Source organism: Vidua macroura, chromosome 3 (assembly GCF_024509145.1).
Source record: "Vidua macroura isolate BioBank_ID:100142 chromosome 3, ASM2450914v1, whole genome shotgun sequence".
Classification (NCBI taxonomy): domain Eukaryota; kingdom Metazoa; phylum Chordata; class Aves; order Passeriformes; family Viduidae; genus Vidua; species Vidua macroura.
Genome location: NC_071573.1, coordinates 59,118,737 through 59,190,825, shown reverse-complemented (window position 1 = coordinate 59,190,825; position 72,089 = coordinate 59,118,737). Strand labels below are relative to the sequence as shown.

The window sequence follows — 72,089 nt, the reverse complement described above, 5'->3', positions numbered from 1 at the left end:
TGGGAAAACATCAAGTAAGCTAGTTTGATCTGTCATGAAGGATTTGTTGCTTACCAAGCCATAAAGCATCTCATACAGGACTGCTCCAAGGCACCACCAGTCCACAGTCCGGTCATAGGGCTGCTTATGGAGAACTTCAGGAGCAAGATACTGTGTAAGAGAAGGGAAAGAGCCATGTGAGCCATAGGGATCTTTACAATCAAGAAAGCCTCCCCATTCATGAATGAAAGCAGCTTACTGAATCCCAGCAATATCTAAGCTAAAGGTAAGCTACAATATTTTTACAAACAGGCAGATGGCTTGAGAGCTGCTCTCTCCTGCTCAGCAAGCTCCATGTGCCCTACATGTCCTGTCAGCCCTATTATTAGAAGGCACATAATGCCCCCTGCTCATGTAACCAGACTCAGATACACATGGGAGAAGTCAGTTTTCTCTGATAAGAACAGCTCTTGCTGTTGCTCTGAGTGTAGGGGGCTGAGGGCTGGCCGTACCTCTGGTGTGCCGCAGAAGGTGGAGGTTGTGCCATTGTGCTCTATGTTTTCTTTGCAGAGTCCAAAGTCAGTCAAGACAATGTGCCCCTGTGAATCAAGCAGGATGTTCTCTGGCTTCAAGTCTCTGGAGGAGGAGATGAAAGATAATAAAAGTTAGAGAAGGTGCAGTAAGAATATTGTAGTAAACTTCTCTAAAAAGCTGCACCTAAGTCACCACAGCTCCTATTGAGCTGAACTTTTCAATGCTTATTTAACAAAGTACGTGTTTTTTTCTGTACAACAAACTGAACAGGGCTGCTCACCGATAAACGATGTTCAGGGAGTGCAGATAGCCCAGTGCACTGGCAATTTCAGCAGCATAAAAGCGGGCTCTCGGCTCCAGGAAGCAACGCTCCCTCTGGAGATGGTAGAACAACTACAGGAGACAGAGAGAACAAAGTTGTGTAAACGGCGCCAAAGCCTGTTAACAATGCACTTAATTAGACTCAACATATATAGCAAGGGAGAACAATAGCAGGAAATGGCCTAAGGATCCTTTGGAAGTTCAAAACTTGGCAGGCAGAAACATTGAATCTAGTAACTTCTCCCCCATGACTTTTCCCCTTGCAACTTTTTTTTTGTATTTAAAAGGAAGGATGAAAATGTCTACCCTACCACCACGCACATGATAGGAAATACTAATAATTTTTTTACTGCTTACCTCTCCACCATTGATGTAATCCAGGACAAAATACAATTTGTCTGCAGTTTGGAAGGAAAAGTGAAGCCCGACCAGGAAGGGGTGTTTCACATTTTTCAGCAAGACATTGCGCTCTGACATAATGTGCTTCTCCTGAAAACATCAGAAATCCATTAACATTTAGTACACTTGCTCAGTGGTAGCAGTAAAAATGTTTTTGATGGACATTGCAATGGCATTGTGAAGGGCAGCTTACCTCCTTCTTCTTCAGGATTGCTTTTTTCTGCAGGACTTTAACAGCATAGAATTGCTCTTCTGCCTTATGCCGTGCAAGAAGGACCTGAAAGTGCATAAAATTGCAGAATTGAGCAATACTGAAATACAGAACAACTTGTAAACAGAACCAGCAACAAGCCTATAAGTTAGCTGCTGAGCACTGCCACATCCCTCTGGTTCAGTGTGCAAGCCCTTTGCTGGAAATGCCTGACACTTACCATTCTGTCAGAATAATCTAGCCCAAAGGTATTACATCTAGTTTCTTTCTCTTCCAAAAGCTAAGTATATCTATTATTCACAGCACTAGTGGACTGAATTCCCTGGCTGTTCTATGACTCATTCAAATGCGGCATCCCTGCTCCTGCTCCCTCTCCCTGCACTGGATGCGCCCATGTTTGGTTTAAGTGACTAGCATTCACCTAAGGCAGTACAAACCCAACTCTCTGGTATGCCACGGAAGAATAAATAAATTTAAATGAAAATAAAGTTACGCTTACCTTCCCAAAACTGCCTTTTCCAATCACTTTTAAGAAATGAAAGTCTGATGGTTTGGCATGTGGGTTGGATGATGGGCCGAGATTGATCTGCTGTGAAGGACTGGGCTAAAAAACAGAAACCATGTTCATTAAAACAGTTCAGCAAGTGAGAGTCCCAACAATTTATAATTTTTAAAAATATAAATGAAGTGACCTTGAAAAGAAAGATTAACACTCTTATTGCCACTAAAACTTGATCTCTAGCAGATATCTTAAACTAATAGGTACTGCCTAAGAAAAGTCTAACAGCCACAGCATACTTAAAAGTGCTTGTTGAAGTTTTAAGACACATTCCATAATGAAATAACTCGTAACACTTTTTAAACATTTCTTCTTTATGTTTGAAACAGAAAGTTTCAGTCTAACCCAATTATTCTTTTTTTGTTTACATTAGTGTGCTATGAGATTGCACTAATGCAATACTCATGATGCTAATTTTGCTACACTTCTACTAGTGGCCGAATTGATGTTCTAAAAACGTCACACTGAGTAAAATCTACTTACCGGAGGAGAAGGATTAGCATTCATAAGTTCAGGCTCTTGAGGCTGAGAGATTTTCAAGATAGACTGAACTTCAGGGCTGCAAGGATAAAAGCAGACATGATTAGGAGTTACCAGGAGCAGCACAGACAGATCTTTCCGCCAGAGGGCAAGCACGTATCGCGGAAGAGGAGTTCTGGTTGAGCCTACTACAGAAGCCAACCAAAACAATCTATTTGATTTAAAGAGTAAATTTTTCGATTGACAGTAAGTTCCATCACACAAAGAAATTTATATACACTCTTAAGTACAACACAAAATAGGGACGGGTCACTAGAAATCTCCGACTTATTTGCTCCAAACCCAGCTCATGGAAATTGTTGCAAAGTGACTAACACCTCAACAAGACAAATAAACTCTTCCGTAACAGTAATACCGGAGGAATTACAGTAAGCAAACATAATTTTTAAAATAGATCTCACAAAATCTAGATATTTGTGACTGAAACCCCCCCAAAATTTCTGACACTTACTGCTTGCATGCGTAGGAGTTGGTGGCAATCTTCTGAATGAAATCGTTTAGTCCCATTCTTCTCTGCTTCATGAAAGCTATAAAGTAAAAGGAGAAACAAAATCATTAAGCCATCCTGACAGAAAAATCACAGCCCCTTGAGCATCTTCGAAGGAGACCCCACGCTGCTCACCGATGAGGATGGCCACCATCCCCCTCATCTTCGAGTAAGTTAAGGTAGGACCAGACGCCTCAGCTGCTTTCACGGTCATTTTGAAGCGAGAGGGGGATACACAGCAAGAGCGGAGTACCACCAGCTCCCAGCACCGCACTGACTTGGCGAAGCACCCGACGGCGTTTAAGTGGCGGCGGTGATGGGCGGGACCGGGGCGGGGCGGCAACGATCGCGCCCCCCTCGACGTCCTTTGGGAGACGGCCAGTGGCCGCCTCGGGGGACGTCGAGGGTGGGAGGGGAAGGCAATCGTCGCTGCCTTTACCGCCGCCCTACCTTGGGCGCAACCCTCAGAGGAGCCCCCACACAGTACCCCCCGCAGGACCTTGCCCCAGGATGCCGAGCATCCACAGGCAAACGAATCAAAGCCCTTTTTTTTTGCTTGACAGCAAACTCCCGTATCCCCGGCGCTTTCTCTCTCTCCCCCTCCCCTCCTTTTTTTATCTGGCCCTACTTATTTCACAGTTATATAAAGTTGAAATCTGGCTCTGTCTTTAGGACGACCACCTCTTCTCGAAAGTGTGGGTGTCCCCCCACCACCCCGCAAGCCTGCGTCCGCTCCAGGTCCCGCCGCACCGGCTGAACGGCGATAAGGGATGCTGACGTTTCCCTGAAGGAGCCGCAGTGACTCAGAAGAAGAAAATTTCCTGCCCGGTTTTCAATAAAACAAACAAATGTCCCTTCTGTGCACTGCCCTTATCCTGGCTGGGACATAACTAAAAGGAAAAGGAAAAAAAAAAAAAAAAGTATTTTTTTAATGCCAAAAAGGGAAACAACGGGGAAAAAATATTTTCCCTGAACTTGGAGGAGAGCACAGAAATCTGCTTCTAGAAAAGCTGGGGAGATGACCGAGGGCTGGACAAGTGCAGTAACGGGGGATGGGGGGAGAGAAAGGGAAACAGCCCCGCTCTGCAGATTTTGTGTTTACTGTACACGGTCATTTCGGAACACCGTGTACCCGGGATTTAATGGCTCAGTCGCTTCCCTGGGGGCACACCAGGAGCGCTGGGGCATGCACGACGCCCAAGGTGAAAGGATGCAGCCGGGGCCCTCCTCCCGGTGGACGCGGGAAGGGGCGGCGAGGGGTACCACGGCCTCCCGCCAGCCTCCGCCGGGGCGCATCCCCGCCCGCAGCCCTGGCACCGGCCAGGCGCGTCTGGGGGCTGCCGAGCTCCTGCGCCCTATAGGCGGCTGGAAGTTTCCACCCGACGGGGTGTCATTCACGCGCGTGTTTCGCCTCGCTGTCTGAACGAAGGGCGCTGGGTTGCGGCCAGCGGCTCCAGCTGCAACCTGCCCGGAGACCGTCTTTTTACTCTTTATTTTTTTTCTCTGTACCCGCTGCTGCTGCCTCCCCGCACAACCACTGCCGGCCGCTGGGTGGCATCCCTTGGCAGCTGCCTGCGCCCTCCGCCTCGGGGGGGTTGGCAAGCACAGCAGCACGGCAGCCGTCAAAGGCAGCAGCTCACCTTGAACAGCAAACATGGATGACCCGGAGGAGAAAGAGACCCCCTGCGAAATGGGCACAGGTCTTTCAGAGGAGCTGCAAAGGCGTTATAGGGGAAAAGCAAAGAGGGAGGATTGCCGGCTCCGCTCCCAGCCTCCGGTGTCCTTCCCGGAGCAAGGGGCCCTTGCCCGGCCCCGCCGTGCCGGTTCGGGGAAGTGGAAGGGAGCCGGCGCCAGGGAAGGAAGCGGCGACGGGAGAAGCAAGGAAATGCGGACCGCAGCTGGCGGGGCTCTAGGTTCTCCCACTTGTGGCTTTCCTCACTCTGTTAAACACAGAAATTGCCACTCTCATTCATGTAAGTGGAGAAAAAAAAATTCCCACAAAAAAGTTTGGGATTTAAAACTATCCTCAAAAAAACCCGCTTGATAGATTGAAAGAGACGTAGACAGTTTTCTCTGCCCCTTCGTACTCTTTTCAGACTACTGCTGTTAAAAACCACTCGAGATTCACAGTTTGGAGGGTCACCAGTCACCGTCCTCTGCCCTCTGTCCCCTGGCATCTCAGTCTACATGACGATGGCCCCCGGCACGTTCCTGACGGCTGTGCACGGAGGCAAGCAGCTCCCAGCCCCCGGGCAGTCTCCGGCACAACCCACCCGCAATTCTGCACAGCTTGCCAGAGGCTGACACCCACTGTCGTCCTCCCGGCTCAGCCGCGGCCCCCCACGCCGCCCGCAAGCGCCTCCGCTCCAGCCGGCTACACCGGCGCCCTCGCCCCCGCTCTGCGTCGGTCTTTTTGCAAGAACTCCGCTGCTCTCGCCAAGTCACCTGGCCTCTGTTCGTGCCAAGCGCTGCCTCGGCTGTCCCCCACACGCAGCCGCCTGTATCTCCTAGTGCATCCCTGCGCGGGGACCCCGCTGCTGGGAGGGTTCTTTTCCCCGTGGAGCACAGTTCTCCTGCCAGGGCAGAGCGGTGAACCCACCTTTTAGCGACGACTTCTCCTCTTTGCCCCTCATCTTGCTGCCCGCCGGGACCGCGGGCGCGGCGCGGCGGCGCGGAGGCTGTGCCTGGGCTCCCGCTCCCGGCCGCTGCTGCAATCCCGAATAACTCCCCTTCCTGGCCGGGCGGCCCGCAGGCAGGAGGGAGGCGGCGAGGGCGGCGAGGCCAGCCGGCGCTCCCGCTGACCCCTTTATGGACGCACTATCGAGGGCGGCTGACATGCGGGAGCGTTATAAAGTTCAGCACGGGCCGCCCCGCACACTCTGCCCCGTTGCAACATCACCCTCAAAATTACTGTAATCAGCGCGCACACAAACACACGCACGGGCGGAGCGGGGCGGGGGGGCGGCTCCGGCCCTCCCTGACCTGCCGGCCGCGGCCGGCCCTGCCCCACGGAAGCTTGCGCTGCCCACGCTCCCCCGGCCAGGGCGCGGTGCGAGCGGCCGCGCACCCACGGCACGGGTCCTGCGCCCCCTCCCCTCCCCTCCGGCACGGGCAGAGGCGGGGCGGGGGCTGCTGCTGTCCGCGGGAGGCGCGGAGCTGCGGCCACCGGCCGGGCTTCCCCGGCGGCCGGATAGCGCCGGGGCGGGACCGCCGCCCCGCTCCGACCTGGCACCCTGCGCCTTCCGCCGGCAGCGCCCCGGCGGCGCCCCCCGCCCGCGCGGCACCGCTCCCCCGCCGCCCGCCGCCGCCCGGCCCGGCGCCGCGCATCCCCGGCCGCGCCCCACCGCGGGAAGCCGCTGTCCCTCCGTGCGGCACCCACCTGCCGGCTCCCTCACCCGGCAGGGCCCTCGCCGCCTCCCCGTGCTCGAGGTGCCTCGTAGCAGCGATGTTCTTAACGTGGAAGGGAGGAATGCCACCCAAGGGACGAATTATTATTATTTTATTAGTTAAAATTAATGCAGCGTTTTAAGCTGATGGACCGGGTTATCCAAAGCCCGGGGTGTCCTAAAGCTGCATTTTTAAACTTCTTACAGTGACAGCAGCAAGCCTCAAGAGTTAAAAGGCATGAAAGAACACAAGAAAGGAACAAGTAATAAAAGATCCCATTTCTCAGATGCCAAGTCTTATAGAAAAGCATCAGACACTGTGAATATCTCAATAAATTGCATCAAAAATTTGTATAGACAATGGCTTAGGGCTGTACAGCTAAAAGGTAAATACAAGAAAAGAATCAAAGAATCACAGCAATGTTCCACACTCATGTTACTCTTCTACCTCAGCTTAAAAAATTGACAAACTGTCCTGAAATTCTAAATTAAGAGTTTTTCAAAGCAAAATGAATAATAATAAAGAAGAAGGTAGATGCTGAAAATAAAAAGGAAAGGGAAACTCCACAAACAGAATACTAAAAGTTTATAAAACTCTTTGCCTCAGGATGTGCACACTCCAAAAGAATGGGTGAGTTCAAGAATGGATGGACAAATCAGTAGGAAAAAAACACCCAAGATTTAACTACACAGGCAGCATGTCTGACCTAAAATGTTCCTGTACCACAAGTCCCTGGAAGCCAGGGATGGGTTGAAGCATATCCCTGAATAGTTGCCTATTTTTTTCCTTCTTATGTAATATTGCAATATTAGATAATGATAACTGACCAGCTAACCTGGTAACCTGGACTGACCTGCATGGACTTTGGGCCCATACTGACATTCTGGCAATCTTATCTTGCACTTCTGAGTGGCATGGTACTGTTTTATTAGTACCAGAAAACTCCAGGAACTGCTGCTCACTGGCAAGAAGGAAGAGAACTGATTTGATTTGTGACCTAATTTGAAGCATTTGGCTCTGCCAAGTACATGTATTCCATGTAAAAGTAGCACTAGGTAAACAGATGCTCATCAAGCTCTTCACCATGACAGCGTTCAAAACAGGGCCCTGCATCCAGGCTGTGAGAGATGCAGAAAGACACCGACTCTGCTGGAACCGTGGGACACTTAGGCAGACGGCAGAGCAGACACAACATGCTGGCTTACTGGTATGGGTCACCCCAGGGTCCTGCTGACTCAGAGATTGGGACATACCTGAAGTAAAGCCAGGAGGGATGCGAACTGATTTATCTTAAAGAACAAACAGCAGCTCATCACTAGCGTGGGCCTGTATTGCTCGAAGCACTTCAAAACACATTCAGTAGTAGTTGAGCTGTGTAAATTCTCCCTAGAAAAGCCTCACTGTTTGGAGGGTTTATTCATCTGTGGTGGGCAGGCAGGTGTTAGTCCTGCCTGATACTGCTTTCAGGGCACACAGAAACGTCTCCCTCCTGACCTTCAGGAAGGTCAGAGGCTTCAGCAGCCCACATGGTAACTGGAACCTGTGAGCTCCCTTCTCCTGGTTGTCTGATGTGGAACTCAGTGCCTCAATCCTTCAGGAATTCAATTCTCTGATAACTTCTGAACTTCAGTTTGGCAATGAATTCAGTGCTGAATTAAATGAATTCCTGCTTTCTTATCTTGCTGAATCAAGACCTTAGGATACAGCAGGTTCCTAGAATTACTTGGCTGACTCTGGAAGGAAACTTCTTCAAATTCTGCAAATATTTTCACCAGTATTTGGCTTTGGGTTAATTAAATCAAGATGAAGTTCAGGGTTTGAGCTGCAGGAATGACAGAACCCCCAACTACAGAAGACAATGGCACTCCTTAACATCATCTGTCTTCTGAAGCAAAATTTCAGAAGCTTTTATTTTCCTCCTGTAAATCCTGAACAAAAGTCTCCAACCTTGTAATTAAGTTTTATGTGCAACAGCCCAAACTTTCAGTCAAGACCTTCAGGTTGCCCCCACAAATGGTGTCTATGAGTAGCAGCAAACAGATAAGGAACTGAGTAACAGCTTTAATAACAACCCCAACAGAGATTTTAAATCAGGAGCTTTTGAATGCTGTCAACAGGTCTGCTAGACATTGTGTTGACAGCAGTTTTATTGACTGAAGCCCCTATTGATCTGAAAAAATCTAATTGATTTCAGTGTCATATTTTGTGAAGTACAAATTTGGAACATCTTTTATTTCCCTTTTCTGATGCTTACAGAGCAGGTTTACTGCATTGTCAGTAAGAAGCTTTAGTGCCAAGGGATTATGCTCACAGGATCACAGAGTGATGCAGGGCTGTGCTGAGAAAAAAAAAGTAATTCCCATCCTTGTAGAAACCAGTGGAAAATTACAGCATTCTTTAGATGAACTGCCCTCTAGTTAAAATAGCTGATAAACAGTGCCCTGACCTCTATTTTAGTTCCAGCACATGGATTTGAGTCTAACGCAGTTGTTGTCACTAATGACATGACTTTATGAGTAAATGTTGCAGGTATTTCAGCCTGTAGCAGTCAGAGAGGGATGACTGCAGAAAAACCGTATTTGTATGCCTTCCTCTGAGCATGGCTTCCTGGGAGTGTGCCACCCCAAGGTTAGTAAAAGTCTTTGCAACACTGTATAGTCTGTCTAGCTTAGAGTCCTCATAAAACCACACTGGATGACAGATACTTAAATTCATTATTGATATTATGAAATTTAATGTGCTGTGACTGCATAGAATCCGGTCTTATCAGAACTGAATAGTGCTAATATAGAAAAGGAGGTGAAAACATATGATGGAAAAGTGATGAAAAATGAATAATGAGAAACATGAAGGTTCTTAGTGATGCTTGGAATTCAGTGTGCTGGTTTCCTTTGGTCACAAGGCAGCCTTATGTGAGGACCTCCAGAATGAACAGTGTAAGCATATACTGTCAGCTGACTCCTACACTCAGACTTTTTCTTCCAAAACTTTTAATTTTTAAAGGATAATAGCAGAAGGGCATTTAGGCATTTTCTATCAAGGACATAATCTGAATAAGTTTCCTTGCACATCTTGCATGAAATAGATGTGCTGAAATACAAGTGTCAACTGAACTAACCTAGCTATGGGGTCATCTCTTATTCCCTTATCTCTTCATCTGGTGTTCCACTAGGTGTTGGCTACCATGATATCTCAATGTCCTTTATTTTGTATATTACAAAACCTCCATCATCATGATTGTCATCATCATCAGTTCATTATCTTAAAAGAAAAGATCTCTTTAAGCCTGTAAGTCCTCCAGTAACATTGGAGATAAGGTACTAAATGATGTAAACTGTGAGAGAATTTGTCAAAGACAGGAATTTTTGCTAGAGAGAAGTTCAGCTGGGTCCTAGCTCAAAACAAGTTCAGAGGCCTTTATCAGAGGCCTGATAAAGGAAGATGTACACTGCCAGGTGTCAGTGCTTTTCCTCTTGTTGATACCATCCTGTCTCTTGCCATTACATTGAGTTTCAATATTCCTTATTATTTGTAGGACATTTTCTTTCAAGTGTTAAAAGGTGTCCAGGCAGAAGGGTGCAAAATATGCATGCTGAATAGGGTTTTATCTATAGTGATTTGTGTTTAGTGATTTATAATTTTAGGAGATATTGGGTCCCTTGCAGAACCCTGATAAATGTGGGGTTATTACAGTATTTCCGAGTGTAGATTAATTAGTCTAAGAGAGCAAGGGAAGAAGTGTTAATTTTGCCCTAGGTAACTGATCAAAAATGGAGTAAAATATTTATTCATAATAATAATTATTCATAATATATTTACTTTCCTTAGGTTTTGGTACTCAAATTAGGCACATAGTCACCAAATGCACCCTCCTTGGTCAGAAGAGAAAAATAAGCACCCTGAAGGGAACTCAGCACATCTGTGGCCTGAATCAGGCAGTGTCTACTGTTTAGTTGAAGGAGTTTGTTCTTGAAACCCACAAATAAGTAGAGGCTGATTTGAATTACAGATTATTTTTTTTCTCATTTCTGCATTTTTATATGTAAAAGATGTGGAATCACTTCAGAGAATCATTTTGTCAACATACACTGAGAGAGCTGGTCATTTTATTCCTGATCCATGGGCATTTACGTAAAAGAAAAAAGCCTGTGGCAAGTGTAAAACACCATATATGTTAGCCAGAGATTCCCAACCTTAGTCCAGTTTAGTTATGGACCTGAAAGAATACTTGTAACATTGTTATAACTCTCCATAGTCCTCCTCAAGGTTCAGTTATACATGTTGTCTTCCAGCTAGCAGCCCTGTGTGGTTGTGTGTTGCATTGGATATACAAGACATACCAGTTTTCTTGAAATTAATTGATATTATCTTGCCTTGCACTGTGCCTGATATAATCTCAGAGAGATGTGAAAATATTAGTTCTATTTTACAGAGGTGGGAATTGAACCACAGGGTAGACAATGTGTCTCATGTGAGGGAGATCTGTGGCAGAACCAAAAATTAAATGCAGAGCTAACTTTCTCTCATGCTAGTATCTGGATTAAGATTACTGTACAGCAATATATATTCCATATCTGCCAACATTATTTGTGTAATTACATGCATTGTAAACAGACAAGTTTTGGATGTCAAGAGCCAGAGCAGGCACTGCAGGCATTTGCTGTACCTTTGAGGAATGCTAGTGAGATATCTGATATTACCATAGCCCTGGTTCCCTTCCCAGCAGGAGCCACCCATCACAATGAAAAATGAGGGACTTGGAACACTGGCACCTAAAAGGCTGTTATTCCAGGAAGGACCTGAATCTAGATTTGTGGGGAAGGAAGGAAGTATTCGCACTGAACTGGCAACTGCCACCATCCAACATGTTGGAAATGCCAGGAAAGTGCTCTTCCCACAGCACACGATCACCACATAGAATATTACAGTAAGACAAAAAAGTCCCACAGCTGTTTCATAGGCAGACATAGAAGGAAAAAGCCACAAACATTCCCAGTACTGATTTCTCTTTTTCATTTGCAGATGCCATTTTCAAACCTGTTCAGTCATTCACTGCACTGTGAATCTCTTCATAGTGTCCCAGTTAGTCCATTTTTTTAACACCTTAAGCCCTAAAGTGTATTGGAAACCTTTCATACAGGTTTTACTTCCTTTGCTAGAAGTTGCCTTTAGTTTTTTGTATTTGCTTTGTGTGACTCCATAAAGAAAAGTTCAAGTGTTTTGTCCATAGATTTACTAGGCTTCAAGACCAAAAGAAGATGCTGGAACATATAACCTGGCTCTCTGTGTAACAACTCTTGCATTTGCTGCTATGTATATCAGGTCCAACAACCTTGCCTCTGAGATTTCTTGTCTCTTCCTCTTAACTCATATTTGACTATCTCCAAATTTTCATCCAGTTCAAGGATAAGAATCAGGAGGCTTGACAAGCACAGACACTCACCCATGCACAGTCATGCAGTGGACCACAGGCTGTGAGTATGTGATCTTTCCAGCCTTCAGCAAAGGCATCTGCGCCCCCATGCATCTGCATCTGCTCATCAGCACCCACATGGTGGGTGTTACCAACCCTTGGATCAGCTGGCAGATCTCCATGTGGGAGCTCTCATCAGCCAGGTGATGAGCAGCTGGGCACAGCCTCTTCAGCAGGCACAGCTGAAGCTGGAGGTAGACGTGTCCCAGCCCACTCAGTGGGCAAGGCATAGTGTCATTGATCTCACACACCGTCACTGCATTGTTATTTTAAACTCGTAAAAAAAAAGGAATACAGACTTGCAAGTGTGCCATGCTCTGAGTAGTTGTGATACTTCTGTAATGCTTCTATCAGAACCTTATAATATGAATTTTTTTCAGAAAATGCGTGCATGCAGGAATGGGAAGAGCAGGTCTATCTGATTGGATTGCTGGTGAATGTGGCTGGTACATAATTCTCAGTGTGACACTAATCTCTATACCCTCAGTGAGATGACCACAACACTTCTCTGCCTAGCTGAATATAATGCCTCGATCTTTCACACAAGACAAGTTTAATAATGCTATAGAATTTTATTTTAGTTGTTTTTTTTTTATAAAAGAAAGAACATGAGAAAGAGAATCAACCATCTCTATGTATTTTTAATAGAGCATCAGAAAAATTGAGTCCTAGAACTCTGACTTGTTGTGAACATGCCTTAGCTTGCTGCAATATAGGAAACATTACTAAGCAGTTTGTATTTTGTTGACAGTGGAGTTCTTTAGAAAAACAGATAAAGTGCCAGGTGAAGAAATTAAAGCATAAAGAGATTAAGTAAAGTACTGTCCAATGAAATAAGAGGTTGAAAACAAGACTTTCTGCCTTTGGTGTTCAGCACTAGTGTAGACAGATGAACCACTGAGGGCAAATGTAAGGCTTGAATGCAGAAAGGCTAAGCATAATTTAGTTGCCAATGGCAGTATTTAGTCACTTGCAAAGCATAGCATTGTGGATTTCTCTGTAGTTATAGGGAACTCTCTTACCAGTGCTGTTATTCATGGTTTTCACTCAGCAAAGATTTTCACTTATGCATGCTTTTATCCTGAGCCCTTTAAACCTTCAAACCAGCAAATATTAACAGCGACATTTTAAAGAATAAGGAGATGGGGAAGTTGGATGACTTGGGTCACTGTCATATGATGAGCTCAAAATAGAATAAACAATTTGTGAGGCTTGTGATTTTCAATCCCATGCTCAACTCATTGGACATATAGCCCACCTCCTACAAAGCAAAACTAGACAGCAATTTTGCTCCTTTGGTGACTGACCCAGACTGACTGACTCAAAAGAGTGGTTTAAATCACTACTATTGGACTCAGGATCAAAGTAAAATTCTGTCTTCTCCCAAGTGTCATGAGGTCTGAAAGTAGCACTCTGTTTTTTACCTGATCCACAGTTTTGAGTTCCTTAGTGCTTAGTGGCAGACAAGGGCCACAGAAAGGAAAGACATTTCTCAGAAAGGAAGAAAAAGTGTTAGTGCCAGTGTTTGAGATATGAAAGTATGAAATACGTAATGATCCGCATATGCCAGATTCAGCTGAGTAGTAACTCTATATCTGCCTAATCCTGGTTTGATTTCTCTATATCTGTTTCAAAATGGATAGTACAGGATAGTAAAGCATGCTCAGCTTTGTCTGGAGATAGCATTGTGAAGTACTTTTTACAGACCAAATTTTTCTCATATTTAGTATTTTATATATATATATATATAACTGTGATTGTGCATTTAATTTAATACATATTTATTCTATCTTGTTTAACTCTGTTGAGCAGCATACACAGAACTTTCAACTCTCATCTAGTCTCAGGTCACACTGATGAAAGGTCTGTAAGTACTGAAACCCCGGAGCATTCACCTTCATTATTTCAAGTATGTTTGTCTTTACATGCTGCAACCACAACTAGTGAACTTCCAAGCCACTTTGGCTGTATGAGTTGAATCATAGAATAATATAAAATTACTCCTAATCATGCATTTGTTCTCACTGAAACATACTTATATGTACAGTAATGACTAATGATCTAGCGAACATATTTGTTAAAAACAGCTTAACAAGAAAATGGGTTTTGTTCTTGGAGTGGTGCAAAGTCTATTACAAGGTTAGAAACTGTGAGAACCAACATTATTTCATTAATGTAATGTGTTTTCTCTTTATACGCATTTTTATTCTCAGATGTGGTGGTTTTAAATATTGAAGAATATTATTAGACTGCTACATCAGGTCCCACATTGTTGTATAAGCCTATTTGTGGCTGTCAGGAAAGGGCATAAACTTCTCTGGGCATTTCTCAGTATCTTGTGCCTTTAACAGTGTCTCTCAAATCCTAATCCCTGTTAATTCAGGGATTACTTAGTTTTTTGCAAAACTGTCAATGGATCACCTTGTGCAGCACAGCTGTAAGATTCAAATTCACAAAAGGACGTATAATGAAGCTAAGTTTTGGGCATTCACTCACTTGCCTTTATCAAGACTGTTTTGAGAATATTATTTCATTTATTTCCATGTTTCTTTTGCTTTACTGATTGCTTAGAAAAAAAATTGCAGCTATTGTTTTAGGTCATCAACTGATGTTCTAGCACTGTCGAAGACTGTGAGACATCTCTGAATGGTATCTAACATGAACTATTACTGGAGATGAGGTCCTGGACCATGAGAACCTTTGCTTGGAACAAAGAGGCAATTCAAACTGATTTTAAACTATTTTATCAATATATTACAGCTATCAACTTGTAAAAAGTCCTGTTTTGTAAGACACAGTCCTTTTCACAGGAGATCTTGAAATAGATTTCAAAATCCCATTTTACTCTGAATTGGCTCCACGGGAAGAAATGCAGCTTCCAGGCTGTATGCCATCATCCATGAGCATGGCTCAGCATCCTGACACTTCTGTGGGGCCAGCTTACAAGAAATGTAGAACTGCTGAGATGCTGAATTCTTTTCACAATGCAAAATGTTTAGACTGCTAAGAATGGGAAAAAAAAAAAAGGGAACTAATGTGGGAGTGTGTGGGGAACTCCATATAGAAAGAGGAAGTATCTTGTGACTGATCAGGAAATGGGTACAAAGCATGTGTTTTGGTAGTATTTTCACTTGTTTTGGGGGCATTTCCATAGAGAACTGGAATCTGGCCCTGCATTTAGGTATTACTTCACTCCGGAGTGAAAGGCAGGCACTAATTTGCAGCGAAACACACCAGCTGTCAGCCTTTGCACATAGCAACACGGCACAACAGCTGAAGGCAGGTCACACAAACACAACATCCCACGGAAATAGCAGTGTTGTAGAGCCATTCTGGGCTGCAGGAATCAACAAACAATGCTCTGACTTCTATAAAAAGAGAAAGCTATTTCCAGGCTGTATTTTCTGAGAGGAATTTGTTCTCTTTTACCTCCAAAAACTCTGGGATACATCTGTGCTACGAAAACTCCAGGGAAATATGCACGGCAGCAAGGTGCAAACATGATGAAAGCCTTTTCTGATCCTGCCTGCCAAGGCATTTCTTTACCATGCACAGATTTGACAGGATAGAAATTTAGCCCTCATCTTTCTGTAAACATTATCTAGTCTGGAGTACACTGCCAATCCTCGTGATGTCAGGGCTGTTCACTCCTTTGGTTTTGTCATGTGATTTTTTTTTTCCAGAATCCAGGAAAAAGTCCAAAAATGTGACAGTTCTTCTTGTGTAAAGTGAAGTTCTGCTTATTCATTTTCTCTTGAGCAAGTTGCTGTTAGTCAGATGTTTGCAGAGTTGTGGGGAGGGTAGTGTACGGCCCTCAATGCAATGAAGTAATTTTTAGAGGAAGTCCTTGTATGGACAATTTGTTCATTGTTTTGGAAGACTTCAAATAGCATTTCTAGGAGGGCCAATTAAAATTCCAGATTTGATTCCCCTTATTAAGTCATTCCTCAGTCAGCTGGCAGAGGCAAGCTTGGGTATGCTGGTGCAAGTGAGCAGCACAGAAAGCTGAGACAAAATCCCTAAGAGAGGATATTTTGGATCTTCCACTCCAAAACAGGAATGTAATTCTCCTGCAGACTTATAAAGGGACTGAAATAAATGAAAGATATATTTCAAAGGCTGTCATCATAAAGCTCCTGAGCAACATGCTTAATGATATAGAGCGAGACAATTATTTGGAGGACTGTTTTTGCAAGAGAGGTTTTCCCCTCTCTGGAGAATGAAACTTCTTAGCTTAAATGTTTTCAAACTTGACCCAAACCCATTTGCTAAATAGATCACATTAGTCTACATTTGTCTGGATCACAGTGTAACAGAATTGTCATGGTGTAATTTCCTATACTGCTCCCTTTGGTCTTTGTCATATCTTCTTTTTCAGCTTTGTTTTTGTCCTCTGTCTTCTTTCCAACCTTTCCACTACTCCTTGGAGTGATATTTTTGCCTTAATTTGCTTCTTCATTTTGCCTTTTCTCTCTCAGGCCTTTCTTTCTTCCTGGCTGCTTCAAGTTGAAGCCAGCTCTGAAAGCAACATCATCAACTACAGTCACCTTCACTGGAACATCATGAGTACAATGTCATCTTCAAAATCATTGAGATCATTTCTCATGTTTTCATTTCATAGGGAGAAGTCAAGTAGGATGTGGAAAGTGGGACCGTTTTGGCAATCCGCTTCATGAAAGATGTTAAGAAACTGGAGGGAGCCAGAGTGAAAGGCTATCAAGGTTCTAGTACACAGGACCACTGAGGAGAGACTGAAGAGCTGAGCTTGATGCATCTGATGAAGAGGAGCATCTGAGCATGTGTCTGAGCATCTGATGAAGAGGAGGTCAAAGGCAGTTGAACAGCAGCCTATGATTTCATGATCAAGGGCTACAATGACGCCAGAACCAAACTCTTCCCAGTGGTGACAGAAGGTGCAAGAGGGAGCAATGGCAGTAAGATGAGTGTTCAGCTTGGCTATTAGGAAATAAAATCCGCACCTGGAGCACAGAGCAGCCTGGGTACAGGTTTCTTTGAGAGCTGGAGGAAACTCCGTCTCTGGAAATTTCCAAGGCTTGACCAGACAAAATCCACATTGACCTGCTCCAGCACTGATCATAGTCTGGCCTTGGATTGGGATGGGTGATCTATAGGGCCCCTCTAAACAACACTATAACATCAAAAACATGTATTTGTCCCCTCAAAACACTTAATGTAGAGTTCTTCATGTTGTCCGTCATTTAGCCAATGAATGGGAAGAGGAAGAATATATTTTTCCTTTTTTTTTTAAGGGAAGGATCATATAAACCAACTAGAATAGCTGAGGTAATTCTGGTAATAAGAAGAATACCTCTAACTTTTGCTTTAAATTAAATACATCTCACGCAGATAGTGTGCCTTCAATTTTTACTCCCTTTCCAAACTATATTTGTGCAAGTGCTGGAAGATGTGCAGGCAGAGCACAATGCTGAGAGCCCAGGAAACATGCCCAGCAGAGCAGAACCTGTACTTTCTGTTGTTAAAACTGTGTTGGAATTCTGATACATCTGTTATGTACTAACAGATCTAGGAGGAAAAAGTTTATGTGCATGAAGAAATATCTCTGTCCCCCCATCCAGGCTGGTCTTGAGCTTAAAGGGTATCTATAGAGCCCAGGGCATGGTAGGTCACTCTGGTTTAGAATGTATACTCTCACTTCTACAAACTGGTACAAACACTGGTTTTTATTTTTAGGTAGACAAGTAGCCTTCTTAGTTTTAGTGGGATGATTCTCATCCACATAGTGATGTATAGGTGTGCTTCTAGAATGAACCTTCTTTATTTGTTGTTTCAATATTTGTGTCTTTTCTCTGAGTTATTCTAATGAAATCTTTGTTCAATTATTTTTTTCCCCTGGGGCTGTCTACAGGCATCCAATGTTTTTTTATGGAGAGGTGTTTCTTTTAAAGTTTCTAATTCCTTGGTATGAATTTTACTGAGATGCTGTAAATATTTTGTTTACGTTGTAAGCCACAGTTTTGCATTTTCTTTTAATATATTTGCAATATTATTTTTTGTCCAGCCATATTAAAAGCAACAGCAATTGTCCATCTGTTTTAATTTGCAGTAAATGAGTTTATGCTGCTGTGTTTTACACAGACAAGAGCTTGTCTTCTTCAATAATTATTTCAAGAAAATGCAGTTGTGATAAACTAAATTAAAATGATAGCATATCTCAGGTAAACTAAGCAATTTGATAGACCATATTAAATTCTGATTATAATAAAAGGGTTTTAATTCATTTCCCTCAGCACTGAACAGTTTTACAAATCACCTTCTGAGAAGTACAGTGACAAAGCGTATATCAAGTATCTGCTTGAGACTACAGAGGGTATCAAAGAGCGTTGTGATTGTTGACACAATTTAAAATTAATCTATGCCAGTGACTGAGATCACACCCCTTAGTCCCCAAATTCCTGAGAAGTGGGAAGATTTCTGAGGTTTTCCAACAGTCTTAGACATCAGTCATTGCTACGGTTTACATGGAACAGTTTAAGTTTCTTCTCCACATGAACAGAAGTCTCTCATCTCCTGTGAAGGAGGTGTCCTTGAAGGAGCTTTCAACTCTTTCCTGAGGCAATCGTCTGGGGACAGCCTGCCCTCTGCCTAGGGCCTTGAAAGGGAATTAGGGGCTAGTGCTTAGCAAGCCCTATTTAGCCCGTCTCTCTTCTGAAACACATTTACCTCAGGGCATTTGCATTGGTGTGAGAAGGATGAAAAGTCTCCTCAGTCAGGCTGTTCTGTTACTTGATCCGTTTGTGCTGCGTAGTGCTAAGGGATGATGGATTCCAGCATGCTGCTACATTGTATTCTGCCTTGGTTAGGGTTACTCTTTCCTGGACAAACCTCACTCACCCTTTGAGAAGTGCAGCCACACTGATTTCTCTTGCAAAACGTATTGCAGAAAAATATAATGCAGAGAAACTTTGGGCTACCACTACTAAAGAAAAAATTTGTATTTTTTCCCTGTAAGGAAGCAACATAAGCACATGCCAACTGTTAAGGTCACTTCTACAAGCGGGATTTTCATTCAATATGACGTTTTTAATTAGCTGATTTCAATGTCTGTAAAATTCAAAGGAACAGTTCTTCTTGGACAGGAGCCAATCAATAGATATGAACAACCAGGATACCCCTGACACTCGGCTTCTGTTCTGTGCCACATTTTCCTAGAGCTTCACCCTATTAATCTTGCAATGCATTTGTGTGATTTATTGTTTAGCTGTGTCCATAGCATACAAAAAGCTTGTAGATTATGGCCCCTGTACTGCTTTTCAAACATATGATACTTTCCTATAAGTCCTGAAGGTCTTGCCAAAATGTAGATTCCTGTTGGGGTCACAGGACCTCAAACATAATAAAGACACAGTTTGCATACTGTCTGAAAGGGATACTGTGAAGGAAATGTTAGGGCAAGAGAAAAGGTCAGATCTGGATATGGTATCTCCTCATCACCCTGCTATTTTCTCCAGTGATGTCTTTTTCATCCTCCTGCCTTCCCTTGCCTTCATCCCCCATAACTGCAGCAATGTGGCAGATCCTCTGGAAACCTCACTTAATGCCACACTCTGGAAGAAATCATCCAGGGCTCTGGTTTGGCCAATTTGGTGCTGACCTCCTTTACCATATGGTATGGTAGGTCAGGTGTCAGATTTATAAATCAACAAGAAAATATGCAAATTAAAAACAAATAAAGTTTTAAACCACATAAATACTTAGTTCTGTGTTATATCTGCAAGGGCTTGGGCTGTCCAAGAAAATGGATGTCGAGGATTCCCCACTATTGAATATCTCCAAGAATAAGTTAAACCCAGCCCATCCAGCCTTCCTTCATAGTCAAGGGAGAGAAAAGGACACACATAGGGACTGATTCTTCTCCTCCTCAGCCAGTTCTCCAGAAGAACAGTGTTTGTTCTTTGTCACAAAAAACAGTGACAACTGTGACAGCACCACCCCCTTTGCAGAGGTCTGAAGTCAGGGGAAATGATGGCTTCAGTTTTTATTTGAGAATAATTCTTCAGATCTACAAGTACTGGAAGCACAATTTTTCACAAAAAAAATTTAGAATGTGAAGTCATCACAGTTCTTCCATATTGCTGCATCTGAATCTCCATGGAGTTCTGTTTCCTGCCTGACACCAGTGGCTGAAGGATCAGCTCAAGGTTGTCCTTAAGGTAAATCTGGAAGGACTTCCCATGTCTTCAATCCAAACTGTTACATTTCTTTTTTAGTGCAAGTTCAATATGACACATAGAGAGACAGGTATATTAACTGCAATTAAGCTTTGTTAGACCTTTGATCTGCTACCATGTTAAATTAATGCATTAAAAGAAAAATCAAATGTAAAATAATTTTCTAAGTTGCAAAGCTGAATTTCAAGCTGTGCCTTTAGACCACTTTCATCACATTTTTAATTGAGCTAGCTTTTTTGTCAGGAAATAGGGCTTTATTGGAAATGATTAGGGAAAAGTAGAAAAAAGCTGACATTTCATTAAACTGAGAAGTGCCATGGGTACAATGAAATTGTAATCTTTACAGTTGGCAGTTTTGTCCTGGCAGAAGAGCCCTTAAACTTCAACTACTCTGGGATGAGGTCCCAGATTAGTAAGCCATGAGCAGTTTTTCTGCTTTAATTGAAATTAGCCTGGATACCCAATTAATATGGGTAAGAAAAATAACAGCCAGCATCCCCATCTCATCACCACTGCCAAGAAGTGGTGCCTAAATACTGTATTTTTAACTGGGTCATTCCCCAGATGTGGTTTCACATGCTGCCAGCTGTGGACTTAACTGAGAAGACAGACAATAACTTAGTAGTGAATAGAGAGCAGGAGCGAGCAAAAGGACATTAAGAGCTCTCCCACTGCACATGTAGCTCATAGTGGGGTAATCACTGGCTTAGTGCACTTCAGGCAGAAGAAAACACCACTCAAATTAGTTAAATCAGCTTCCCTATGTGAAGTCCTATGTTTTTGAAAAAAAAAAAAAAAATTATAGCTATAGCTACCACTGCTTAGGAAATGTAATTTGCAACATTCACACACTACTGTGAGATCTCATGACTGACTGAGCTAATTAAATGTATTTCTAAACTTGTTTCATAAAAGTTTATCATCTAGATCAGGATTTAATGTCTATGCATAGAAGCCAAGACTGGTTATAGGTCAGGGGAATTAACCAAGAGCATTAAGCATTCAGAATAAAAGCAAGGAAGTGAAAGATTTCCTCCTAATGGGAACAGAGGCTTCTGGGATTTTTCCCAGGGGGACAGTTGCAAAAATGGTAAAGGAAGCAGGAAGAAAATCCTCAAATATCCAAGTGAAATCTGCCTCAGGATCAAACATCTACTGTCATGTTAGGAGCAGTTTATGTTTACTGGGACATTTGCACATGTGTAGTCACAGCATTTTTAGGGGTAATTTTTTTTCTTGGCTTAAATGCAGTTCTGTCATGTCATCTAACCACAGCACCAACAATCCAAGTTAATCTGGTATACTTTCCATTTGTAAATAATATCTAAGCTTATGATTAGGCAAAGGGAAATAAAGACAAACAAAATACACTAAAAAATTCCCCATCCCTTCAAAAAAGCAGAACTCCAAGACATAAAGGAGACAGAGTATGAAGAACGCATGTGAGCTCAACATATTTTATTCTATCTATGCCAAAACTACTGAGGCTTCTCTTTGTGCACAGCTCAGTTCTCCTGCATACAGACCAGGGGTCACTGAGTGGCCACTTTTGCCCTCAGATGCATTCACAAGACTCTTGCTGTAGCTAACGAGAGCTCTGCTCACACCATGGGTCAATGCTGAAATGTGTCTGACAGCTCATTAAACAGATCTACTGGAATTCTGTTGTTTCTCCTCACTGTGTCATGGCATAATTCTTCTGGAGCCTGTGTGCTGCACATTGTGTGCTGCAGCCGTGCACACAAGTGAGGCAGTTGTTGTTTTTGCCCAGCAAATGCTCAGTGAGTGAGAGGCTGCATCTCATTTTGACATGAAAAACATCCTTCAATCAAGCTTGGCCTGGAGACAAAGCACTTCAGCCCAGAATCAAGGCGCATCAGAAGCAGAGCACGCTGCCCGCTCAGCCCCACTGCCCGCCCTGCGGCACACCACCCATACCTGTGTCCTCACCACCCCAAAGGGTCCTGGGCTCCGTCTTGGGCAGCGAATCGCCTTTGCTCTGGGGGTCCTTCATCTGAAAAACACAGACAGAATACATGAGGCCGTGAGAGCTATCTGTTGAGGTGGGTTTTGCTTTACAACACTTGAGACCAAAATTGTTTTCCATCTAAAGTGTGTATTTCAGGCGACAGTGCAAGGCCTCTCTCCAGCTGTTTCTATAATCAGGGGTAAAGTTATGAAGTGTGAGGTGCTGTGATTTTTCAGAAAAGAAAAGAGCCCTGTGAGTCACTGTATTTTAAATTGCATTTTTCCATTCAAAGTATGTGTGTGTTGATTTTACACTGTGGATCAGATGGTTCAGCCCCATTCTCCTGCCTTGTCCCTGCAGAGGTAGAGGAAGGGAAAGGAAATGGTGGGCAGGGTCCCAGAGGGTCTGTCTCCTGGCATGGAACTGTATGCAGAGAGCTACTTTGCTCACTTTCTTTCACAGCAGGGACAACCCTAACAGGGTTAAGGATTTCGTGTAGGGGATACACAGGTGCAAACCTTTCACATATCCTTGGGATATCGCCAGTGTGGGACCAGCAGACACATGTTCCCCTTCCTGATTAACACTTCATCCTCATCCCTGCTATTGCATTGCTTCTAACTGCTTGCCCTCTAGACCTCTCTTACTCACACATGAGATTTCAATCAGAGCTATGGAAGAATTTAGAGAACTAGGAGTGTGACTATCCTCTGTCACCACTTTGATAAAAACTCTGACTTCAGTGGTGCTGTTTCTGGGTGATAACTTGAGTATGAGGGTGAAGCCAGTCAGCAGGATTACACCCACCATTGCTAACCCTATCTGCCCCAAAGTACTTCCCAGGCTCTCCATCCTACTGAAACACCACATCCAGCATTAGCATGGGAAGCATCAGTCAAACAGCAAATAAGGTGCTGCAGAAGAACAAGGTAAAGAATTCCCACTGGAATTTTGGCTTTTGGTAAAGAGTTCTCCAAAGACAGGAGAAGTTTTCTTGTTGGCATCAAAACCTAAATACTTTTTCATACAAATTCACTTTGAGAAAAGTCTGCAGTCCTGACAGGTTGAGTAATTTGTCAGCATGGGTCTGGAGTTCTGGTGGGCTGCTTATGTAGAGTTTTCAATTGTGCTGTTCTTTGTGTTGTTAGTTTTAGAAATACTTTCATTCAAAAGAAACCCAACTCAAATGGCACTTTGCCCCCATTACACACACTCTAAACAGACATGAAGGTGTCTGGAAGATGCACAGGATTGCAAAACATTGAAAAGGTGGCTTGCTCTTCTGATTGCATATTTCTCATGATCTTTATTCATATAAGCACATGACAAATAGTATGGAAGAAATAGGCATTCAGGACAGCCACTGTTCTGGCTACTGTAAAACTGTTGTGAAACACAGAGAACACCAGGTACAGAAGTGACACGAATGGGTAGGAAACCTAGTTTGAAATAGCTTGTAGAACTCCTTTAGCACTAAGTGTACCCACTTTAATTGTGTATGATATTGCTAACAAATGCATCCATTTTAATAATCTTGTTAATTTACTTTTTTCCTCCTTTAATTTTCTCAGAATTATCTCTATGTACAGTGACACTTGAATCACACCTTCCATTTTATGTCTATGCTTCTATTTCAGCTGAGGTTCTCAAAACCTGTGGCTGCCTTGAGAAGAGCCCCTTTATTATTATATGTATAATGTTTCTTTTGTATGCTTTCCTGGATTATGTTCACATACTACCAATTCAGTATTTCAATTCTGTAACAGTTGCACTGAAGAAGTTTTTCTTTTCATTTGTGGCAGTGAAATGCTTACCATGGTGCTTGTAAAATGCTGGACTAGGTCTGTTTCCTAGCTGATGTTGCTCAAGCCTAAAGTTCAGTGAGGGGAAAGGAGAAATTTAATGTGAGTGGCCAGGTCTTTGTGCTAGCTGAGTACACATACACTGACCTCAGCAGGTCAAATATTTTAAAACAATATCCATACAATACAGTATATAAGCCAGCAAGTTTTTTCATACCACAAAGCACAACTTCTCTCTTCCCACATTTCTTGTACTCCAAAAATGGGACCTTGAAAGACCAACTGCTCAGGTGAGAGGGACTACTCCCACTAAGCCTTGTCCTAGGAATCAGCTGTGGAAAACTACATCCTTTGGTTTTCAAGAGGTAAACTATGTTGGAAACTCTTTCTCTGAAGTAGAGGTTAACAGTACTAGACTACGTTTTGAGTTTTCCCCAATCTCAGTGTCATTGGAAGAAGGTAAAGGGAAGTAGAAGTCAGAAGTTCATATGTCGGTGCAAGCAACACTTAAATTGAAGTTAATTAACTTGGACTTGATTTTGGCTAATGTTCAGTGCTTTATATATTTTGGGCAAATACGCCATTAATTGCATGATCCTGCTTTTTCTTGTTTTAGAAAGTAAAAGGATATCAGTCTTTATAAATGCTTAATAAAATAGCAAGTGCATCACTTCCTTCTCTGCTCCTTTTGACCAAGACATACAGTTATTTTCATCTGTAATGACTCTTAGTGTATCCTCAGCCTGGAGACCATCCCTAAAATAAAGTCTGGGAAAGAGACAGGGTAGACAAACTAGCTACCCATTCTTGATGTAGGAAAGGGAATAGGAAAGCCTGTTGAAATCCAGATACTTCATGAGATACTCTGATAAACTCCTTCTTTCTCATGGCAGCCAGAATGGGAAAGGCTGAGGGCACCCTGACATTCATACAAGCATCTCTGTGGGTAGATATAGTTGCTCAGTCTGGAGAAGAAAAAGCTCTGAGGAAACCTTATAGCAGCTTTCAGTACATAAAGGGGCCCAAGAAGAAGGCTGGAGAGGGACTTTTTGCAGGGCTTATAGTAACAAGACAAGAGGGAATGGCTTTAAACTGAAGGAGGGTAGATTAGCTTGGATATTATCAAGAAATTCTTTACTGTGGGGATGTTGAAACATGAGAACAAGTTGCCCAGAGAAGTTGTGGATGCCCAATCCCTGGAAGAGTTTAAGACTGAGTTCGCTGGGGCCCCAAGCAACCTGGTCTGGTGGAAAGTGCCCCCTGCTCTCAGGGGAGTTGGAACTAAATGATCTTTTAAGGTCCCTTCAAGCCCAAACCATCCTATGTTTCTGTGATTGTGGGAGCCCCAGAGGAGCTGAGACCTGGGGAACTTGCTTCCTTCTTTGCTGTGATGTGGGGCCCACATTTCTTCACTGCACACAGCAAGGTGCCAGGGGTAGAGACTACCAAAAAAAGGAGAAATAAGGCGGTTTAAAGAAGACATGTTACTCTTTGAATAACAATGGCAAGGCAGGCAGCACTTCTGGTCTAGAAGTGACCTGCGACTCTAATGCATGTGCTTGTAGAGGGATTGCTGCTGTTTAGCTTTCAGCCAGTCCTCACCTGCTCTGCTGAACCAAGAGCCAGAGAAATGTGGTTTGCAAAGGCAATTTAAACTCTGAAGCCTGATTTACACATCAACATTGTTAATTATTTCATTGCTGAACATCTTAACAGCAAGAGCTCATTATTGGCTTCATATTCTGTTCACTTGAAAGGACATCAATACCACCAGTGGAAGCAGAATATATTATCTAGACTAAATACCACAACCACTTTGTATTAGAAAGAAAAGATGTTGCTCATTGATACAAAATGATACTCATTTATTAAACTGTCTGCTTTCACTGCTGTTTTCTGGAGTCCTGCAGACTCTTCCTTATTCAGCAAGACACAGCCTCAGGATCCAGCATATTTTTGCCACTGGGATGACAGTGAATATCCTGGTTTTGCTTGAGGTTCCCAATTATACAAAGAAGTCATTGAATTATGGCAGTTAACGTGTTTGGATTTACATCTTCATTCCTGTAGACAATCTCTTCCAGTGAGGACAGCATCAGAATGTGACAGGGCCAATTGTGCATTAGCTCTGTGGATTGTGTTTGTGAAATGCTCACCTAAACTTAAAAGATACGTAAAGTTGGTGGCTAAAACTTCTGCAGTCAGTCATAGCCAGTTATCCATTGAAATGAATGGGAGCCATGCACACTTCTCTTGGCATGACTGCTTCAGCGCTGCTGAAGTCTCAGTGGTGTTGTCTGAGTGAAAGTCCAAAACATCTGCCAAGGCCACCACCAGTGGGCCTAGTGCCTAGGAAGGGCTGTCACCACTGCTGGTGACCACAGTCATCTGCAGCTTCTGAAATGAGAATAGACCAGATGTCCCCATGCTGGTGTCCAAATAAGAACCCTTGGTGAGTCTGGAAATTGAAGTTGCCTAGACCAGAACATGGCTACAGGTGCTGCTTCTTACTGGCAGGTTCTCCCAGCCAGCCTATGAAAGAATGTTCAGAGGTTTACATAGCTATTTGAAAAAATGTGAGAAGTCTAAGTTCTTCCCCTGGGTGGAAAAAGCAGTGATGCAGATTTCCATAAACCAGCCATGATTTGGACTGAGTTTGATAGTGCTGGATCACAGGGCCATAATTAAGTGAGCTGCAAAGTTGAGAGGAAGACATTTAATGTGCTGCAGTGCTATTTCTCCAAGCTCTGTGTTTCTCCACACAGTGATGCATCCTTGCACAGCATCTCTGCAAAGGGTGCCAGTCCTGGGAACAGAGGGCTGCAGGTGCTCATAGCTGCCAGCACAGCTCCCTGGGCTATTGCTACCATAAACACACAACACAGAGCAGCAAAGGCATGAAGTGTCTTTATTTATCTCTCAAGAGAAGAGAGTTTTCTAGTTGTGCAAAATACTTGGGTTTTTTTGTTGTTTTTTTTTTTTTAGGACAGCTACAATATAGATTCGCTAGCGAGATCTGAAGGATTGGCTTCCATGAAGAATCACCAAGACTGAAAACAATAATGTTCTTCAACTGTGTTACTGATTTATTCAAACATATTCCTGTCATATCTTTGCTATATAATAAAAAAGCATTGAGCTTTTAGTTATTGGGAAAAGTGTCCTCATTTCATTAAAGCAATATTTTATTCTGACTCCAACTTTTACTTTCAATAAAAATCATGCTTTTGCCTTGACAGTTGTCAAATTGTGAGAAATCTTATTATTTGTGGCAATATTTTGTTCAATTAAGATTATCAGGGAAGGGAGAAACAGATATTATTGGTGGACTAAAAACTCAGTTATTGTAAAAGTTACAGCTAATCTGTGTAAATCCAAGCTATTTGAAGTACCTCACATCTAACCTGCAAAAACATAACCACATATGTTTTTGTTTTGTACATCACATATGAACCTTCCAGAGGTTGCTTGACCATTGCCAGGGGACAGAAGATGCATTTTTCTGCAGAAGGACAGACTGGGCTAACTGAATTTGGCATTGGGTTAACTGTGTTTTTGACCAAGGACCTTATCCCAGCCTAAAGCCAAGCTCAGGGTCATAACTGAACAACATTCTGTGAGCCAGAGCTTTTGTGATTCATTGCCTTCAACAGTGCAAATCAGAGCTGAATTTGATGATGTTGGGAACCAGATCAGTTTGAATGGGACTGGTTGGTGTAACAGGAGGAAGGACTGTGTTGTGGTTCACAGGACAGGGTGCTGGGAACAATGAAACTGCAAACCTGCAGTGCAATGTAAATGCTGCATCAGACAGCAATTCATTATGAATGTACAGCATGCTGTAGCTACCAGTCAGTCAAAGAACCATTCCTCTTGAGAAAACAAAGTCAAGGGACAAGCAGCAGTGAAAATCAGCGCTTTTCTTACTTACACTTCCATGAAATTTCACCAGTGCTTTTTCTACAGTAGAACTACACTAGTCCAAACAATGCATATAAATGTTATTTGGATCAATCATTATAAAGCATCTTTATTTATGTCAGATGGTGGAAATAAAAGCATTGAACAGAACATTTCTTAAAAGCTACTTTTTTCTCTCTTAGTTTAAAAATTCATTAAAACCAAGATACAAGATCCAAGGCTTCTAGCCTGAGATTTTGAAAGAGTTTGACTTTGGGTTCAGATTCATATCGGTGTTTTGTTCCATGGGACTGAAAAGGAATCTTGAGACCAGACAACGCTGAATGGAGTGGAAATTCAGGTACCTAACTGTAGAGTCAGAAGTAGATGGTACAACGATCTTGTCCAATATTCTGCATAATGTGGCTACAGAATCTTGTCAGGTTTATTGCTACCTCATCGCCCTCACCTCTGGCATTTTATGCCTGGTTTGGACTTCAGGATTTCCAGTGATGTAAAATCCACCTTTCCTTATATGAGTTATTTGTTCAACCTTTTTTTCACTTTTTTTTCTTATTGATTGCTTTTGCTTGATCTTCCAGTCACAATATGCTTTTATATCTTTTCTTTGAAGAGCTTTGTGTTACAAGTAGCAGCTCCGCCAGGAAGATATTTGTAGGCCATGGTCAAGTTGCCTCTCAATTTCATTTTTGATGAAGTCATCGTGGCCCTCTCATCCAGGGTTAAACAATCTTTCGTTTGACACAAGGGAGAAATACACACAGTTCCTACAAAGTAGCAAACAGAGCTATAAATCTGAGTTCTTTCAGTTGACTCACAATAATATGTACCTATATCTTAAATCAAGTTCAGAAAAAAACTACCATTTAATTAACATTGGTTGTATTTTCCAAAATAAGACAAGGTGTAATAGAAACAGAGATCATGTCTAGACTATCCAAAATCGAGACTTATTGCCATTTTTCTCTTTTTATGTAGACTTAAGGAGGTCAAACTAAAGACTACGATTTAACTATCACAAAGAAACTAATGTTTTGTACCTTATAATAAAAATTATAAAATGTGCCTGAAATAATTTTGAGCATGGAATTTAACTTTTAAGTAAACAGTGGTGTAAAAATGTATCTGTATGTGGAGCTGACACAACACTCACAATGAACAAGGTATGCTGAGTGGGCAGAGCTCCCACATGTTCACAGGGTCCCTCAGAGCTGTGGATACCTTCCAAGGCTATACTTCCTTGTTTCCCAGGAATCAGACTGAAAGTGTCATAAGACTATATTTTCTGGTCCTTGCCATCTCTAACCAGAGCAAAGTCATTCATTTGTACATTATCTCACTCTCATTTGCAAACAGTTAATGCAGGAAAGTGAATGTTAACTGAATTCATTGCAGGTTTGCTTAAAGATATGGGCAAATGTTGGAGTCAGTTCCCACTCTGCCTGAACTAATTCTCTGCTGTGGGTTGTAAACCCTCAGAAATAATCAATGAACCTTGCATGCTCCCAGCTTGCTTTCAATTGCTTCTGGCCTGAGCAACGAGCATTTTTCCATGGATGAGCAAGAGAGATGTCTTAGCAACAGTCACATCTGCCCACAGTGATAATTGTTCTCTGGCTGTTCAGTCACATAGCACCCATTGCCAGGGAGAAGATATGACTGGATTTTGCTTCAGATACTAAGAGTGATTATTGTGTAAGCAGTTTGCAGACCTTCTAGACTATAGCTTCACTCTGTCTAGGCACTAGTATAGAAAACTATTTTGTTTTGTTCTGTATTTTTCTGTATGTGGGAAGAAATAAAAGCAGTGACTCCTCATGCAGTAATGTATGCCTTCCATGAGGCAGGGAAAATTGATAATATGTGGCATCTTAAAATACTGAGCCTAAGGATTAATTGGATAATTATCTCAATTTTACAGATGGAAAATCTAAGTAACAAAGAGTTTGAAGATTTGTTCAAACTCAAATCTCTGTTCAAAGGATCTGGAATAGGCTTTATTTTCCAGTCCTCCAATTCACTTTCATGATTAAGTGATATCCCCTAATACATTCTTACATAAGGATGACAATCAGTTTACACATATAGTGGGGTTTATACCAATGGAGAAGCCCTTTTTTTCTGCATATTTTCTTGATGCAGAAAGAAAGCACTTGGGGATTCTTTTTCCAAGGCTTGTAGTTCTGCCATGTATTCAGATACAAAGGGACTGAAACTCAGTGGATCTGAAATCCTGCCAATAGGATTAACAAGCCTTCAAAAGTTCATGTATATAGGATTTGCTCAGGAACAGGGGTGAATTACTCAGGAAAAGGGCTACATTTGTTCCTGGATAATTAGTTTTGTTGTAGCACAGCTCCAGGTCTTGGCAGCTTGATGAGAGGAGGTAAAGGATAATGGCTCTGATGTGTGCATGGTTCACACTGAGTCAGCTGAGATTTACAGCTGTTGAGAAAATCAGAAGCAATTTACTGAGGGATTTTGTGAGACCTATAAATCTTCCTGGTATTCACCAGATTTCTTTTTACACCCCAAATGCCACCACAGCCTAAGCTCTCTTATGTCCCCTAGCCCTGTGCAGTGTCTATGCTGGCAGTGGTGGGGAGCTCCCTATAGTCATCTCTGTCCCTGTGTATAAGGATGCTGGCTGGCACATCATTTAATCTTGTCTGGAACACAAACTTATTCATACAGGGCAGATATGCTTGACTGAAGAACAGAAGGTGAGGCTGCAGGAGGAGCTGAAATGCACCTGGATCCACCAGCAGCAAGTGCATGGTGCACTCACCAACTGTCCTGCTGCATTTCCATGGCCTGAGATGTACATATCCTGAGGAAGCCAAATGTTGCTTGCTCTAGGGACAGCTTCAATGTCCTACTGACTGGGAATTTTTGATATTTTCATAATACTGCAGTTCAGTCCTGTGACAGCAAGGTCAAGAACATATTACCAGAAAAGATTGTCTACTGTACTTAGGTTTGACCCTTTATTTTTAAAGTGCCTGATCATTCTCCCTTTCTTATTCCCTGCTAAGGAATCATTTAACCTGAAAATGGAAAGGAAATGAGGCTGGTTAGAAGCAAAATGGTTTTGAAGAGTCATTGTCTACCTGTGCTGTACTTGAAATCGTATTTCAATTAATTCTGACAACTCAATGACATAGTGAAGAAATAGTCTTGTTCTCTGTTTAAAACAATGAAAAATCTCACTCTACCTTCAGGAGTGAGACCTCTGTTACAAATATCTGCAGGGAAAGAAAGTAAATTAGCAAAATCTGTACCTTTTTACTTAGGTTTGTTTATGGTTGCAATGGTTGTTGCATAAATGCTCAGAGGAAAAAATGAAGCGAAGCTGTATAGGAAATGTAAATGGATGTCTTAATAATGCCACTGTTGTATGCTGTGTGAGTGCAAAACTTGAAATGGAATCATATGCAACTATGACAAGCCCATGTTATTCTACTCCCATATTTTGCAAGAGGTGGTGAAGGTGGAGTGATGCTGGCCTGATAATGAGGGCAGTGGTTGTTATTTGCCATTTAGAAACAGGTGTAGACACTGAAATTACTTAAATGAATAGGCTACTGCTATGTCAGGGGTATGGCTTACTCTTATCAGTGGGTTTTTTCTAGCTCTCCTGACAGGAGACAAAAGTGGATGGATCACTCATGGAGCTCATTGGGTAGAATGAAGCTCTAAAACTTCATAAAAAAAATAAATTGAGGTACTTAAGCCATAAAGTTCTGTATGAACATCATTCTTATCTGGATGGACGTTTTTTTACACTGGTCAGCCATGCAGCAATATCCAGTTTGGCTGAAGCCTGGTTTAAATCAGATTTAAACCAAATTTTGCAATCCACAATACAGGTTCAAAGGAAGGAATGAATAAGGCCTGCATGGTCCTTGCGGTCTGGTTATGCAATTGCAAACAGTATTATTTCTGAACATTTGATAGTTTGATATTTGATGCTGTCATCATTAACAAGACTTGATCTTGCACAACAGGGTTGGCCAAAATTTCAGCATAAAACATCCAACGGCTTGCATGTCCACTGAGCATGTGCTTGGTCCTTAGCCTCTGCTGCTGTGAACTGTCTCTAGCCATGTGTTTTGAGGAGTAAGGAAAGGACAAGGTATATTTCACTGCTAATTTCAAATCATAAAGGCACCAAAACAGGACTTCTGGACGTGTTAATACTTTCTCTTCCAATTCACTTTAGTCATAGCATCAAGAAAAATGGGATTTGTTAAATAGGAAAATATTTAACACATCTATAAGTGTCATCAATCACTGTAACTCTGAAAAACAGTTGCTCCTACTTTCAAAGTACAAGTATTTGCTTGCATTCAGTTACCTAATGAGATGTGGGAATGCTGGTTCATAGCTACAGATCTCTCTGAAGAAAGTTCCCACTTGTGGTTAGAGAGTCAGAGGTTCAGTTTTCCGTTCCTCCAAAAGATTTATTCAGTATGTAGGTCTTTTCCTTTCCAGCTGCCCACAAAACTTTAAAGCAGATGTAACATAAGCAGTGGTCCATCCTTATCATTAAGACCATCAGCAGGATTAATTGACTTATGAATTGTGGCTTTGGTCCAGAAAGAACCTATGGTTCTCCCTCAAATAAATTGAAGCAGCATTCTTAGTGAAATGATAGCAAATGATCCCAACCCACCCAAAACTGGCAACAATCACTTTAGAGCCAAATAGATTTTGAGGTTGTGACAGAACTGAGCAAGTCTGTTTCTATCAGCCTCACCACAAGACTGCTGCCAAGACACTGAAAATTCAAAACTAAGCATACACAGCAGTTTCACCGAAAGAAAAATAATATTGACAAATGTTCTATGAAGGCACCAGACCTTTTTTCCCCCCTCTAAAACTCTTTGCAAAACTTAAAGGAACAATGTCCTCTGAAGATCTGCTGACAGTTCATAAAGGAAGTTGTATAGGCTTATATATCCAGAAATATTCCTACAGGTTTTATTTCCACTCTTCTCAGTGTTGCTGGAATGAAGTGTAAGGAAGAATCAGGCTGCTAATGGCATCCATGGCAGTGATACAATCTGAGTTTTACAGCAACAGGCTTGGAGAGTGTCCAAATTGCCTTTTTCCTGTGCTCCTGCAGTTACAGACTGGGGTAAGCATAGGTTCAGTACAGATTTCAGCATGTGCTAATGTGGTAAAAACACAGATTCACAGTCTACTGCAGCAATTCCATAGCTTTAAGAGGACAAAGGGGCCAAAGATTGCAAACATTGCCACCACAGGCAAGCCTGAGAGGACAAGGAGGAGTCAGATCTGTGATTAGATTGTCTTCTGAATTGGGTGTGAAATGCCCCACCAAATGCAGACAAAGCCTTGGACTGAACCGTGGCAGTGGCTGTAACTAGTGCAGGAAATGACAGATTTGCAGTTGAGTTTTGTCTTCCAGTTGTGCCTATAATGCAGGACCCTAGAAGAGGCGCATTGTGATGGAGCAACTACCTGAGCATAAAAATCTTTTACGGTGTATCTATGCCTTCTAGGGATGAATTCCCAGATCCTGATCTTCAGAGTCCACCTAACACTATAGAGTGTAGAAAGTATTAAGCAGTGCTTTATCAAGGTGAAACTTCGGCAGTATCAATGTTCAGAATCAATCCAAAGATTGATATTAAATTCTGGCTTGACACATTAGGAATACAATAATCTTAGTTAGCTGACATGCTAAATTTGAAAAACAAAAGCCACTCTCACAGACAGCTGGAACTAAAAACCTTATAACATTTCAGTGATGCATATGAAAATAAACCTAAACAGAAAAACCCTGAATTTCCAATTTTGACAAAAAAATCCTGGTGATTGAAGTACACAGATGTCTGAAATTCTTCCAGTTATAGTAATCGGATTTTAAAGGTACTTTTCTTTTCAGATATACGATATTTATCTTGACAGAGTTTACTCAACAGTTTCATTGTTCCATGTGTTTCCCTTTGGTGCTTTGAAGAGAAAGCTAGTTTGTTCTTTTCATCTGTAGCCATTCCCTCAGTAGCTGTCATTTATTATGTAGAAAAAAGGATTGTGTTGCATGCATCTGTATGCATTTGGCTTTGCATGTAGCTATATTTTTCTTTCAGTAAGTGTATATTGGGGCTTGGGGAATTGTTTTGATGAAAGGACAGCTTTTTAAGCCAAAATATCTTTATCTCTCAAAGAGCTTCAATTCCTGCGGGCTAGATTAAAAAAAAAAAAATCCTTAAGAAACCAAACATCATAATCTTAATGAAAGCTAGCTTTTAGACATCAACCTTCTAGGGTATAATCTGTAACTCTAGGTGTATAGGAACCTCTGCGGCTACCGCTTCAGCAGCACTAGGTGCTTCACAGTAACAATAGCCAATATCTTGACAATCGAGGGAGAAATGTTAGCGTCAGCTACCTAACTCCTGCCTTTTAAGAGTGGCTTTTGAAAAGCTTCTCAAGAGCATCAATCCCTGTTTCTATCTAATAGACCAAGACTGTCAACAAATGCTCCAGTTTTGACAGGTCCTTCCAACCTATAGAAATCAGATCTGTTTCTCCTGCCTTCCATGAGTCTGCTTGAAATAGAGCTGAATCGCTGATGGCAAAACTTGGCCACTCTCAAGAATGAGACCTTTAGGAAGCGGGCAGGAACTGTAGCTTTCCTTCCCACCTGCACTTCATCCCGCAATCCCTTAATACCCAAAGAAGGGGTTTCAGGAAGGCTGCCCAGGGTTCAAGCAAGCTACAAGTTTTTGTGTGTGCTCTTACAGGGTGATGCAGCTGCAAAAGGAGGCATTCACAGCATCCTCCCTTTTCACCCGGACAAGCTTATTACCGACTAGTAGTTAGAAGAGGCTTTGGGAGTAGAGGGGTGTTTGTCTTCCCCACCTAATAGATTTGACAATCATCTAAATCGTAGTCCTCAGATTTGCATTTCACTCTTTCAGTAATAATACGTGAGAGGTACCCCCTCTCATCAGCTTGTCTTATCTTTCAAGGGCAAGAATGGATCCTACCACATCCTCTTCAAGACCATTCTCAATCCTTCTTCATGACTTAGAGAAATAAATCTAACCTCTTTTTGTCTTTTCTATTTGCTTGCTTAGCACTATTCTGAAACACTTAAGTGTGTGCAAAATTTAATCATGTAACTACAGGCAATAGATGCTGCTTCAGAAGGCAGATCTTATCAGGTGCTGCCACACCACTTGTCAAATGTTTGTTGGAATTTAAATATTTGCATGTTGTTTTGGTTTTACTTCTGTCTGTAAGTCCACTTATCTGCAAAAAAATTCTTAGTTTCTCAGGAAAACAAAACCCCACATGGTTTCACATGACAGCTCACACTTAAGGATTTCTTAATTAGAAGGGTTAGATTAATTTTAAGTTACTTTAGACTGGCATTTCTAATCAATGGAAGTCCCATGGGCCTGACTCCTTCTTCCTCCAGACTAATTTGCCTTTTATAGTCATTAGATGAGATGACACCCACCCCACAATCCCCCTGAGCTCAGTCTCAGGAAAATTTGATTTTTTTTTTTCCCCATGAAATTAATTCTTCAACTTATACAAGACTACCACGGGATGTTGAAAACAAGAATGCCTTTTCCAGTAAGGCTCCAAAATAATTTTGAGAGAGTGACTGTTTTGAGTCTGAGCAGAGTTTCTTTTTGTTTTAAAGGTAAATGTTAATATGGTGTCATACAGTATAGGCCAAACAAAGTCTTTGTGCAGCTGCACTGCTGCTCCGGAAATAATTATATTTCCATTAATGCAAATGGTTGGAAAAATTGATTTATCATGCATCTGTCAAATCTAGAGACTGCATTACAGAAACTCTTTTAGAACATCCTGAGCTAACTGTTCAGAAGGATGAAAACATTTCACAAATGGAAACTCTATAATTAGACATATAGCAAGCATACTGTATTAAGAGAAGAGACACTGAGGAGTCCTGGAGTGTGGATTCCATTAAATTACCTTAAATGAGCAGCAGGCACTGTATTGACTAATATAATAGGATTTACAGAATACATGAGTTTACAATGGAGTTCTTTGCCAATTTATAAGCTCTTTGTGCGAAGAGGAAAATTGTACATAAGAGGTTATCTGGAACTTCTAGCCAGAAAAATAGTGATATCTATTAATAAAGTGCAAAGGAATGCAACATTTCCAGTGCTAAGATGAGGAAAAAAAGTGTTCACTGTGTTGCTAGCACTGACCAAGGCACTTTGGGTGTCTCGTCTGGTCTGAGACTTCCAGACACACCGGGGCGTACAGCGTAACCAGACGAAGAAACAAAGTTTTCTTTAAGAAATATGTTTTGGCGTCAGGGATTAATTTCTTTAGAGAGAAAGGACATGCGAGACCAGCCCTTGTCAATACTCAAAAGCACAGTCTAGGCAGGCCATGCAATGTCTTTTGGTGGGGAGTGGTGGACACAAACTGGCCAGGGGATGCACTCAGCTACTTTGCAGATCTAATCTTTAGTTGTCTGTATGTGGTCTTAACAACACATATATGAAAGAGTTTGTTTTATCTGTCGTGCTGTTACTCTTTAAGAGAGAAGTATCAATTGCCTGTCACATTGTTTTTATGACCTTGTCACACAATGTATCAGACTCCTTTGTTTATCTACTGTGATGCACGGAATTATCTTCAAAATGAGCTGAAGCAGTAATAAGATGGGCAATAAACAGATTAAAATCAAACTCTAGTTGAGGAGAGCAACTCCAATTGCTCCAGCTAAATAGAATCTAGCACAGCATTTGACTGGGCAAAAAAAAAATTATTTCAAACTAACTGCTTTTTTTACTGGTCTTGTTCACTGTATTCTTTGATATCAGGTACTAAATATTACCAGAAACTGGGTTCTGGAGAAATGCAGAACATTCTGCAATTCTAGTGGGAAAAATCTCTTGGCTTCATGTGGCTGACCAACTGATAATCAGAAATGAGCTTTGTCTGTCCTGAATGACAGAACAAAATTAAACAGAAATTTGGTCTACTGTGTTTGGCCCAGATTCCTCATACCCACTCTGCTGTGTATTTTTGGGTTACTACCACCAATGAAGGAAGGAATACTTTTATTTCATCTTGTTGACTGTCAGCAAAGTCATTTGAATCTCTGACTCAAAAAGGTGCTAGGTAAAAACCACATTAAAAGAAAAAATAACTTTAGAAAGAGAGAGAAAAGTATGTCATTTCCAGTTCAGGTATTATGGAAACCCCATGGAAAGAATAATAAATCATTTTCCAGCTGTAGCTATCCTCAGGGAAAACACTTGACAGTTTCTTTAAAATAAGAAATATTTTAATTATCTTCAGTAGTGTTGAACCAGCATTCAAAAAGGAGGAAACATGTTTTTAGATTTTGATATTGACTTGTCCAATTAATTTACTGAGTCTGTGGCACTTGAACAGACCTGTGATGGATGTACAAATGACTGAGTGCCTCATTGCGTATTTGTAAAGCAGATGATTGATGCATCCCATAATTTCTTTGAGCCATGGAGCTGATTTATATGCTCTGTGCTGTATAGACATTCTCTTTGTCAGTTGGGACTGTAAAACCCCCCACAGGCAATTGTCTGCTATTCAGTCTTTCCCATTCACTGAAATTACACATAATTTTAGCCTGTGCATTTGCAAACTATGCTTTGCCATTTCCATTTGAAAATGCCTTTGTGTTAAACATTTTTGACTTGTCTAAATAAATATTATCCATAATAACCCTATATCAATCCATTACAAACCCATGTAACTACGTACTGCATTTAGATTTAATCCCTGAAACAAAGCCTGTTCCCACCTCACTCATGTGTTGCTTTCACAGCTGATACTCACAGCTGCAGAGAAATCTGAGCAACAGAGAAATCTGTGATTGTTTTTGCTAAAGCTATAGGATCTGCAATAAAATAATGTTTGAGCGCCTGGTCTTCATATGTATAGATGATCAAATTCCAAAAGCACAGAGACCTACTGGCAGGTAAATAAGCCTGTACTTATGGGTGGAGGTAAGTATTCAAACGTACTCAATTCCATATTCCATCAAAACCTCATTAGTGACACTTTTATGTCATTAGCTGAAAGAGCTTTAGTGTAGTCAGCTAGAAACAACTATTTAGGAAATAGCTATAAGCTCTGCTGGTGAAAAATGGCTTTTTCATTAGAGACTGTCAACTCACAGGATTAAGCTACAGCTTTGAGTTGTGATGATCCAGAAAAGACAGACTTTCTATAAGCAGAAACTGCAGAATGAAGAGAAATACAAATACCTTCTTTACTGTTCTAATTGCTCATCTTGAACCACTTTCTTCTCTAAAACTCTCTTTAATCTTCAGACAGTGCTATAATACATTACTGGAGCAGCGTATCATGTCCGGATGTACTTGTAAATGAAAAATAGTGAGAGAATCTGTGGAGTTCCAGTGGTTGTGGATTCTGAAGTTAAATTACATGTAGTATAGAACTATTTTCTTTACTGGTTTTAACATATTAAACTTCAGCCAGACGTCACTAAGTTTGACTCTTCGGTTTTGGAAGACAGTTGCGTATCCCTGTTGCTCTTATATTTAAAGTCTGCTTATAGTGTTAAGTCTTTTATAGCACAATCTTTTATTCAAGATTTTCTTGTTTTTTCTCTGCTTAAATGGGAATTTTGTTGTTTTTAATTTTAAATTAAAAACAGTTGTTTTTAATTTTCTCTTTCCAAACCTATTTCTTCTTTTCAATATTACCATAGAGCTGGCAAAAAAAAGCACTATCATTTTTCTGGAATGATGTTAACAATATTTTTTTTCTGCCAGTTTCTTTTCCTGGAAGAAGAACAAGAAGGGACAAAAGAGAAACCAAAACTCATTGAGGTAATCTTCATAAGTCTTTTCTAAATCACTGCATGGGGCATGCCATCAAGACAACAAAGTTCACACCAATGTCAGTCTGAGCTATAGGCTCAGGGACCGTTTGCCTCTTTGTCTGTCCTTTGCTCCTTGACAACATCTTTCCAAAGGATCCTGCTTACCAGGGTCTCTGACAGACACTCCAAAGTGGTTTTCATTATATAAATGAAGAAAGAAAAGATATAATTTGCTCTGCAAAGCCTTTCAGAGGCATGTGTTGCCCTGGTATTGCTGCTCTCACCCACAGTTGATATATCTATTTCACATCCTTCCCCATGTCACTCCATATGGGACAGAAGTAGACTCAGTGGATGGAGGGCCCTACTCCTAAATGTAAGCACAGAGCATCTGCTTTGCTGAGTGTGGGACTGACCTGAGCCAAGCTCCTGTCTGTGGCATCCAGGCTGCCTTTTAGAATAATCACACTTAATTCAAGACCCTACAGGGTGTACTGAGTAATTATAATTATTCCATCAAAGTGCATTACTGTGTTTCTGCTTCTATCAAGCGTAATCTGCCATCAGGTTATTAATTTTGCCTGGATTTGCTAGAGCCTCTCACAGTCCTCTCCAGACTTGATTTCACTGAACAATTCTGCAATTCTGTTACCCAAACTTCTTTTTTTTAGTCTGCTCTTCTTTTCCAAATTGTCTTTTACTGCAGCACTTTTCACATATATTGGTACCAGGAGTGTTTTTGTCCCATACTGGGCTTTCATGATTTTCATTTCCTCTGTTGTGTATGTGCGTATGTTAGTGTATTAACTAACACTTACCAGAGTGTAAATCACAGGGTGCCTAATTACCAAGCTGGATCATTAAATGTAGGAGGGTTATTTAACTAAAATGTGTGAGAAAACCATATTTCCCTAAAAATCCCACTCAGATCTGTCACCAAACTCTTTCATTATGGAGAGCTAGTCCAATTCTTTTTTCCCATATTTTCCTAGTCCGTTAAAAGGCATTAATTTTTATGATGCTCCTTTATGCAAAATATTTAATCTGAAACATATTATTACCCCATCTCAAATGTAAGCTTTTAGAAGCTGTAAGTTATTTGTAGGAGAGATTTGTAAGTAGAACTATCTCAAATAATTGCCCTTTGGTACATTTCTTTCAGCATTCCTCATCTCTGAAGCAAGACTTGAAATATGGTAAAGTGATGAAATCTGACTGAATTCAAGAAGAGCTCTTCTATACACAGGAGCCTTGAAATACTTTCATTAGCAAAACAAAAAAAAAAAAAATCCCTGCTATGAACCTAGTAACAAGATCCAAAAGTGACTGTGAGAGTAATTAACTTCCACTAAGCTGCAAAGGACTTATCCAAAAAGGTGGCAGCACTGAATTCCCTGCAGCCCTAATTAAGATTTTCCTGGTGCTCCTTCACAGAAGACACTAGGCATGGATGGACTGCCATGGGTGGAAGAAGACAAGGCAACTGCCTCAGGAGCTTCCATCACTTTCCCATCACCTGCCCCACAGACATGATAGGAGAGGGTGAAGAGATCCAAATGTGCCATGTGGCCCCTGATGTAGGGATGGACCCCTGATGTGGGGAAGGGGTTGCTGGGGCTGAGCACCCCACTTGGCAACCCGAGTGCCCCATCACGCAGCCGTGGCTGCGCTGGACACGCTCCCGGCCAGCTGAAGTCACGTTGTCTAAATGGAGTAAAGGCTTAGCTTGCCCTTTCCCTCCTCCCATCCCTTAGCTAGGGGCTGCACAGGGCTTTTGTTTAGCTGTGAAAAAAAAAAAAAAAAAAAAAAAAAAAGACAGCTGTAGACATTCAAGGCTTTGGTCCACTAGATAGAGATGTGCCTGTGGTGCTTCAGGACGGACGCCAGCTGATGGACATGATGGACAGGGCAGCAGGAGTTTTTTTAGACAAAGAGGAAAGAACAGAACAAGCCTTGAACCTAGCTCTTGGCTCTGAGAAAAAAAAAAAATAAAAGAAAGATATTTTGAGCTCACTAACAAGGTCCTATCTTTTGCTTATTTAGAGAAAGGTTTGAAACAAAGGCATAACAACACAGTGCAAGTGGAATACACAGGTCATGCAGAGCATGAAAGACTTGTGTGTGTGTGTGCATATGAGTATGATTTGCTTCTTATAACCCAGTTTGGTAAACCCTCACCTGAGAGATTTAAATCACACCCAATTTTCACCATGTTTGCCTCTCCCTATTTAGCAAACTGCAATGCAACTCGATGAGGTGGGTTGCCTGCTCTTTCAAAACCAGCTTATTCACAGGAGGTATTCATTACACAGCATGGTAATTTATTTTGAAAGCAAATTTACCCTCCTCATCAAGCCAGTGAGTTATGTGCAACCTGAACTATGCAGATAGACATGGAAAAGCGAAGTTTGGTTATTGTAAATCACTACCCTGGCAGTGGTCCAAGCTCTTAGGGCTTCAGCTGTTACACTAGTAGAGCATATATAAGCTCCCATATAACTAATCCACACTGGTTACAAAAAACAATAATATACCTGTGTAAGCCAGTCATGTGAAAATTAGCATGATTTTCTGGCAATGCTTGATAATTATCTAGTCCACTGTAAGCAAAGCAGAAAGAGAAGTCATAAAAATGCAGAGATTATACACTATCATACAAATAACAGAGAAGACTTAATAGAGGTTACATCAGAAATAATTTTTATAAATTCCAGCTGGCATTTGCTTTAATAGAAAAGCCTGGGGAAGTGGAAATGAGGGCATATATTAAGAAAAAAAAAACATTATTTAAAATACTTTTAGTTTCAAAATAATCTTATTTACGCTAAGTCAATTTTTAATGACTCCACTACATAATTACAATCACAGTAAACAAGCAGTAATTATTTTTTCCCTTGTTCTGTACTGGAAATAAGAATAGGAATACAGACACATGTTCCCTTGGGTGATGTGTTTTAATCAGGTTGGTTTTTATAAGGCTTTTTTCAAACTGATCAGAGTAGCCCGAAGCCTGTCAGAAAAAAACATATTGCCTAGAATAAGCCTTTAATAATATTTCACAGATGATTTGTTTTTGAGTTAATTTGCCCTTGAGTAAAAGAACAGGGTCAGGAGGACCCTTGTATGGGTTGGTGTTGAGCACAGCACAAAGGAACTATAATCATGACACCAGTACCTGGTTGCAGTACTGAAAAACAGAGAAGGAAGAGAAGTGGAGATAAAGAACCAAGAGTTATCCAGGAGAGATGACTGGCACAATCGAAGCTCCCTGCTGATTTAACAGAGATCACATTCTCTTCTCCTTGAAATACAGAACTGTCTGCTCAAGTTCATTGGTTTAAAGTGAGGGGAGTTATTTCACACTTAATGCAGCTTGTGCCACTTGTAACCCTCGAAGAGAATCTCACCCAGAAACTCGCTTTAAACTTTGAAAAGGTCACACACAGAACTCCTTCAGCCTTTATTATTAAAAGCTTCCTGCCTGGTTCTACTGTAGAGAAAAAGGCAGTGACCTTACATTTAATCACGTCAAGGACTCTGTGCTTTAACTTACTTAAAAGATTCCTTATGCAGGATAGCTTTATCCAAGAAGTCTTTTGCCAGATAATGATGTTTTTAAAGCAGCGTGCAAAATATCTCCCTTGCTGCAGACTCCAGCTGCTGAGTAAGCAGCTTCTCCACTGCCTGCAGAAAGGAGACAGCGGGAGAGGTCCAGGGGAATCTGCATTCAGCCAAATCTACCCCATATGCATGTGAAACCTAATGGAAATCAGTTGTGAGGCCCTACAGCTCTACAGGAGTACATGTGATTTACAGCAGGGCAAAGGATTTGCAGAATCCTGCATCTTTGGTGCTTTCTTTTTTAATGCTCCAGCCTGAGCAAAATTAATCTTCTTAATGAAGCAAAATGGAGGAGTAATTAGCTCCTTCACTTGCACATGTTTAACCACAATGCCTTTGCTGGGTTTCAGAAGGGCACAGGACTTCCATTTTTACCTGCTGCTTGGATTTCCCTGTTTAAATATGCAGCAAATGTAGCTTGAAAAAAATGTTTCTGCTGTGAGCTGTATGCTAAGGCTCTGATAAATGCCTTGTCACATTTGCTCTGCTTTGTACTTGGAAAGATTCTTATTTGTTTGCTTTTATGTTTCTACAACTCTCTCCTTTTTTTGCACACCATTTCCAGGCAAGGGATAATTCTGTCAGGGATGCCAGACTCTGTGGAAAACTTTCTGCTCTGCATTTGGCTTTTCTCCACAGGGATTATATGGAGCTGAACAATGAAAAAAAGGTCCAAAGTCTGCCTCAGAAAAGCCCCTTCTCAACCATTTCATCTCAGCCCTCACAGTTTTGCCATCTTCACGTCTGTGTGTAACTGCCCAGCACTAGACGAGGAATGGTGTCATCTATAACATACTAACATGACTTGAGGCAAAACAGGGTTTCCCTTCTCCTAGAAGACCCCCTGAGTAGTTCACCTCATATTTGGGAAAACTCCCTGAGCCAAATTCTGATTTCTAAAAAGAAAGCTAGACATGGTTTGGAGGGTAGAGGGGATGAAGGGTGGTCTTGCACTTGTTGGACAGAAGGGAGAAAATTAGCAAGTCTGGGTCCTTTTCATTATCTTGGAAAGATAATATCACCTATCCTCACCTCAGTTTCTGTGAAATAGGGAAATAATATTTATTATTACTGTTAATCTGTTCAAATACTATGAGAGTACATCACAGCACTTTAGTGAGTTGTCTTTTGTTTTCCATGGGTACCAAATTTCAAGGTAGAAAGCAGAGCTCAGATGTGCACAACAGCCTTGGTCAGTAGAGTTTCAGGTTTTGGAACATGCATTCTCTTCCAGGGACACACAATCTCTTAAATACAGGCTCATTGTAAGTACAACCTGTTATCAGTACAAAACATGTAAACAAAATTTGTGGGGAGGAAAGAGTGGCTTACTTTGCTGTTTCTCTGGCTTTCCCAGGAGCAGGACTCAGCCTCTTGAGGACCAATCCCTCGCTGGAAAGGGTGATCACTCAGGCAGGTCTGGCAGAAGGGAGGCTCGAGCTCTGAATCCCCTGCAGGTAAATTCATCACAGTGGACCCCGGGTATTTGAGGCTGGCATGTGGATGTTTTTCAACGTTCACCATCGGGCTCTTAATCCACCTTCGTACCTGCCAACACAGAAGCAGATTATGGATTCTTTTTGCTCTACAGCAGTTGGGATTGCACAACAGGGTTTCCTATGAGGACAGTAGCACAGATTGGGGAAAATAGTCAGATATGAGGATCAGAATCAATTTTCTGAAGGAAAAAGTACCACGGTGAAGTCAGGGTGAACACACATCATCATAGCCAGGCTCTTAATGCTGAGAAGTATTTGCTGCTTTGTGCAAGTCTGCCATAAGTTTATCCACAAAATAAAGGCTTTATAAATATATTGAAGTACACAGTAGACTGCTAAGAAGAGAGTGATAATTACCCAAAGCAAGTACTTCCAGCCTAAACAGCTCAATTTCCCCATGAGAAAAAGCAGACTGGTTTTGCAGGAATAGAATTGTAAGACTTGCTTTCTGCAGTCCTTTCTTTCAACAGCAATATCTCCTGTATCATCTCTGACTTCATAAACTACCTCAGCCTTTTCTGTGCCTCCTATCACTCCATTCAAGAGTCAGTTTCTCTTGTTGACCTGCCCCAAATTTTGACCCCGACTCCTCTAACCTGCCTTCCCCTGCCTTCTCATCTCTGCAGCTTCCTAGCTAGGAACCAGTGCACTGCAGTAGGAAGGATGCTGGTTTACGAGCATAATGCACTGTGCTGGCAGGGCACGGTGTCAACCCTTTGCACTTTGTTTGCTCTTCCTTTCACTTCTGTGACTGTCTCTGATGTGAATCAACAGTATTGGATTTTCTGAGACATTAAGTGAGGAGTGAGAGTTCTTCCTGAGCTCTTTTTCCAAGTTGTTTGGCACTGCCCAAGCAAATAGACCACTGCATGAGCTGTGGTATATTTGCACTGAATCTGATCAGAATTCTGCCGTTTGAATGCAAAGGATGGATAGGGATGTCTCAGGACATACTCTTCCAGCCTGGAGGGGGAAGGCTGAGACAACCAGAGCTGACAGCCCAACTGTCCTCCTGTTGACAGGATGCAATCTCTTTGCTCTGTGATCTTTGTGTCCCGGGCCTCAGCATCTCCATTCTTCATTAGGAGATATTTGCCATTAGAGGATGCTTTACATCAGGAAAAAAACCATTTTATCTCACATTAGTCATGAAAAGGATGGCAAGTGCTTGATTAACAGTGGAAATCTATACCACAGCAACTGGTAACCAGGATCATGTATGATAAACAAACAGAATGAGACATCTCTAACTGGCCTTCTGCTGGTGACTCCTCCATGAGCAAAGTGCCTGCTCTGCTGACCTGCCGGAAATTTCAAGATTAGGAAAATTTCTCTTACCTCTCTATGGAAACCAAGCAAATAGATTTCCTTCTGTGGGCAAATGAGCCACTTTCCAGTGCATTCCCCATTTGCATTTTTTAGTGTCAGTTCGTGTGGATAATATTACCCTCTACTTCCATGCTCTAGAGCATCCCCACAAAATATCCAGACTGCTTTAGCTTCAGGTTGATGGGTTGAAGTTGTAGGGGGGAGGGCTTATTTTTTTCAGATTTAATTTCAACAAATATATATTGAAACTGATCTTTTAACTCAGGCAGATTTAAAAATATATATATTTTTTGCCAAGCATAATTGATTCTATGATTGTTAAGCACATCATTAAATATATTATTCTCTCCAAATAAATACATTTCTATGTGTCTTGATCTAATTTCAGATTTTGGTGTGTTGAAAATAATAATTCTATTCATGGAAAAAAAAAACAAACCCATGCTTGATTTCCCAGTGTAGTTTTATTACAAGAAACATTCAGTATATTTAATGTGATTCTGAAAGAAGTAAATGTCTGTTGAATTTGTCCTTTTAAAGATATACCTGGTGGTCACTTAAGTATTTTCTGACCTGGTTCTGGCTTTATTCCTCAACATCCTGCAGCTTCAGGCATTTCACTATGGGTGCACGCAGTGTGCAGAAATGTGCATGAATAAAGAACCAAACTGACAGCAGAAAAGGGTTGGGGCTGCAATGAGCTGCAGGTTCAGTCTTCCTTAAAAATTCAGGAATCATAGGCCAGTCTTTTGCTTGAGACTTTTCAATTGCATATGGAATTCACATGTAAATGTGGATCTAAGTTTTCATTAAGACCCTATGATGTTTGGTTTTGTTATATCAAATTCATTACATTTGCAGTGATACAGTTAAATAATAATTTCTATTGTAACTTCACCTGTTTTTTCACTCTCTTGTGTTTCCACTTATACATCTCTAGCCTTCCTGTGTATGTAAAAGCATTCAAAATGTGACCTGGGTGCTTCTGATACACCAAAATCTGTTGGTATTGAATGATCTTGTAGCTGTACCTTTTAATAGCAATGAAATATACATTCTGCAGTATAATGATAATAAATTAAAAATGAACCACTGGTGCTTTAATGATGAGGGAAAGTAACACAGAGTGCATTTTATGAAGCTGCACACAGCAGAATGTAGATGTCATTTCTCTCTCTAGCATCAGCAAGTGGTTCCTCAGTTCACATTGAATTCTGAATAATTTTTCTTTATTTACTTTTTATTCCAAGATGACTCCTGATTTTAAGCCAGACACACATCTTTTTTTTTTATGGATACTTATTGCTGTCTAAAAATGTTGGGCTAAACCAAAGTTTTCACATGATAGCTCCATATTATTTATACACTATAGCCTGTACCGAGAGATGAAAAACAAGCATGATCATGAACACTGCTCTGGTCATATTGTTGTTCTGTTAAATGAAGCAGAGTTTTGGGGAAACTAAGATGTACAAATTTCAGGAGAATCTAGCTTTAAGATTGAATGAACCAGCACAATTGTTGGGTTTTTTTTTTTAATGGTTGGAAAAAGTTCCAATAGGTTAGCTCACCCACAAATGCACTGTCAGAGAGCTTTAAAAGTAGTTTTTCTTCATTAGGTCGGACAAAGTCCAGGTTCACGTACATCCTGTCCAGGATGCCGTGCTGACTCAGCAAGACACACGTAACATTTCAATAAACTTAACTGAGTCACTCTGAAAATTAATATATAATCAACAAACGTCAGTAGAAACCCAAGGCCTGCACAGCTGAGCCCAGGGAAGTTGTTTTTCTTTCCTCTGCAGCCTTTGCCCCTGAGTGAGGCGCCGAGCCGGGCCCTTGGTGCCTGCCCACGCGCCCAGACCTGCCCGGCAGCCGCCCATGGGAGCCACGCTGGGGCTGGGCTGTGGCGGCTGCCGAGGAGCTCTGCCAACGCCTGGCACGCTGGGCTGCTTCTAGGGCTTGCCTTCATGGATGTGCTAAAGTCTGCTCTCCAGTCACAAATTACGTAAATGCACATCCAGCCCTTGTGTGGACAGCTTGGTTCAGAATTATGGTGGGTTTAATTCATTCTGCAGCTGTTTACTCCATTTATTGAAGTTAAAATTTCAGGTTTTATTCTAAATTGAGAGGTTCAGGGGGACTTTAATGACATTCAACTCCTCTAATTTCACTTCTTCAGGTAATTCAGACTAATGCCCCTCAGTATCCCTTTGCCGACAAACCGTACATTTGATTTTGAAATTCATAGATAACACTCAGTAAAATGCACAGAAGAGTATAGAAAACTCAATGATTCACCACTGACTTTCAACATATATCCATGTCCAAAGTCATTGAAAATACTGATTTGAAAGTAGGAACTGGCAGCAACTTCACAGGAGCACGGTCAAGATCAGACTTTGGAAGAAAAGCAATTTCCCTGGCCATTGCTATTCAGGTCTCTTGGGTTTCTATTGATGCTTGTAGATTATATATTACTTTTCAGAGGGCCTCAGTTAAGTTTATTGAAATGTTATGTATGTGTATTAGTCCCTGAATTGTAAGTATACACTATACGCTTTTGTCTAGCTTTAACCTTAATAGACTTCAAAGATCTTTTGAGGTTTTAATATTTACATTTACATTAGACAAGTGCCTTAGATCTATAGCTCTGTTTGACTTGGGCTATCTTAAATGTCACTAAGGGATTCAAAGTGCAAAGGTTCATTTCTTTTTAATTCACTTCCACTAAAAAAACTCCTACACTGGATTGCACAAAACCAGAAAGAATTTTAAAGAAATTTCTCAGAGTTTCTTCCCTGATTTGACAAATTAAGATTAACAAGTAGCAGATGATAGTTTTCTATTTAGGGCATTATGTGATCATAGAATCATGGAATGATTTGTGTTGGAAGGGACGTTAAAGATCATCTAGTTCCAATCACCTTGCTGTGAGCAGGGACACCTTCTGTAAGACAAGGTTGCTCCAGACCCCATCCAGCCTGGCCTTGAACACTTCCAGGGATGGGGCATTCATAACTTCTCTGGAAAATCTGTTCCAGAGCTGCACCACTGTCACACTTAAAATTTTCTTGCTAATACCTAATTTAAACCTCTTTCTGTTCAAATTTGCTCCTTGTCCTGTCACTACATGCCCTTGTAAGAAGTCTTTCTTTAGATTTCCTGTAGGGCCCCTTCAGGTACTTGAAGATGCTCTAAGGTCTCCCCAGAGCTCAAATACCAATGTGCTAGGTGCATAATTCTTTGTGGCACTGTAAGGAGGATTTTATTATTCAAATACATTATTTTTAAAATTCTTATCAAGATATCCACTACCACTAAATAAACTAGAGCCTGCTCCTAACTGCGGGAAGCAATCCTCCTCTGAACTTCCTCTGACAACTTCTGTACTTTTGTTTCGAAGGCAAGGCCCCTTAATTTTGCCCAGTAATTTCATCCACCATTATAGAGTATAAACAGCAGACTCTAAATGTGTCTGAGATAATCAGCTTTAATATAACTACTCATCTGAATAATTTCTTAAAATGAAGAGTTTTGAGGTTGTCAAAGCAAATAATTTCAACTTTTCCAAAATCAAGAATTTCCCATTTTCAAGTCAAATTACATTTTTACTTTCTTTTTACTGTTATTTATTATTGAGATAGAACAAATTATTTGGAACAAATGTAGTCAACTTCATACTCAAAGACTTTCATGACTGGGAGTAAACACTTCTCCACCCTGCAACATTTTAATTTTTTTTTCTATTGGTGGTTTTGTTGAACCACCAAAGGAGCTCTGGAACTAATCAAAGTTGTTTGGTATTTCTGGCATTTCTTGCAATGACAGTAAACAAAATTGATTCAAATTTTCAAGAATGTTGCATCCCGGAGTTTGGGTTTAGATTAGGTTTTTTAATTTATGTTAAAATAAGTCAAGTTCTGTAATCCCGCGTTTCCCCCGCGTTGTTCCCCCCCGCGGTTTCTGCCCCCATGTTGCCCGCTGCCGGCTCTTACCCCTGTGCCGCTCCTGTAACCACCCTGCCGTCCGGCCCCGGGAAACCCCGTGCTGGCCGCCCCGAGCCACACGATCCCGCTCAGCCCGCGGCTCGGTGCCCGCCCCTGCGGGGTTCTCTGGTTGGTCGCTGTTGCTGGCGTCACCGCCATGGCAGCCGCCCCTATTGGCCGGCAGGCCGTGGATCCTCTCGCCCCGCCCCTCCATAAAACCCTATCCCGCCGGCAGTCAGAGGCCATTTTCTCCCATGCGAGTGCCGGGAGCGGTCGCGTCTTTCCATCGAACCGCGCCACGTGACCAATAAACCGTTCCTGCCAAGCACGGAGTAAATGGACAAATTCCTTCCTCTTTGCCGGGTCCCTAGCGCACGGTAACAGCGGTTGGCCAGCCCACGCGCCCGAGACACGGAGCCGTGTCCGGGAACCCGCGGCAGCAAACCCCGGCAGCACGTGGAAGCTACGCCACAGCTGGGCTCCCAAGAGCCGCGTGCAGCCGGGGAGAGCAAAAACCCACGCCGCACAAGAATAATGAATTCTTTCAAGAAAAGTGGGTTCAAAGGAGTGCTGTGCGCCCTTCTAATATGTAGCCATGTTTCACTAATCCCAAACAAAATTGAAATGTGACTATTGTTAGACAGCAGCTCTAAATACCCTTTTCCCAAGCATGGCCTGTAGGATTGCTGAAAGGTGCACAAGTATTCTTTTAAAGGCTCTTGTTTTTTTCTGAGCCTTGTTTTCTCAAGTTTCTTTATTTGCTTTACTTTCTAAAAACATGATATCCAACGGTGATAATCTTAGACTTGAAAATTGCCAGATGTGATTAAATGAGATTTGCCAAGTTCCAGGGCTTTTTTCACTCCTAGCTTTTCCTGTTATGCAATAGCAAACAGATAAAGCTTTTAATTTCATATGGCTCAGTTGTCAATGTCATCAGTCCACTCAGCACATTTTACACTTTAATTGGTTATCCATAAGCCAGTCCCCATCACTGCAATCATGAGGAATATTTTCCATGAGAGAAGTACCTTCCTGTTCTCTGGAGTCTCTACCCATGCAGATGTGGCTCTTGCTCAGAGGAAAAAAGGTGCCAGTGGCACCAGTGACCATCCCAGAGCATCCTCCCTATCTCTGAAGGCTCTGAAAATCTTGGTGCTTCTTAGGACAAGATGAACTTCTTTACTGGCTTCACAGCTGATCACTTGACCTTCAAAACTTAGGAATATACAGGAAAAGAAAAGGCAAGTTATGCAGGGACATAATGTCTTGCAAGATTAGGCCCTTTGTGGATGTGGCAGTCACTTCACTGCACTAAGCCCTAGTGTCTGATATGGATTTTGACCGTGGATTTTAGTAGGATTTGGCAATAGGGTGGAAGATACACATCCTGGAGTAATATTTGTGTGAAAGAAAAATGGCATAAGATTGTAGGCAAATTTGATAGGCCATTAGATGTTTAAAACTGTGGACGTTTGCTGAGGACTGAACATAAACTGGATGATGGAATGGCTTGAGGAAAACTGTGGAAAAAACTGCTTGGAGGTCCAGTATTATCAGGCAGTTCTCAAAGAAACATCACACCCATCAACACAATAGTATCAAATGTAATCTGACAGCCTGTGCAACCACCCTGTGCTCTCTACAGCAGCATTTTCTTCCTCCAAAACTTTGGATGGGCTTTTTTTTTTTTCATTTACTTTTTGTGAGAAATTGGAATAAGCTACTCTGTGCCCTTGAACTTTTCTGCACTTAAATGCCCGTTCTTCATGAAAGTGTGTTTGCATCAGTTATAGGTTATTTTGGCTCTTAGTCAGCTCCTTTACTCTGCATGTTGAATTTCAAAGTCTCTGGCTATTCTTTTCCCTACCGGCCAATACCAAACGCCTCGAGCGTGATCTAGGTCAGTGTATGTGCCAGTGTTTGAGTTCTGCCTCCCTCTGATATCAAATGTACATTCCTCCTTCTCCAGTTGCTGTTCATCTGATCCCTTCTTTCCTTTTCCTGACGTTATCTAATTGCACCCTGGACAAGGATTTGAATTTTCATCCATTATGTAAAACCGAGGTGGACACGGAGCTCTTGGAATCATCTCCCCTGCAGTCTTGAGGGCGACTGTCAGGAAACCTATTTAAATTACAATTAGGTAGATTAGGGAATGAAAAGCTCCATTGTTCAAACTCTATACAGTCATCTACTTAAGTGGAAAGTGGTAAACGAGAGGCAGGCTGATTAATGCCCCGACTGAGATCTAGCACTACTCTCTAGCTGACTCTGACATTTAATTTGTCATGTCCCATGGGAAATGCGGCACAGCAAAAGAATCAGTTTGTCAAATCACCTCGAGCTATTTTTTTTTCCCCTGCAGATCCCTGAAACACACCACTTTGTTGATTAATAATCACGTTTTATTTTAAAAGGGAAAGTGAAGAGCAACTCGCTGCATAGTCATCATTTGCTGCTTTCCCTGCAAAGCTGAGAAGCTGCTCGCTAAAAAGCAGACGGAGGCCAAGTAGCAGAGGACCTTGTTTCTGTCCAAGTCTGATGTACATGCCCTGGATTCATGGAGCGTTTAGTCCTCCAGCTGTGCCAGGAGAAAGGTTACCTGCATGTGAGGGGGATCTGGGGAAGGACAAATGGGTCACAGCTCGGGTGGAGAAGTGCAGGGAAATTACCACGTTCTTCACAGGAGCCCCAGCATACTTCGGTATTGCAGGGGAATACACAGCATCTGGCAGAAATCAGATCTATCCAAGGGAAGGCACAGCAAATTTTTCAGTACTTCTTGTTGTTATCACTTGCAATGTTAACACATCAAGTAAATAAGGCAGATTTTTGTTATCTTAAGTGTGAATGACGTGTCTCCAGGCCACAGAAGAAAGTTAGCAAAGGCATATTCTTAAAAAAAATATGTCAACATATGACTGCGTTCAGGCACTAATCCCAAAAGTTGACGGGTACAAAAATAACTCAAGGAATCTGGAATCCTCTAAATATGAGTTTAAATATTTTTCCTGAACAAGTTGTAAATCATGCAAGTCAAGGCATGAAGAACAGCAGAAAATTTAGGCACACCAGGATTGCAAATAACTAGTGTTAATGGGCAGACAGCAAACTGCCTGGTTGATTTTCCTGTTCCATTAAATGGGAAAGCTCTTGCCAGCTCCAATAGTGAGGAGAAAGTTTGTAAAACCCACATCTCACATTAATAGCTAAATTAACTTTTGCTGTGCCCTCACACTGATTTTTTGTAATGTGGCATCAAAAAAATCTAAAATGAATAGGCACCACTTAGGATTTTCCTCTCTTACTTCCTCCCATGTTGTCCTTGATAACAATTGTTAGTGTCATGGGATTCTTTTCCCTGTGAATAAATAAATAACTGATGTGTTGGAATCAGGTAAGAGCTCTTGGATCAATTGCAAGCACTGATGGCACTTGTTACTACACAAGATGGGACAATAGATTCATTGTCCGTTCTGGTGTATAAACACCCTCTGCGTATTATGTCAAAGAGGAAAACAAAACAAAATGGGGTTTATTGTGTATGTGCAAGTGTAATCTTTCCAGGCTACCAAGTTAAAAGTGCTTTTCATCTAGATCAAATAAAAACAACGTGAACAATACAACCCGAAATCCTACCCAAATAGTCTGCGGCAGCTCGCTGGTACCTTCTCTTCCCTATTCTGTTTTATGTGAGCAATGCCAATTGTCAGTAAACCTAGGCAACATTTATTTTAACTCCTGCTTTGATTAACACCACATCCCATATCTATTAGTCAAAGCCTCAAATCAGTCAGCAGGGTACTGTGAACATCTGATCCAGGCACAGGAGCCAGGGAATGCATGCTTGGATGTGAATGGCAGTAAAGGTAGGTGAATGAAAAAATTCCAGGCAAAACAAAGATACCTCAGTGTACATTTTGTCCATCTCAGTTTCCTGATGCAACAGTTATTTTGCATCCTTCAGTAATCTGAGCTGAAGTAGCCCAGCATTATAAAGTTTGGCTGCAGTACAAGAATAATGACTGCAGTGGCAGAACATTATGGATGACTGGTTATAGCACCAAGTCCCATTCAATAGTCATCCTTAACTATTCAAAAGCTTCACACTGTCAGAGCAGGGAAGCATATTTTGTGTGGCCTGAAATTAATAACTTTCCTGTTTCAAATTTGAGCCTAACACTACACTTCACTAATCTCCTTTAGATTTGGCAGAAGGTGACCCTTCTAATTTGTGGTATAACTTTGCACAGCATCCTAATTTTTTTGTCAATTTTAAAGCAACCAGGACCACTAGACAAGCTGATTTAGGGTGACTGGTCCTTCTGGCCCTGTGAGAGAGATGTGCCAAAACATTAACAGAGCTGTGAGGTGGACAATACACCTTAGAAAGCTGCAGTATTCCCAGAGGAGCTCCTGGTGAAAGATGACAGTAATTTTTTACAGATCAGCTCCTTTGCCAGGCAAGGCTGGGCTGGGACCTGGCAGCAGAGACTTCAGCAGCTTGTGCAGGACCATGTGTAGTGTGGCATGGCAGTGCCATGGGGGAGGCTGCCACAGCCTTGGTCAAGTCCCACTTGAGCGCTCTGGGTTGGTCCTGTCATCTATCAGACTGGGTAACACAGACAAGGCAAATGTCTCTGCTTTTCTTTTCCAAGTCAAAAGAGATACTGAATAATAGAATTATAGAATAGGTTTGGGTTGGAATGAACTTTAAAGATCCTCTAGTTCTCAGCCCTCTGCCATGGGCAGGGACGCCTTCCACTTGACTAGGTTGCTTGAAGTCCCGTGCAAAGTGTTTGCTCAGAGGCATATCTTTCAGGAAAATATCCACCATTTCCTTTCCTAGCTTTTCTAGTGACCAATTTGCCTTTGCTAAGAACAGTGTTTGAGAAGAAACAGAAATTCCACAGCACTCAAATTAGCCATTTCTAAATAACATCCCAGCTGAGATGCAGTGTGCAAAACACCAATAAATTTCCATCGGGATCTAAAAGATTATTTTATTCTGAACCTTACAAGAACTTAGGACTTAAAAACACCGTCATCAACAGGGATTTAAGCTAGGAGGAGGACTTAAGTGTTTTGATGAATTAATTCATTGCCAAACATGACCAATTCTTATAAGATCATTCACTGATTTTCATCACTAATTTTTTTCCCCACTAGGATGATAAAATGAACTTATGGAAAGCAGACCACATGATGCATACTCTGCCACTGTAGGAGAACATATGGTCCTGAATAATTTGAAAATAAAACATACATTGTTGTCTAGCAATTGCACAGACTGAAAGCAAACCTCCTTGATACAAGAGACTCTTTCGAGGTTAAAATTTGTTGATTAAAGATTCAAAATTTTCTGTGCATGATATTCTTTAGAGATATGTAATAAAATCTTAGCTCAGGCCATCTGAAAGATGGACCAAATATTTATAGCATTTCCTGCTCCAGAAGTGGCCAGCAACATTTATTTATAATCCCATGAGGAGAAAACTATTATTTTCTAGTTGCATTTCAATCTATTCTGAAATCTGCTTGAATTTCACCAAGCTTCCCATCACTCTGTGGTGACTAGATGCCTCCTCCATTTGAGAAATAGGTCTTATGAATCCTCCTTGGAGAGGGGTAAATGACTCAATGCTTCAAAAACAAAACAGCAAACACAAGATGAACTAACAAATCTGAAACCCCATCCCAATGCAATTTCATCACCTATAAAACTGCAGCTGTTTCAATTTGAGAAACTAAGCAATTTCTCCTGCACCTGTCAAACCTGCCTGGCATTTCAATAAATTGTTCCATGTGTTGTTTTTGCTCCTGCTTTAAAATAGCTTGAGAAGTATGGTTTTAAAAAGGGGCTAAGTACAGACAAAAAGTACAGTTAATCGGAGCAAAACCACATTTTCAAACTGCCAGTCAAAACCAGTCATTCATTTGTATTAAAGAAATAAGTGCTCTTCAGTGAAAAACATAGTAACAGATGCAAACCAGACACACTCAAGAAGTATGAAACAAGGGAAGCTTTCTTTCTGCTGTTTACATTATTTCCTCTCTTAGCTTAGTATTTTTCCAGGGGCACACTCACACACACAAGAAATATGTTACCCAGCATTTATTCCTTGTGGTCTTCACTTTATTTACAAGATTATGGCAATAAAGAGCTTTGTTTTAGAAACACAAGCTGAAGTGTAAGTCACCAATGCTGACTTATCAGCTTGTGGGTTGGAGTCTCCCACATGTGTAGGTTGTTGGTTTTGGGAGGACTGTGACTGAGGCAGCTTGTCTCGAGTCTCTTATTCCATATGCTTTGTTATGTGTGGATTTTCTTTTGCTTAACTCTTAAAAATAAAAAAAAAATATTCTGAAGTAATTTCGGGCAAAAGCAACTGAAAGCTAACACATTTTTCCTCTGAGAATACCAACATTTTTTTAGGGTTCAATGTCAAACAGGTTAAATAATTATGACATCAGAGAAAATATTAAAAATACCTTGCAGGTAGGCTAATTACATGGTTTCAATTTGGTGTGCAAATCCATTTACAGGACTGCCTGCTAGTCACCAATATAAATTATTGTGTCAGAGAATAAGTGAAATGGAGAAAGCAAACAGAAATTTAAGAAGGCAAGTAGAAGGAGATATTACCTGAGACAGATAAGTTTTTAAATGGAATGAATAGTTTTCCTAGTACTGTGACCATGAAATAAGGGAAATCAGATGAATAGCATTGTGGACTTGGCTGGTAACTTCTTCACTAAAGACAACATTTGGAAAAGCAGCAGATGCACCAATCTCAGCTCCTTTCCATCCTTGCAAATAATTTCTCTCATTGGCAGAGCGCCTGGGCATGTGGCACACCAGCTTTTGATTCACTGCTAGGGCAAGTGAACCAGTTTTTAGGTGGCACACCTACACCGGAGAAACCCAGTGAGGTTGTCTGGATTCCGTATAAAAACACAAATGTGCAAAGATATTTGGGTGCAGAAGCTGCTGGAGTTTCCAAGGCTCACACAAGTTACTCCAAGAGCTTTGTAAAGCACACTGCTAGGCTGGACTCTCTAGCAACTTGCAATGGAGAAGCAGCAATCTTTCCATTCAGCTCTGTATGGGCCTATTCAGTATGCAGGCTGCTATATGGGAAAGGTCCAGGCTGGTTAGCCCTTGGAGAGAAAAAAGGGAGAAGTATGATGAACAGAAGAAATTTGTTGAAAAGAAGATGATTTATTTACATATTTAACTTCTGGATGACTGCCAGTGTGCTTGGAACTGCACAGAAAGAGAACCTCATGAGGCTTGTCTCATATCTAATTACAGCTCTTTCAGTATATATGGAATAATTGGGAATGGAATGAACAATCTCAGAGTAGCTCTGACCTTTTTTCCCTTCAACATTTCTTAATTAATCTTAAATAGAGAAGGAAATAATTTATTTAGTACAAGCAAGATATCCCAGAACAGTCACCTTTGCTCTCTTATCACTGTACAAAAAAAAAAAAAAAAGAAAAAAAAAAAAGAAAGAAAGAAAAAAAAACCCCAAAAAACACCAAAAAAGACCATGAAAGATGAGACACAAAAAATAAAGGAACTTTTGAATTTGCAATGAGACCTCTTCCTCTCACAGGGAGCTGATGGAAGGTGCATGCATGGACACCATAGGCTTAGGAAAGAATGGACACTAATGAATGCTACTTTCTGACAGGGTGAATCAAATGTCACAATCTCCTTATCAAAAATATACATCTCCCATCTCCACCACGTGCATCATAACTCCTGATGTTATGCACTGGGGAGACATTGTCAAACTGAAATGCAGGAACTAAAAGAGAAGTGTCAGGGCAAAGATAATGAAGAGACACTCTAAATTTCATCCTGATGACTGTGTTTCTTCTTGCCTCTCCACCTCTCTAAAGGTCTTGGTAGTGTAAAGATACCCCTGGATGATGGCTGCAGCTTTAGGATGCCCATCTACAGAGCTGCTAAGCATTAAGCAGCATTTATGTTCATCAGTGATATCACTGTATAAAGGATTAGGGTGTCCATGGAGCAGAAGAGAAGATGACATGGAGCCAGGATTCAAACTGAACACAAAACCTGGAGGCACAGCAGCTGTGGTTTTAATCACACTTCCAGTCTGTTGGCATAAGAAGAAAAGGTCACACTACAGAGCTAAAGGTTGCTTTGGTTTGTATTTCACGGGCTGTCTTCCTCCAGCATTACCTTCCCTTGTCTTCTCTTCACATGAGTTTTCTTACAGTTATTCTTTGTATCTCAGTCTAACAGCCAGAAAGGTTTTACACAGAGGATTCCCACAGTCACTTTGTTCCCATAGCATAGAGGTTTAGTCCAACACTCCAACCAGAAAAGTTGATGTTACAATGGCTCAAAGGATCCCTCCTTTGAGCTGACCGTTAAGGAATGTGGGATCCAAAGATTTGCATGAATCAGAGTGTGCCAAACAATGTCACTGTGCTTCAAAATGTCATTAATTTTAAAGCTAGAAATAAATTATCATTATTCAAATTCCAACCTACCTACAGTTTAGGCCATTAAAGCTTAACAGTCTTTCATTAGAATAATTCAGGGATCTTTTCAGAAAACAAAAGATACTGAAAGAACTGTATATTTTTTTCACTAATCTTAATTAATTAGCATGGAAAGAATTTCAAGCCATTTTATGGACCTATTCTTGGGTAAATTTTTGCAATACATCTAAATTTGTATTGACCTACAGTTCAAGCATTTTTCTTAATAACCTTTTTCACTTATTTCTGCTACATACTTGAAAACTTTTCACAGCCCCAGTAAAAAGCATATGAACTGACTGAAGCAAGACAAATATCTAATAAAAACAGAGCACAAAATAAAATAAAATATATATTTCCCATCTACAAGTACAAAAACCCCCAACTCTTCCCCAATCAGTCATATAAAAAGAATTTTGATGGCAACATTAGCCAGTGATTTTGACTGTCTTATTTGTGTCCATGAAGTCTCAACTGAGATTTGAACCTGAACTATTTAGGTGCTGTCAGTCTGTTTTTCTCTACCCTGAAGATCTTGCAATCTAGACAGCTGGCCAAATGATGCTTCTTAAGATAGTTGAGGTAAATTCCCAGGGTCAAATGTTACACAGGAGTCTGAGTTGCAATGAGTTTGCTTTCCTGCATACCCTTTTAGCACTCAGTACTGGTGCAAGGTAGCTCCTTAAAAACACCTTCTGAAAAGGTCCCAGCCCACAGGGATGCTGGAAGAGTGCTGATGGGGGTAGGTGCGAATTGAGTCTTTCCAGAATAGGAGCCCCAGGGTCATGTTCCATCCCCATATCATGCCTGTAGTCAGCAGGCAGTGGGGCAGTGGATGCAGGGTTCCCATTCCTCCTTTTGAATATTGACTGTTTTCAGAAAAGTTCTAATGTGTACTGCCTGACTGACAAGGATTTTTACCATGTGGAGTCCTGTGGATCTTTTCAGAAGATAGCTGAGCACCCATGGCATGGTTTGCACAGTGTACAAATATGTGTGTGGCCCTGAAGAGCACAAGCAGACAGGTTGTTGGCATCTGAAAAAGCAACCACCTGACTACTGAGCTGCAGCATCTGACTGTACACACAGCTCCTCCTTCACTGGAGCTGGGACATTAAATGGTTTGCTGCTGCTGGTGGTGGACACCAAACCAACGTCTGTGCACACCTATAGCAAAAAGAGGCTGTCTCCGTGCCCTGCACAGCTCACCATCTGTGCTACTGATGTTATGCAGAAACTTGGTTATTGGGCTTTGCTTGTGGGAGACATGAAAGCAGTGAAATAAACGCTGGATTATGGAGCACAGCAGGCTCCAGTCTCAGGCTGTCACCTCTTCAGCCATTTCCTGATGCACCACAGTACGGGAACAGGCTCGGTCACGCTGGAAGACACTTATAAGACAAACATGCCCCTTGGCACTCTTGACATTGCAGGGCAGGCAGAATCTTAATTTGTGATGCTTTTTCCTTTTGCAATCTTTGAATGAGCTGAGTAGACTGGAAATAATAGCTTTTCGACTTAACACAGTATCTAGCATCTTCTGATGCCACTGCCATGTCAGTAAGACTGTATTAAACACTTCTGACCACTTGAAAAAAAATTATTTTGGTGCTGCTGCTGTTAAGTTGCTTAAAATGCCTGCATAAATTTCAGCCACACAAACCCAAGCAGATGTCTGCTGCTGCTCTTTCAAGAAAAATAAATTTTTATTTTAGTGGTGGAAACTTAGAGTAAGGGTCAGGAAAGAAAGAATAACTACTGCCTTGTATATGAATTTGTCTAACTGACTGAGTTACCTATTTTCTCTTTGTGCACTTATCTGTGAAATGGGTATGATTATTCTACCTTGTAAGGATATTTTGAGTCTTGGTTAATTGCTTGTGAGGTGATCTGGAAATCTCTTCAGTGCCGTCTTCAATAAACATTAAGATTTATTGCTTTTGGAGCTATTGTTTTCTTATTCCCTATATTTAATCGTCTTGCTATAAAAGCGACTGTTGTAAATAACAACCACTAGCAATTATTTTGTGATAACATGCTGTTTAGAAAAAACCCCATTCTGTGTTATTGATTTGATTTTGTAACACTGTTTCATGAGTTTAGGTTTTGCTTGGTTTTCCACTGCTTTAGCATGTCCACTTACATGTTTTTCTCTAGAGATGGTTCCTGTCCTCCTGTTTTCTTCTTCTTTACATCAGCCAATTTGTTAGAAAGATATAGGCTTCCCCCTTGCTTTCAATCCTCTGATTCCTTTCTCTATAGACACAACCCTTGACCTCCCCTGAGCTTGTAACCCTCATCAAAGCGATGTCTTTAATTAGGAGATAGGGTAACATATACACAGAATTGCTCCAAACTCATAGTCTTCCCCAGTCCCTGCAGATCATATTTATCAATCTTCCCATTTGGCAGAGGAATCACATTGATTTTTCGGCAGACACAGCTGTCTGCTTTCTTATTATCTCAGTTTGCACCACCAGTTACCACACAGCTAAGGGTGTCCAAAACCCTCTGTGCTGTTCTCCTTGCTGACATTTTCTTGCGTCACAATGTTTTTCAGACAATTTGGATGTTTAGACTAAGGGTAAATGATACTGAGGCTGCTGAGCTGAGTTACGATAGCAGTGACAACATTGTATCTGCGGTAGAATTGCTCTAAAAATTTGCCTCCACGCTCTGTGGCATTTAAAACGCTGTTAATATGCACTTGGCAGAAGACTGGGAGATCTCACAGCTGGCCCTTCCCCAAACAGAAGCCATGCTCAGCTCTGAAGGCATGTAATGAAGGCAGACCAAAGCACTCTTCAGGCTCAAGCAATATCTAATCTGATCTTGAAAGGAATGAGACAGAGCAGGCTCTCATAGGAACCTCCCCCCATTGCTATTTGATTTTAGTGATGGTGGATAATGAGGACCTGAAAGTGGTAAAAGGGCTGAGAGCATGCTTGGAAAAATCCAGTCAGAATCTGAAATTAAAAAAAATAAAGTCAATTTCTCAGAAAGAGTGAGGTGAAATAAAAAGTAAATCTTTAGATGAATTCTGTGCTCTGAGTTTTCCAGGACAGTGATGTACAACATAGAATTAAAAAACTTATGGGACTATGTGAACAGAAACAAAACTATCACATCTGAAGGGAGAGCAAATTTTGAAGGTTCAGTAGAAAATGAGATAACATGCAACATGCATTTACCAATATGCCAAACTTGCCTGATGTCTTCCTTTGATGAGACAAATGTAGATAATCTAATCCATATGGTCTTTGGTAACTCAGTAACACAAAGACAACACAGGAGAAATAAGTTAAAATGGAGAATAATAATAGTCTTACAAATATAATCATGAGATAAAGGAGCAAGCAAAAAGTGTGCTGTCAAGAGGAATGTTACTACTGGAGATGGGTTTGACACAGAACCTAGGCTTGAGCTCAGAAAATTTGCCAGTGAAACATAGATTTGCTTAGCAAAAGAGGACTAGAGTGGGGGAGAAGAGTGGAGTGGAGGTTAGAATTGTGTAGCAGAGTCCATGAGAAAGAACCTTGAAAGAGGACTATATGAATGCTTTGGTAACCCCAAAGAGATCTCTTGGCCAGCAAATATGACAGCTGGCTCTGTCTGCTGGAGTTACTGGGCAATGGAAAGTCTACCCTAAAGGAAGTGTCTAAAGGAAGTTGTCTTCTTTAGTCTAGACAAATACAGCTGAAAGAAGAAATGACTGCTCTCTATAAATACACCAGTGGTTGTATATATGAGGGAAGGGCATGATCTATATAAGTTATTGCTTTGTGTTAGTAAAAGAGTAAATGGGAATAAATTGGTCATGTGTAAAACTAGGCTGAAAATGAAAGGAGGATTTCTAAATTTTCAAGCAGAGGGATTTTTCTAAAACTGGAAGAGAACTGGGCAGCTTCAAGCATTAGCTTGACAAATCTGTGGTAGGAATTATGAGATGTGTTTAGGAAAGATCATGAATTAAGGAATATAGATGTGCTTTCTAGTATTACTTTTTTATGAAAGAGAATTGAAGAGGTTAGAGGAAGGAGAAAGGAATAAGAAATAAGAAGACGTTCCTCTCTCTTGATCTTTTTCTTTCTTTTTTTCGTTTTTTCTCATTCCGCTGTCCTTCCTCTATTCTTCCCTATTCCTTTTTCCTTTTACTCATTTAATTCCAAGCTATTATACTTCAGTTTTAACAACACTTTCATATTTTAGTTTTGAACAAGGGACTCATAGATACTTTCTTGTCTTGTTGACAGTTTTGTCTCATAAATCTTTTCATGTATGCTAGCTGAAAACCAAAATATTAGCAATGAACCCAACCCAAAGCTCATCTTAGCTTAATGGGAAGACAGAAAAAAACAAAGTTTTTTTAATGGAAAACCTGTACTGGGGCCTTACACGGTTTCTCACTCATTTTCATATTTCATCCCATGTGTTTACTTAATAGGATTTTTCAGGAAACAGTTGATAGCAGAAGATGAGAAAACTATCAATCAGCTCAATGACCATTTGCAGCAGGTTTGAAGCCTGATAGAGATATAAGGCCACCTTCATCTCAGTTACCTTAAAGCCCCAGGGTAGTTGTGGTCTGCAATGCTTCATCATTATAGACTGATGAAGGCATATGGGGCTGTGGTGAGCAAGGCTGAGTGCCTACACCTTTGGCTAATGCTAAGAAGAGCCACAGATGCTCAGCACCTCTTTACACAGAACAAGTGAGATGGGAAAAAATTCTCTGCTGCAAGTCTTTGCCTTACTTGCAGTTACCCAGGATCTTTGTCTCTGGAAATCAGCTTTAAAATTTATGTACTTTTGTGACATTGGCCCAAGTAGCAAAGAAAAGCAGCAGTATAATCAGTCATCCCATAAAAAGCTGAGATTTTCCCATGTTATAGACATCTTATCTCTCATTTTCTCCTAGGTAAGCTCCCAATTACCCTAAATAAAAGGTATCTCCAGCCCTTAAATGAATTTCTGGAATTGTAAAAGTGGCAGAGCAGAGAGCAATCCCCCCACAGTACAGTCTACCAGAGGGACCATATCTGTAGGAACTCAGCTGGAAGTACTGCATTCAAGGGCTTTCTGTATCACTAAATTACTGTAGTCCTAAAAATGGCATTCAGGTAATTCTGCAGTCTCCTCAGCCATGTATTGCCTTGAGCTCTAATGCAGCCTGAGCTGTCATCTTCATGCATGATGATGTTTACAGGTAGTCTTTTCAGCTCGTATATGGAGAAAGCTGCTGGTATGTAGTGACATAAAATATCAACATAGAAAGGAGAAGGACATGGCTTCCACAAACTGCTTGTTTGAAAAACTGCATAGAAACAAAGGTTGCTATTTTCTCTCCATTCTTGCGTGTTCATTTTGGCTTGACCTAAATTGCTAATTAATGTAAATTTTCTCAGTGAAAAAGGATTATGGATATTCTTTCCCTTATCAGGTTTCAGACTAGCAAATCCTTAATCCTGGCAATAAACTTCTTCCCTAAGACATGCCCTGTTTCTTTTTTTTTTCCTTTTATGGAAGACAGCTATTTCTTTTCCCATTTATCTTCTTCACATTTTGAATAAATTTGTATTTGGTCTTGGTCCAGACCTAAGAGGATAATGAATTTCCATATTCACTGAGGTTACCATATCACAAGTACAGTATTTAAGTGGCAGGGACAGTCCATCATACTCACCCTGGTTTAACCATGTTGGTTTGTGTTGTGATATATGACATGGCATGTTATTTTGATATGAAGGAGGTTGTATATTTTAAAATACTATCCAAAATCTTCATAAGGTAGGCCAATGCAACAGAAGAGGCAGTGCAAGTACCACAAACTTGCCAAAAAACATCTAGCAGGGATGGCAGTAGGTGAAAATGAAAGGCCCCTCTGCCCTGGGATATCCCATTGGCCAAAGAGGAATAGCATATTTGTAGGTTTTCCACATTCAATGATCTTTTGAATTGTGAGCACCCTGCTGTGTGGGCAATCCTGCACAGCTCTAAAGGATGAGACCTGCAAGTCCCTCGCAACAGAGGGATGTGACTTCTGCCAATTAACAAACCATTTTTATGTAACTTGGGGAAAGTCAAACTGCTGCTGGTATATGAAAAAAAGAGATTTCCCAGCCATTTAAAGCCAAAGCTGTTTAATGGGCTATTTATATCGGTATCCAGTATGCAGTATCAGTGGACAAGGAAAAGAATGGTAGCCAAAATGAAGGTAATTGTGTGCCGTCAGATGACAATGTCTTTTAACCTCCCAACCTTGTCAGGAGGTAATCCTTTTATGCCATGGCCCAATATTATTTGAAAAATTATGTTTATAATTTATCTTCGTCAGATTAACTTCAGATTTCCCCCTCCCCCCCCCATACATGGCCTCCCCTTCTCTTTTTAGATTTGTGTCATCTTTAATTAAAACCCAATATTTAACCATTAAAACTTCTGATTCTAGGCACAATTACTTATTACACCTCTCGCAATGAAAAAAAGATAGGCATTGTAAATCCATTGGTTTTCTCCAAGCTGCACCCATTTTAAGTGGATGAAGTCCCTATTTTGTTGTTCTAACCCTGCCAGAAGTGAGTGCTACAGGCTATTCTGCAAAAGAAATAGTTTCTATTTTCTCTTTGATTTTAATTAAGTGTGCTGCCCTTTAATTTCAGCCTTTCCTTCCTGTTCTGTGACCTCTGGATATGATTAGCCCATACCCTGAATCATCTGACACAGCAGGCAGCATCCCAGAGGGTCAGTACTTTGTCATCAGAGAATAAGCCAGGCTTAAAAAAAAAATTGTTCCTCAAATTCAAGTCAGTGTTTGAATGTATTTTCAGCCTGATCTAAATCTACAGAGCTTTGCCGGTCCTTTCTGCATTCTTGGACACAGGCACAAACAGGGTTGCAATTTAATGAGAGCATAAGGCTCAATGGGAAATGATAACAGTGAAGATACATCTGGCACTTTCTTCCAAAAAAAATCTGAGTTGAAAAAATAGCAGCATTTCCCAAAATTTAGTGTGTTTTACTCTACATTGATTTGGATTTTCTAGAATTAGACTTGGAAAGCACCTCTACTAGAAATGTGTGCTTTTGAGGAGACAGACGCAGTGATTTCAAAGTGCAGAGATCGGAGCCCCATCCCTTGTTCCATCATAGACCCTGCTGGTGATCTTGGAGAAGCCTGCTCAGTACTCAGATAACAAATCTCCTTCTCTGGATGTCAGGCATCTGTCAGTAAAGAGGGATAGCAGTACCTCACCCAGCAGCCAGGACTGCTGGGCTCTGCAGTGCAAGACCTGCCTCCCACTCTGGATGGAGGATGCATCCACTGGGTTGCTGGTTATGGAGCACTGGTGCTGTGGGGATGCAAACTATCAAACAGCTCTACCACACACTACACTCAGACCAAGAAACCTCGCAAGTGTGCTTCTCTACATGCAGGATTCTGGTGGTTGTTCAGCCAGACTGTCCAGATCATTGGCAGGGGACCAGATAATCCTTGAACCATCTCTCCCTGTTCTCCCAGTAGTTAACATGTGACATATCACCAGTCCAGCAAATGCAAGATATATTTCTGGGAGGCAGCAACACGTTATGAGCATGTAGCTATTTTTGTTTGTGTAAGTTTCAAACACTGGCATTGGACAATGGGGATTTTCTGTGAGGAAGGTAAGAAGGGTAAGAGAAACATCAATGAATATATATATCTATTGACAGAAAAGTATAGGGACAGAATTCCCTTCTTTGTGTCTCTAAACTGGTTTTACTGATTTCATCTATCTTCATCACAATAGCAAAAAGGCAACATCTGTTAAAATGAAAACCTTCAGAAACCAAAGGCAGCTATTTGTCCTGTTCCACTGTCCAGGACTGAATCAGTATGCCAGTTTCCTCAATTATGACTACAATTAACAATCTTTTTCAACTGTAAATTCACTGATTATCAGTGTAGGTCTGAAAAAAAACCCACAAATCACAATTTACCCTTCTTATAGAACAAAATTAGGTAGAGGTTTCCAGTGATAACTTCTCAGTGGCTCTAAACAGATAGAAGATAGTTGCCAATACAGGAACCTTATACAGGAATTGCAAGCCAGTTACTTTCCTCTTTAATAATACAATTATATTAAAACCTTCAAGCAGTTTAAAAAAAAAAAAACAACAGATAACCTTGCTGGTAAGCTGAGCATCAGACATACGTGTGCCAATAGTAATGTACTTAAATGAGAAGCATGTTGGGATAAGAACAATTTTTATGTGCTGAGTTTATGTGCTGTTTGAGTTTTCAGTCTGAGGCTTCTACAAACCAACTTGGAAACAACAATTGTTAGCTAACACTGCATTTTTTTCCTCTGAGTGACCCAGCTAGTATTTTCTACATCTGCCCTTAAATGTGGCATCTTGGTGCCTGAAAGGGTTTGACCCTAGCTTACAAATTAGTTACTGGTGTAGGCTTCATTTTTTTTTGCCTGAAGGGTTAAAAGGACTGACCATATTCTTGGCATAATGGAGGGAGAGAGAATGAATGGGGATGAATGAATGAATGAACTAATGAGTGAATGGAACAGCTTATCTGCTCCTACTCCAGTCTGTTTAAAGAGAGGGTTGTCATTTTAATCACTCAGGAAATCCTTTCCATAGTGTAGTCCCTGCTAACAACCTCTTTCTGATGCTTTGCTTCTGCTGTCTGGGTCTACCCAGACTTATTCAGAATACCTGTCCTGCTGCCACATGGAAATGACTTTGTTTCTCAAGTTAAATAAAGAGTATTGTCACTAGAAAAGGAGTCAAAGAAACAGAAAGGACTTAGCTAAAGCGATGAGATAGAGTTACACCTGCATTGCTTTGAGAACATCAAATGAAATGCATAGCAAATATTTTCTAAATTCTGATATATCTAAGTTAAAGAATATAAAAGAAAATCAAATCCAGGTGTAGCTCAGTTTGACTCTTTTCTCCTGCATGAATTATGATTGCAGGCAAATTAGAAACTGTGAAGTATTTTCCTGAGCTCACAAATGCTTCTTTGTTCTCCTTTTTCTCCTACTTTGTGAGATGATGAATGGATGAGGGTCATGCTACACTTCAGGAAAGTAAATGGAAGGTGTGGAAGAAGTCATAACCCTAGGTGGATGTGGAGGAGCGAGTCAGAGACAAGCTGCAACATCCCTGCACCCTGCTTTGGAGTGCATTATCCCAGCCAGAATAGCTGCCTGTATTGCGTCAAGCCCTGGGGTCAGCTGTGACAGAGATACACATTCCACAGCAAAGAGTGCTGATGTAATGCCTTTGGAGCCCCCAACCTCGTTCCCCTGCCCTGCTCTTCTTCATCTACACTGCTATTGCCCTTGGTGTTCAGTAGAACTGCCCATGCCATGGGCTCCGTAAAGTAGGAGACCACTGTAAAGCACTTTCCTTCTTTAATGACTTTCTCTCTACTCTGGCTGAGTAAGAAATGCAGCAATAATAAAAGAAAAAAAAAAGAAAGAAAGAAAGAATTAAAGGAAAATCTTACCCTCTTTTTAAAAAACTGAAAGGCTGAGCACTTCTTGACTGGAAATCCATTCATGTCTTTGTTGACCATTTTCCACAGTGAAGGGTACACAGTGATAGATCCAGTGTGCCAGTGTGGCACTTGCTTAGTGCATCTGTTTTCCTCTGTATTCTTTCAGCTGATGAAGACAGAGCAGGGCAGGAGGCTCACCGGCACGGCTCAGGCAGCTGTCCTTTACACGTTCATCCTGCTGCACCAGCTACTGCAGCAGCAGCAGTGGCAGCAGCAGCCTTTTCCAGCTTTCAGATGCAGCTCTCTATTAGCTTCTTAAAACCATCCCCTAAATACATATACTCCTGTAAAATCCCGTGACAGCTCTCAGATCAGAGGCAGCAGACCTCAGGCTAAGTGGGTCTCACATAAACCCAGATCCATCCATCCTGTGAGAGTTACTGGTACCACATGCTGTATAAGCATAGAGGATACCCTGCTTAATTTGCTATTCTCCTTCTTCAGGTGGTGCGATTCACTGCTGTTTGAGATGAGAGCTCGTTTTGATTGTGCAAATTTCAGTGGGAGCTGCAGTTCAGCAACAGCAGAGAGAGAGAGAGAGGGAGGGAGGGAGGGAGGGGAAGGAGGGGGGGAAGGAGAGAGAGTGAGGGAGAGATGCACAGGCAGAGCAGCCAAACACAAATAACCATACAAAGGATAGTAGGAAGGCTCAGGGAAAGAAGTGCTGAAAGGCAATATCTTTCCCCTGGGAGAGTGACAGGGGTAGCTGTCATTTTATATGTGAACAGTCTTTGAGTAAGACGAAAAGAAACACAGGTCAATTAAAAAAAATGTTTTTCTTATGTTGTTCTGATTTAAACAGCGGTACTTTGGAAAAAAGCCCATCCAATGATCAATGCCATACTGGGTTTGTGATAGGGCATGCTGTAGATAGTTCAATGAGCTTAAAGAAAACCTACAGTTCCTATAAAGTACATTTTTAATATGTGGTGCAGATAAATGTGACCCAAGCAGACATAGACACATTTGTCCAGATATTTCCGTAGAAACATAGATATATATATTTTAAAAACCGAAAGGTTTTTCATTGGAAATAGGACTGAAAGAATTTTGAAAAGGCACCTTTTTAAACTTCCTTTTTATTAAATTCAATTGAGTTAAATGCCACCAAGTCCAGTGAATCCAATAATATGTGTTTAACTGAACTGTAAAGTATACCTTAATTAAGCTACATTTTCCAGAAAGGTTTGGAAAATAAAATAGGGTTTTCATGACCTCCAATCAGCCTATGTTCCAGGTTAATAAACCTTCAAGTTTCAAGAAAGGATTTAATTTCTAATATTGATCTGGCTTCTCATTCGAGCCATAAGTTCCAGGATTGGTCAGCCCTGTAATATAAAGTATATATTTTATTTATATATATATATATATATGAGGATACTGGTCTAATGTAAATCATCTCTATGTTTAGGTAAATAAACTGAGCATTTCACATTTTTCAGTGGAAGCCATTTTCAGTAGTCTTTGAAGATATTGTGTCACTCTCCCCTGTCCCTTTTATCCCCTCTTTTGAAGATCCTTTAATAATAAGAGCTGTATATCCTATCCCAGTGCAAGGTTTCCCTTATTGTATGTAGAGAGGTGAAATTATGAATATAGGGAATCCCACAGGTCTTTGGACCCGTGCAACTCACTGGAGATTCCAGGCTGAGCAGATTGTAGGCTATGACATTTTTACAACATGTATTTTCCAACTTTGTACCTTTAGCTCTCCATCACTGTTTATAAACAATTTGGCTGCACTCATCTTAGACTTGGAATTTCTTAAGGATGTAGTACCACAGCATTCATTCAAAACCTCTTTTCCTCATACCTATTTCACAATTTTTTCCCTTTTCTTTTCCCATCCTTTCCCATCCTTTTTCTGTCCTTTCCTGTCCTTTTCCTGTCTTTCCTCTTTGTCTTTAATTGCAGTAGTCAAAGCAGTCACAATAATACTCTGAGAAATACTTCTTGGACTAAGGTTAAAAATTCTGGTCAAAATTATGAGGGGAAGGTACAGCCTGATCCCAGGTCACAAATGAGAACACTCATTGGGAAGCTACAGTTCAATGTCCAAGCAGCACAAAAGACATAATCTTGATTTTGGATGTTCTTACAGGACTGTCTGAAGCAAGGGGATGAAAAGCCAATATCTCATCAGAATTGTTTCACTTTATATAACTAATTGTCACTGAAGCAAGGACAGAGGGAATTTTCCACTCTGCTGCTCTGTCTGGGGCTAATGGATTTTGCCAAGGAACAATTCAGCCCAGCCCTTGAAAACTGATCAGCAATTCAGAGTGCCTAGGTAGAGGGACATTGAGGAGATTTTTAGAAAATAAGGAATTCTCAATATGCATCAGCCAGCCTTCCCTGAAGTGAGCACCACCTTCCTCCACCTTGCAGCCAATCCCTCAGTCTCATTGATCTCTCACAATCCTCTGCTGTACTTCAGAGCTGTCAGAGCTATATTCTGGTGCTTAAAGATAGAGCTGTAGACAATGGCGAGTGCCCAATTTCTACTGGTGGCGTCTCTCACTATTCTGAGCACCACGTGCTTTGTTGGCTAATCTGAAATGCAAGAAAATGATTGTCAAAAGAATGACTTTCATTCAGGCAAACCAGGCAGCCTGCTATGCACATACATTTATTTTTGAGATCTTTGATCTATTCAGCCACAGCTTTGATCTGTCTCTCAGCCTCAGATAATTCTCCTGCAGGCACTGCCTTCTCTTTCACAAAAGCATTCGTGTTGTCTCTACGTCCTCTATAAGATTTCCAGACTGCTGACTGAAACACCATTCTCCTTCCAGCCTCCTAAACCTGGCACCCTGTGGGCTGCTGGGGGTGGTGACTGCTGCTGTGAAGATATCTCATGAGTCCTGGTGCCAGGGCCTTGACCTCCAGACCTTTTTTGCTGTTTATTTTGTTTGGGTGTTTGCCTGTTTTCAGCTGAACTAACTATGCACTTAAGTTAATTTCCATTAGAGAGAAAAAAACTCCAGCTGCTTTTAAAGTAGCCTGATAGTTTTAAAGTACTGTAGGAGTTATTTTTCAATGCAGGTGCATTGCTGCAAGGGGAATGACCTAGGACACTGTCCCTGAATCACAGAGAGCCCTCCTTGGCCTCTTCAGGATATCCATATTTTGAATAGAATTCTTCTCAGTTGAAATCCTGTTGGCTCTGTGTCGTGGTTTGACATGGAAGTTAATTTTTTCCAGGAAGTTGGGTCAAACCAATCAGTGGTCAGGTTTGGATATTGGTACCTGGAGTGACCACTGAAAGTATGGACACGCCTCTGAGAACACAGGGGGTTAAAAGCAAGAACTCCCAGGAGAACTCTCTCTTTTGGTTCCGGTCGTCAGAGAGTGCAGACTCCCCCCTGCCCAGCCTCAGGCTGGGTGGGGGAGGGGAAGCCACGCGGCCTTGTCCAGGTAGGCTGAGGAGGCTGAAGGTCTGGAACCGAGCCAGCTCCTGTGGACGGAAGGGTGGAGAGAAGTGGAGATGCCTTTGTTCCCCCCCCCACCCCCAAGAGGGAAAGAGACAGAGAGCCTGGCGGCACCTGGAAATTTGCCGGCAGAGGAGAAGGAGAAGGGGGGGGAATGTCCAGCATGGGAGACGGAACACCGGACCGAGATATCAGCCGTCCAGGGAGTCTGAACGTTTAACCCTTTCTAGGAAATGAGGGCTTTTAAAAAGTATTACTCCTCTTTGATTTGTAGTGGAAGAGAGACAGTCCGGGACCTGAGATGTTAGAAGAAGAAATATTTAGGTGGGAGGAGATGATGAAGTAGCTTTTGGCTGGACTTTTTTTGTTAGCCATAGACTGAACCAAAATCTCCTGCAATAGAGACTGCATTTTAGGGGGATACAGTGGTGACCCAAGGAGACCTGTTTCCGCTTCAAACAGCACAGGAATGGCAAGGACAGAAGAAAGCTGAGGAGGGAATGGTGATACCCTCTGTCTTTGGGAAGAAGATGATTCTTGTTTTTTGGACCCTCGGCCCCAGGGGAAAATGGGGGGGACTGTAGTCCCAGGATGAGAAGCTGAACTGTTGTATCTTTGGGTCCGTGGCAAAGCATCCTTAAAGGAGCCCTATGAGCAGTCTGTCCATGCACGGTGGTGAGAGCACTGTGACATGGAATGGAGAGTGTCACACTGGCAGATTTTTTTTCCGGGCGGTTGCCATGTGTGGCAGGGAAACACAGGGTGGCAGCTGTGTTTCCTGGGGGGTCTGTGGTGCAAGAGAGACTTCTCTCTCCCTTGATAGTTTGAGTATTGATTATCTGAAGGGTGGTAATTTGATCAGGAATCCCGGGTGATGTTTCATGGCTGGGTGTTTTTGGGAAATTGGGAGGAGGAGGGGTGTTTTAAAAGGTCTTCATCCTGGATTTAGTTTATGTGTTTTCTGTATTAGTAGTAGTTTAATAAAGTTTTTTTTCCTTTGTTATTAAGCTTGGGCCTGCTCTGCTCTGTTCCTGATAACATCTCACAGCATTTATTTAGGGAAGGTGCATTTTCATGGGGACGCTGGCATTGCGCCAGTGTCCAACCATGACACTCTGTGGCCACCAAGGAGTTTATTTGCAAACATTTTTTTTTTTTTTAATACAGGTATCAGAGTACAACTCAGTGCCTGCAGAGCTTGTATCTAGCATAGGAGATCAAAAATCTAAATGAGGAGGAAAAGGGGAATACCACATATTTGTTTTTACACCAGAAGCCAAAGATTTAAAGCCAGAGATATTTTTACAAGAAAAAGTGTTTCACTTTTTTTATGATGCCAAAAGCATGGCTTCATAATTAAACCTTAAATGAGCATAAAACTCCATGTTCACTGCATTTAACTTCAATAAAAAGGCATAAAAATTGAGTAGGAAAATAAGAATTTCAGCCAAGACAACCCACTCAGCTGTGCTTTACTGT

The 72,089-nt window shown here is 41.4% G+C and overlaps 2 protein-coding genes across 3 annotated transcripts in view; both read right to left on the bottom strand.

Annotated features, from left to right (window-relative positions):
* Positions 1–5,915, bottom strand: part of LOC128804859 (serine/threonine-protein kinase Sgk1) — an 8,276-nt gene extending 2,361 nt beyond the window's left edge. The window contains exons 1-9 of one of the 2 annotated variants that reach the window (XM_053973117.1): positions 5,630–5,915; positions 2,995–3,070; positions 2,487–2,562; positions 1,944–2,048; positions 1,427–1,510; positions 1,192–1,323; positions 794–906; positions 492–615; positions 55–150 (exon numbers count right to left, since the gene is read on the bottom strand). In XM_053973117.1, the coding sequence (XP_053829092.1) occupies positions 55–150; positions 492–615; positions 794–906; positions 1,192–1,323; positions 1,427–1,510; positions 1,944–2,048; positions 2,487–2,562; positions 2,995–3,070; positions 5,630–5,867 (1,044 nt within the window). In that variant the 5' untranslated portion in view covers positions 5,868–5,915. Of the gene's footprint in view, positions 1–54; positions 151–491; positions 616–793; positions 907–1,191; positions 1,324–1,426; positions 1,511–1,943; positions 2,049–2,486; positions 2,563–2,994; positions 3,071–3,165; positions 3,360–5,629 lie in introns of those variants that run through there. The other variant, XM_053973118.1, reaches the window with a different exon arrangement.
* Positions 5,916–11,856: 5,941 nt separating this feature from the next.
* Positions 11,857–67,591, bottom strand: LOC128804943 (uncharacterized). The gene is made up of 4 exons (XM_053973288.1): positions 67,129–67,591; positions 43,610–43,825; positions 22,039–22,114; positions 11,857–12,146 (listed from the first exon to the last, which is right to left on the bottom strand). Exons 1-4 carry the CDS (start codon positions 67,195–67,197, stop codon positions 11,857–11,859), a joined length of 651 nt encoding a protein of 216 aa, XP_053829263.1. The 5' UTR covers positions 67,198–67,591.
* Positions 67,592–72,089: the final 4,498 nt, after the last annotated feature.

What these genes read in the sequence shown, in the direction of transcription:
- LOC128804943 (XM_053973288.1), bottom strand. Translation starts at nt 67,197, where the DNA reads ATGGTCAACAAAGACATGAATGGATTTCCAGTCAAGAAGTGCTCAGCC. An exon ending in TTCAGTTTTTTAAAAAGAGG is followed by an intron (nt 43,826 to 67,128) that starts GTAAGATTTTCC and finishes CTGTGTTGGCAG; the next exon opens with GTACGAAGGTGGATTAAGAG. An exon ending in AAAGCCAGAGAAACAGCAAA is followed by an intron (nt 22,115 to 43,609) that starts GTAAGCCACTCT and finishes TGTGTTTTTCAG; the next exon opens with ATGAAGGACCCCCAGAGCAA.